General features: G+C 33.6%; 3 protein-coding genes across 6 annotated transcripts; 1 reads left to right on the top strand and 2 right to left on the bottom strand.

The window, feature by feature from the left end:
* Window positions 1-444: 444 nt before the first annotated feature.
* LOC148612853 (uncharacterized) lies at window positions 445-24004 on the bottom strand. 4 transcript variants are annotated; one of them, XM_088594691.1, is made up of 7 exons: window positions 23852-24004; window positions 14064-14592; window positions 7395-7618; window positions 6982-7070; window positions 5696-5813; window positions 3280-3405; window positions 445-1978 (listed from the first exon to the last, which is right to left on the bottom strand). In XM_088594691.1, exons 2-7 carry the CDS (start codon window positions 14588-14590, stop codon window positions 1851-1853), a joined length of 1212 nt encoding a protein of 403 aa, XP_088450817.1. In that variant the 5' UTR covers window positions 14591-14592; window positions 23852-24004; the 3' UTR covers window positions 445-1850. The 4 variants fall into 4 exon arrangements, with proteins under 4 accessions (XP_088450817.1, XP_088450815.1, XP_088450816.1 ...); XM_088594689.1 differs by lacking the exon at window positions 23852-24004 and adding an exon at window positions 22163-22229; XM_088594690.1 differs by lacking the exon at window positions 23852-24004 and adding an exon at window positions 18985-19134.
* Window positions 24005-25947: 1943 nt separating this feature from the next.
* On the bottom strand, window positions 25948-27267 carry LOC148612852 (uncharacterized). The gene has a single exon (XM_088590556.1). It carries the CDS (start codon window positions 27151-27153, stop codon window positions 26002-26004), a length of 1152 nt encoding a protein of 383 aa, XP_088446682.1. The 5' UTR covers window positions 27154-27267; the 3' UTR covers window positions 25948-26001.
* A 3361-nt stretch (window positions 27268-30628) lies between these two features.
* LOC148612851 (iron-sulfur cluster transfer protein NUBPL-like) lies at window positions 30629-46288 on the top strand. The gene is made up of 10 exons (XM_088594685.1): window positions 30629-30745; window positions 35019-35157; window positions 36685-36719; window positions 37963-38053; window positions 39714-39753; window positions 40773-40863; window positions 41439-41532; window positions 42576-42782; window positions 44450-44532; window positions 45245-46288. Exons 1-10 carry the CDS (start codon window positions 30656-30658, stop codon window positions 45311-45313), a joined length of 939 nt encoding a protein of 312 aa, XP_088450811.1. The 5' UTR covers window positions 30629-30655; the 3' UTR covers window positions 45314-46288.
* Window positions 46289-52025: the final 5737 nt, after the last annotated feature.

The following is a 52025-nucleotide window of genomic DNA, read 5'->3' as shown; positions in this document are numbered from 1 at the left end:
GTTTTGTTAAAGCTGGTTATAACATAAAGTTACACACATTGTTGTACTAGGTATACCCCCACTTGTACAAGAAGCTGATATCAATTGCCACCCAGAATCACTGAAAATGTAAGCCATATCTATATAAAGCCACACACCAAAGAAATAAATCCTTCTATTTGGAAGAAAAGATGTTTGTATCTAAAATTTTCTATAACGATCCATGAAGTGAAAAGGTGGCAAAGTCAAATAAAACTGTTGTTGATATTGGGAAGCATCCAATAGTGCTCATTATGCATGCTTTATCTTTATATAAAGCCACAAACCAAATTTAAAATCAATCCTCCATTTAGAGCTGAGATAATAGTTAAGAAATTCTGACAGACAGAATGAGGGACAGGATGACGGACAGACATAGGGTGATTCCAATAAAAGGTAAAGGTATAAAATTAAACACACAAAAAAAACAGTTATGTAACAACATTTATTCTGTGCAGTTCTTTCAGAAGAATAGAAACAATATGAATAAAAAAATATATATTATCCAATAAAATATCACAGCTCATAATAATACTGATAAAAACAATAAGATCACTTGTATTACATCCAAATGAACTTGTTAGTTACTGATCTCTATAAAAATCATGCAGGGGGACAAATTGACTTTCAAGAGTAAACATAAATATACTAGGTCCAGCACCTTGGTTAAAGAAATTTCAAAGGTCCTGTTTCAGAAACTGAAGGTCCTGGACCTCAGACCAGAGCTTATTTGGGATTCATGCAGCACAAGATTTACTGTAGAAAATGCCATTTACAAAAAAGAGTAGGGAAAATATCATGCCAAACTTACAGTATATTACAATAAATCAGGTGTTGAATACAGATTTACCTAAGAATCAGGCATATAAAGAAAATGGTAAATTAAATAAAAAAAAAAAGTCTAAAATTTTAAAGTTACTTATTTGATATACATATATCTCAGTGTTTGAAAGTAACAAAATTATTTAAAAACAGTTTATGTAGAATTTTACGAAAAAATATTTCTCATATTTTAATTTAACCGCATGTCACTTATTACCTGTCAATCTTTTTTTCTATTTTTTTACTGCATTTATTAATTTGATTGGAACATAAATCACTAATTGGACATTTTGGCTGCATCTATACTATTAAGAAAGTTGACAAAAATAAGGACACTACCCTCTGCCTGATACTAAGATTGACTTATCCACGACATCAACTATATGATAAATAGAATCAGAATAGTTAAAATGACTAAAAAGCTACAAACACACCTACTCCTTTCAAGAAATTAAAGTTCATTAAAACTAATTATGTATTCAACATATACTCAATATTTAAAAAAAAAATACCAAGAATACTTGAGCAAATAAAACCAAGACTTCTTTGTGCTTTTTCCTGATTAATAAACAAAAAGATGATGACTAACACAGTAACTAAGATATAGAAAATTGGAATGTTAACTCAAAAAGAAAATTTTCACCTCAATCTCACAGCTTTATACTCAGCTCTCTATAATGATGTCAATGTCTGTGTTGGAAAAAATTGTCTCAAAGTTAGTAAAATATATTGATATTTTGCTGAATTCTAAGACTAAGATAAAATTTTCCTTTAAGATAATAAACATATGGTACAAATGTTTAAAATATTCTGTTCTGAAATTATTATATTTGAGGAGAACTGCTTTTTTAAAATTAACAAAATGGTCTTTGTAAACATCAACTTACACGTATGAGTAGACTTTCGTAAGTATTGTAACACTACAAAATTAGACCAAAATTTGGCTAAAACATCAGCAGTTTCTCATGCTGTTTGAATTGTTCAAAGCACTTTCTCTCAAGATAACAGATTTAGAATGTTGCAAAAGGTCCTAGCACATGTGATTTCTCTCTCCGTAGACTTCTAATGGTATAGGCTGGTTTAGAAATTTTTCCGAAACTGTAATGTGGTGTGTATGCAGCAGGACCGGGAGTCTTACCTAAAACAGAAGAATCATGTATAGATGTTATACCATGACAGTCAGGATCTGTTCTTGAAACTAATCAGAACCAATGGCAAAACAAAAGGGGGATACTGGACCCCCCCCCCTTCTGTTAATTTTGTGCAAAATTAGATACATACATGTATATATCTATTTTTTGCAAATATATATAAAATTAGAAATATAGACTGGATCCCTTCTCCTTTTAATTTACTTGATCATATCCCTCAGCAGGGGCGTAGCTGCCTATACGCAAATACGCAGTTGCGTACTTTCGGAAAAAGTAACAAAAATAAAAACACACATTTTAAAGATGAAATAAAGGTTTTATGCAATGACTCACTGGGGGCCTTGAGCGACCCCCCCAAGACCCCTCGCCATAATTTTGCGTACAAATAAAACAGGCCTAGCTATGCCCCTGCTCAGTTTAAAACATAATCTGGAACTGCCCCTTAGAACTGTCGCATACAAAATTTCAAGGATCTGTTCTAAACTTTACTCTTTATAATTGCCATAAATTATCAGCCTTTTCAGAAAAATGTCTTACTGGCAGCTTCAAAATAATTTTGACAGTGCCTGTCAAGTCCTAGACAAGTGATTGACAAGTCTAACCCAGAGCATTTGTTTACAATTTTCTACTAAAACAGACTTAACAATTCTACCAAAGAAAAAAAAAATTAATGGCTATAATATTGTTGGCTCTGAAAAGAAAAGTAGGAACATAGCCCAACTATCCATTACACATTTTAATAAGAATTTAGGGAACATCTTCACAATAAAGACAGTTGTGGGTGGTTAAATAGGTATATCAAGGGCTACATTTTGAAACAAATAACCACTGCAAAATTCTGTTTGTAAATGTGATGTGTTATAGTTCAATTTTAGGACTTTATACATGTAAAACTAACCTGTAAAATTAAACCATAGACCTGTATTTAAACTAAAAAATCTGTGATCAATGCCCATGAACTTGATACTCCCCACTCCCCCATGTTATAACATACATCTTTTAATCCTATATATATGTTTTGATCAAAATCTAAAATAGGTGCATAATGGGCATATATAATAAAGAGTCTGTAGTGTGGAGGAGTAATGGAAAAAAGATTGAAGGATGGATATCCCTATACCTATATACCCCAAATGCAAGGTGGGGTATAAATAACAGATCTAAGATTTACACATTCACGTTTACCAAAATTCTTTTGATTTCAAAATTCCTCATGCTTCTTTAAATACTTTTTGTTCAGTGGCATCTGAACATTCATTTCCATGATCTTTCTTTATAAAATACTTACCACTTGGAGCCCACAAGATAGTCCCTGATCTTCTAAACTGATGTGAATAAGATGGTGCCTTAGGGAATGTTACTTTGTCTGCCTCTTGTTTTTCGTAGTTATTTGGTGAAGGTTCTTTGTCTGCATCTGAAACACCAAAAATGATAAAGGTAGTCGATCATGTATTCAAAATTTTCAGGCTGGTAGGGGTCAAAGTCCATCATCTATGTGTTTTCTATTACATATTCTGAACATCATGCAGCTAACAATATGTTATGAACATCAACCTGAAATGACTCGTGGACTGAGAGGTAAAAGTGACTCAAAAAGCCCCAGCTGCAGAGTTTTTACAGAAAACCAATATGTATTATACAAAAAAATGAAAAACTTACAATCTGTAAGTTTTGTTTCTCACATACATGAAGATTTTTTGTCTATATTAATTTGGAATAATTTGGTCAATATTTCAGAATACACAAGTGAAGTTATTTTTATATAATGTATGAAGTTATTTGTATAAATCAATACATTCCTGACTTTTTTCTTGCCTGGAATTCCTGATTATACCGCGAAAGGCATTTAAGAATAGATCTATACAATGTGAAAAATGCACAAGGAATAACTTGATTTTACATATTCTTTGTTTAAAATTGGCCTAATTAAATACATGTATGGCAAGCCATTGTGGAATTTATTTCCCATTTATTGATGTCAATAAATATTTACTAACATGTTAATTAATATTTATCAACATGTGCATAAATGATTTATTAATATCAATAAATAGATGAATTATTAACATGATGATAAATATTTATTGACGTGTTGATAAATCATTTTAATATCAATAAATAGAAGAAATTATTAACCTGTTATAAAATCTTGTTCCGGAAGTCTTGCATGCCGGGTAATATCCAATGTTATCGCCATTTAAACTTAATCTTCCGTGTGCTTGCTTACCTTATAAATGATAATAAGAATTACACTTTTCTGATCACGATTAAAGAGCGTATGTAGTGCCCTCTTTATCAACAAGTTATTAATTTAGCTATTTATTGATATCAATAAATGATTTAATAACATGTTAATAAATACTTATTGATATCAATAATTAATTATCAACATGTTGATAAATATTTATTAACATGTTGATAAATCATTTATTGATACAGTCGACTCCACTTAAACGCATATCGCTTTATTGCATATTTCGGTTATTAGCATAATTTTCTCCTGCACAAAACCATTTCCTATTATTCTATTAGGGAAAAAATCGCTTATTTGCATAGGCCTTGGAGGTGCATTTCGGTTTATTGCATAGAGAATTTTGCCTCATCCAGGTAAAGACAGGTTTTCCCAAATTCTATTTTAAGCCTTCGGGTCATAAATATGTCAATCATATTTATTGTTGTAAAAACTAGATTATCATTAATCAGGAGGTGTTAATAATGGATTAAAACATAATGGACATAAAAGACAATATAAATGATTTCTAATTACATTAAAATAAACAAGCACCTAGGTGAACAATGACTTCTGACGACATGCCAAACATCACCTTATGATGCGGCTTGGGGTATTTTTTGTCCCTATTTAAATTCCGACTACAAATGATTATCAATGTAAATTTAATTTTCTTTAATGAGCTGAACAGTTTTGAGTTTATGAGGTTAATAAATATGTAAGATTTATTTATATCAATAAATGCCAATTTATTTATATCAATAAATGTCAATTTATTGATATCAATAATTAATCCTTTATATCAATAAATGAATTATTGATATCAATAAATGGGGAATAAATTCCATAACGGCTTGTCATATACATGGATTCGATTATTTAATGGAAAACACTAACTAAATTATCAATTTGAAAGCACGAGCTACTGGAATCATTCGCGGTCTAAATAATCAATATTTAATCAGCATGTTCATTCCAACATCTAACATTTCAACAGATGATTTCCTATTTTTCAATTTACAATTCCACATTAAATGGATTTTCAAAGTCTTTAAACATGTAAATGTTTTAATGAGGCTTTGTTTTCCATACTTATCAAAGTACAATTGAACTAAAACCATTGGTTTGATACCTGATATAATTATTCAAACCGAAGTCTAATGAACTCCAACATGTATGTACAACGAACTAGGTTGGAATTGCATGCCAACATTCTGTAAGGATGACACCGGGTCATAAAACTACTTGGCACTCCCAAGGGACCGATCTAATTGTTATAATTTGCTCATTTGGTGAAAATTTTGCATAGAATTTTAAACATTTCTTCAAACAACCCCCTTCCTAGATCCTCCACTGCAACCAACCACTAGCATTGATGGAGTTTCAAAAGAATATACGTATATCACTTATCTATTTCTGTATTAGTTGGTTCATTCTAAAGGCCTGTTAGGTATGTTGGATATAACTTTGTTACCTTTCTTTTCTAAACTAAAATTCTTCCTATTTCCAATTGTAAAGCTAGGGGCCTCTGGCAGTGTTCTTTGTCGGGGTCCTAGGAGGGACTTCTGTTTGTAAACATTTGGTGAAGGCCACTGAAACATAACATTCTCTTACTTACAACATTATTTCATGTATGAAATTCTTTATAACATATTTTTAAAACATATCTTTATAACATATCTTAAACACAACTTTCTGAATCAGTGGTTCATCTGGAAACTTTCTGATTCCAAACGAAATTGAATAAGTTGTACTACAGCTAAGAATCATGCAAAACGTGATTCATGGTTGGAATGCCTACATACACTGTATTTTTGATATTTGATATTTTGTTTAAAATGTTATAGTAAACTGAAGTTAACATTCGGTTTTTCCCCGTGGTCTTTGGAGATAAAAATTATAGAGAATGTTCTGTAAAATTCAAAATTAAGGGAGATAACTCTGTAAATGACACTAAAATAGGATAGATTTTCATTGTGGATTATCTCCTTAGAGCAGACAGATTAGAATGAATGATAATACATTTCATCATATAGACAAAACAACTTAATAACAAAAATATTATGTAGCCTTTTTTTAGGTGTACCACATAGTACAGAATTTGCATGATTCTTACAAAGACTTTTTCATAAAACATCAACAAAATACCGACCAGAGAACCTTAAAAACTTATGTTAATTGTGATATTAGCCCGTTTCCTGACTGTTTACGTACCATACAAATACCTACAGATGTTTTATGCATGTAGTAGAGATTAATTTTTTAACGTCTTGACTGGACGTTAGGTCATCTGCATGCGTATTTATCCCTTTAATCATGTCGACCAATATTTTAGTATACTCCTGTACATTTGAGCACTTTGAACTAAAACGCTTTTGGGGGATTTTGTTCATTTCTTGTACATTGGGCACCCGCAATTTTCATACTGTGAGTGGGGACTGTTTTTTTTAAATACAATTATTCATAATTCGAGGAATTTTTTTTTTACTCAGCCATGGACAGAAAAATAACATGGTTCAATATTTCTCCCATTACCCGGACAATGTAGAGTTTCAAATAAAAAATTTGAACTCCCGCTGCTGCTGAAAAAAGAGATTATTTTCACGCTTGCTCTCTAGCCCACCCAAGAATAAAATAGTTTATGCCTTAGTTGTTCCCTTCCCTTTTTAGTACTTTTTTTGAGTGTTGTTATCTTTTAATTAAACACTGATAAATTTTAGACGGACATGTTTGTGTAAATCAAGAAAGGGCTTTACTTACACTTGTGTCATTATAAAAATCAACTTTTGTAGTCCAAATGTGAGGGGACTGAAACCACGATTTCTCCCAAGATGTTCTGCAACCACCATCTACAATGGCAACGAAAAAAAATGTTTATTGTCGAAAATTTCCAGTGGAACAGAGCCACACTGAACAGGTTTTGGGAATGACGATTTTGATGAATTAAATTAATAATAAACTGGATGGACATTAACAGGTAATTGACGAGTAAAATATACTTGTATCAGTTTAATGGAGAAAAAAATAATCCGGATTAATCCAGAAAGTTAAGGTGCTATACACGACAACTACTAAAATTAACTAAATTCAATATTCGTATAAATCCGGCTGTATAAAAAATAAGTGTAATCAACATGAATGCAAAGGGTTTGTGTAAGTAAGATTTAGTTTACCTCTTTCCGGATCACATTTTCCGCCAAATGTCCACATGGGTGAGTTGGTTTCATTAAGCGGTTTGACTTTATGTGGCGAGTAAGAACATGGGCCCGGTCCTTCCATGTCGATTCTGAGAGGAGGGCGTGCATTGTTGGCTTCGTCCCATGTGATCACTTTAGGTGGTTTCTTGGGCTCCTCGTAATATAGACTGGCCATCTGACCACGTGATTGTGGCTTGGTTCTACAAGTAGAAAACAATTACAGTTTTACAACACCTATCTGATACTTCAAATGACATATAAGTATGAAGATACCCGTGTAGAGACGTACAGAAATTCACATATTTAAACACCACCACACCATCATGTACTTGTAGCCATCGACGGACATTTGACGTTACCTGGAAACACAGAACATCGACAATGACGTTGTAATAGACAAACGCCGATTCATTAACAAAATATCTCTATTGCACAATTGTGAGAGAAGACCAGGCTGACTAATTTCAAAGGACAAGCACATTTTGAGGATACATACAAAATGAATTCGTCAGAAATTTGATACATACAAACTCATTGTCTGAGGGTATCTAATTATTTGCTGCAAGTGATTTCAGAGTAGTATGCAACTCGCGATGTTTTTTTGGCCGAGTGTGGAATTATTTGATTCGAACAAAATCCCAAATATTTTTATAACAGTGTTCATAAGAAAATTACAATATAAATATGCAATAGCGCGTCAGCAACCGTTAACGCCAATTGACAACCGAACACATATTGTTAAAAAAAATGAGTTTACAAAGCTAAATTCGAAAACACTAACGGGTACAGAGATCAGCCAGACAGAATTAGTCACAGTTTTAATGTTTCCTTGCATGGGCAAAGCAATATAACATGTATTAAAACTATTTCATATAATGACACCAGAGAACTACCACTTGATTTTTAAAGAGTAGGATGAAATTTGAAATGAAAAGGCAGGATTTAAATTCTCAAGAAACAAAGACTCTCTAACCTGCACATTATTTTCATTGGTATGGATATTCAACTCCATTATATGTTACTACTATACTGTAATTTGATTAAGGGACACAGGCTTAGATATAAGGATACCGGTATTCCACTTTAAAAAATAAGAAAGTTTGGAATTAAAAAAGTTTAGTTTATATTCTTAAAGTTACAAAACTTCAAATCATCATGCCTCAAAAGTCACTTGCCCCTCCAAAATCGTTAAATGGATTGAAAAATGAAAAAAATGCTTTGTTTACAATAACATGTATATATATGTACATTATTTACGAAATTCTAAATATCTGGCAAATTGCTGACCTTCCAGTTCGAGAAAACATCCGGCCTGAAGATCCTTTATGCTTCCGTAAAGGGGAGAAGCCGTAAATAGCGAAGAATCCCTCATTGTTTAAGGCAGCAACACGATCTTTGAGTTCCATATTTTCTATTTACCATGCCTCCCGTTATGTACTAAAGCTCACATTATTTTTCATTTTAATCCACATAAGCCGATTAGCTATGCATGGGGTGTTTTGAATAATAATTTGATATAAGAAATAATTCAGGTTTAAATCAAATTGATACAAATACATGCATAATTGGACTATTCAATAAACTTTTTGTTGCAATGTTTTGCTCCCCCGCCGCCCCTAAGTGCTTGGTTATTGTACATTTTTGTCTTTTAAAAAAATAACAAAATTAATACCCTGAATATGCCTTAATTTACTCTTTTTATTTTCAGTATATTTTTGATAATAGCTTCCGTTGAGCATGCATATTATAGGCCGAAGGACACAGCGGTTACTAGATTGATATACCATATTGTACATTAGTATCTTTGTACTAAGCGTAAAGTACCTGTACATCTATATATAATTGTGTCATCGAGTAAGAATTTTAAAAAATACGTTTTTTATTTGTAATTTTAAATAAACATGCGCGGAATCATAATGTCGGACCTGGCGTACGCCTCCCTAAAATTGGAGATACTTTTTACATTAAAACTTGATTTTTTACACACTCAAACTAAACAAATTTTCTTGCCTGCTTGGCTCGGCCTTTAACTGCCCCCCCCTCCACCCCCACCTGAAAAGACAACACAAGCCATCCTATGCGCTGTTGAAAAAAAGACAGTTGCAAAATACATCAAACGCATGCAAACTTTACTTAACTACACCTTTAATTATTTAACGACAGAAGTTACTGGTATGTTATTATTTTAGTCATTTACATGGTAAAAACTGCATAGTATCTTGTAAAACACAGGCGGGCCTAAAAGATGGGACGGTCGGTGCCCTTTCTGTCTCCCGCCACTGTAAAATAAACTAACTTAAAAAGTCGGTTAACTAGATGCTGACATAACATATACTTACAAACTAGATAAAAATGCACTTGCAAAATTAATAAAGCACAAAGAATCTTCGAACATATCATGACCATTATTGGATGTTATGCTAGGCGCACACAGACAAAAAACGGCATTTCAATACAAAAAAAAACCGAATCGTGCTTTGTATAGAAAATCGTTGAGAAAACGAGATCAAAAGATAAAAGCTTAAATTGTTTTACATGAAATCTATAAATCTGAAAGCCATACTCAGATTTCGTTGTTCGTTGTTAAAGCCCTTAAATGATTTTAAACATTTACACTTAGATTTGGTTTTCTTGGTATTAGATGATAAGGCATACTGCTGAGTTTTTGTTTTAGATCTCAAACTATATCTTGATCCAGTACAGAAACGAATGTTTTCAGTACTATTCTTTGTAATAGTAAGGCTGATTTCATGAAATCTGAAGCATGCGTGTCAAAAACTAACCATATATAACATTTTCACTGAAAAAAGTACATGTGAATGAGAAACTACTTAATCGCTTACATTTGACCAAGTAATCTGCCTCAGATTTTTTCTTGTAAGTGTTTTTCTTAATAAAACAGTTTTTTGTGTAAAAAATAAAAATAATAGCGGCAAATCATTCAGTTGATTCACATTTGCGACATATGGAGCTGGGTGTCTTTACTCCACTATTGTACACGATCCTTGTTCTATTGAAGCTTGGTTAAATGATAGTTTTCCTTTCCTCGTTTGTCTATCCCGGACTTGACTTTTTATGAGCAACTCTGCTGGTGTTTCTAGAAAAGCAGAGGACGCTTACCCTACCGGTGTACCTGGTCCATGCTCCCAGTTTTTAGTGGAGTCCGAGTTGCTCATTTACTTTTGTTACTTTGTATGTATGATTTTAGTTACTTTATGTTCTTTGTTGTGTATGTCTGTTTTCCATGTCTGGTCTTTGTCCCTGGATTACATTCTTTTGATTACCGCTATAACCTTGGTTCCCTTGGTTACTCTTTAAACCAGATATGAAATTCGAACACTATTTGTCATATTTGAAATCCTCGTTATTAATCAAATATAAAGCAGTGTTACGATCTTTAACGTACATACATATTTTTCATGAACTTTCCAGTCCCATCATGGTGAAAAACTGAGAAAAATCATTCATCGGTTATCTGTTAAACTTTTAAACGAGTTATAAAATGCGACATTAAAGTTATGGTTTTCATTCAGAAAGAAACAGCACAATCTGCAATATTGATGCTCATTGTTGCTTGTAGATCGATTTCCAATTTTATGCCAATAAATGCTGTTATTATTTGCACCAAATACCACTGAGTTCACATTTACCAGAGAAACCGTTTTTATTTTGAAGGAGACTGCAATTTCTCGATTGATCGACAAGTTTAGTTATACTTGTGTTGTCATGTTACAAAACAGACTTATAATCATTGTTCCGTAAAGACTTACTGAAAGATCATGAGTGAATTATTCATGAACTGCATATGGGAAGCCGAAACTGGTGCAAAAGCGACTATAAACAGCCAAAGAGAAATGAGACAGTTGGAAAAGCCAACGATTGCAATGGCGGATCCAGAGGGGGTGCAGGGTTGGCACTCCCCTTTCTATTGGAAAATTTGTCATTGTCATATGTAAAATTGACAAAAAGGGCAAATTATGTCCTAGCACCCCGAGAAACCTCGGCTGGCACCTCTCCTTTTCAACCCCTTTAATTGTCCGAAAATAGCTCCATACGTCAAACTAAATATGCGTTTCCATTAGAATCAAACACAATGAAAAACTGACTGACCTATTGTTTCTTACGTTTTTCTATAATGTCTGTTTTAATCATTGTGTTCATTCGTGTTTTTTTATTTGTTTCGGAAGAGTAAATTTCAGTCTCGTTTAATTTACTGGGTAATGCATTAAATTGATATTCTATATATTTGAAGACAAGCTACCTAAGAAAATCATCACAAGGACCTACAGTAGCTCGGTTGGGGGTACTACAAAACATTACAAGGACCTACCACAGCTCGGGGTGAGGGTAAACATGTAGATGTACAAAACACTGCTAAGACCTATCGTAGCTCGGGAGGGGTTATCGATTTTTTTTCAACGTGGCATATTATACTTTCCTGCTTACTAATTGGCAAAATGAAATCAAGGATTGGTCGATTGCTGCTTTGTATTCACGTACACAGGCACCTAAGGCTTGAATGGCTCAGACCACCCCTTTTTTCCTAGACAAAAAGGGGGAGTTCTGAATCCTCCGTCTCAAGAGCCGATGTTTATGATGGCGATATGACCGTGCAGGAAGTAGGGCGATAAACAACGGCCTGACTATGTTTTGCGGAGTTACCCATCATAAATAAAAGAATAGGAACATCTCGTTAGTACAGATACATGCATACGGGACAGAATGATAAACTTTGAAAATGAATGAAATTGCTAAAATAACCTACCTTCCATAGTAGTTCCAATTTGCTATTCTAATCCGAGGTTCATTTAAAGGAGGAAACATAAAGCTAGTTATTATGAGGGTATAATTAGCGAAAATACGCTTTTTCACATTTTAATAATTCCACAATAGTTAATATCCTATTATACCCAAACTCTCAAAGAGTTTTATGCATATGGTTGATATATATATTTACATCAACTCGAGTTGGTATTTGTCTATCTGAGGTTCTCCTATACAACAAATGACGGATAGAATTGAAATCAATGCGTTATAGTTTGCTTAAATATAAAAGAACCATTCTAAAGCTCAGATAAGGTATCAATTGCTTAGCTAATAAATATGTTTGATTATTCATTAATGCTGGTGCTGTCACCACAAAGATTTAAATAACTCAATTGATTCCATAACAATTTTATCTCGACGGAACTAAATTTAAGTCCGTTTCTTGATGTCTGGTGAAGCTAGTGGGGGTACAATGTTCCAATGGTATTGTCTTTATCTGATGCTCAATCTACTTTGTTCGTGTTAATTATGTGTCACTCAGTTGACTGTTTTTGTTCCCCACGTATAACTTCCTTTATTTTAAACTAAGCACTTCAGACGTCCGACATTTAAGGTTACCGCCCTTGTTTGATTATTTTTTAAAAGATTGATTGAGCCTAGAATTATATATAAAATATAGATATTATGTTTCAGATCGCGCGGAAATTTGGACCATATACGTATGGATCTGAATAATGCGTGTGAACATGTGATCGGACCATACACCTACTTAGCCGACCGTCGAGAGGTCAACGAGCTGTACTTCACATGTATCTTTACCATACGCTTAATATCTGGGTCAACGAGTGTTAATGTTTATCTAAACCATATACGTATTGAAGGAGGTCGACGAGTTGGACCTTACACGTATCTCAGTAGACCATACGCGTATATTATATGATAAAATCTAAATTGATACAAAATAATATTTTTGACATAATACCACAAAATGAAAAAAAAAATGCACAAGCCTAAGAGCAAATATCAATAGGTTCTTAAAAAAGCAACAAAAAAAAAACCATAAATTACGCGTATTAACTCCCTAAGAAAAAAAGTAATATGAAACGTACTTAAATATACTTTTCATTCTTTCTTTTGTATTAACCCGACTTTGACATCATATGAGCAACTCAGCGGGTATTTATAGAACGCTTACCCTTCCGGTACACCCGAAATATATATATAACACTATATATAACTGCGCTTCTGGTCGCTCATTTAAGTTTTAGTTTCTATGTGTTTTTTTTCTATTGATTTGTGTTATCGATGTTGTCCATTTTTTTGTGTCGAAGTATTAATTCCCTGTTTCTCTTTCTACTCGTGGTATCTTTTCTCAGTTGACTCATATTCAATTTCAATCCTTTTAATACCTATTCTTCATAATATTATAATGTATGAATGAAGACAGAGGTTGATATTTTGTAAAATTTAAAGGAAATAGAAAATTGACCTCCACTTAAATGAACAGTTAGTAGGCCTAAGCTGATCTGACCATATGCGTACGGTCGAATTCATACGCTGGGTATTTTTTAAATTACATACGGTTCCAAAACCCGTATGGTCTGAAACTGTAAATACTGTATAGCCTTTAAAATCTTTAATACACTGGCCTTTCATAGAAGATGTCTAAATATTCGCAAAGAGAGACGTGTGCCTCTATGTGTCAGGTTCTGTATTAATGCCAAAAAGAAGATTTTTTATCTAATGCATGTTTTTTCTTCGTGTCGTACATGTCATGTCATGTTATTAATCAAATATTTTAGTTACAATAGTGATGATAAACAATTTGAGATTTCTAAAAAATAAACTTGTAGTAACGTTTATTTCTGAAATACTTACTTAGCAGACATCGACACTGTTGCAAGTCTGACCATTCTTGCTGGTATACGTTTAGCTCGGCTGTGTTGACTTTGCATCACTCTTTCTTGGGCTCTTGGTGACGACAGCGGAGGGGCTGATCCTATGATGGGATGCGATCCACGGAAGGAATGTCCGTACTCAGAAAGACTTCTACCGATTGGCACATTGTGTAGTGGTTTGCGTTCGACTGTGACAGAAAGCGTGGATTGCATTTCAGTTTTGTCAATATCGAATCTATTTTCCGTCGTCGCTCCGGTCAAGGGTCGTGTTGTTTCACTCCTATTATCAGTTTCTTTCGTCTTGGCGGATTTGCTTTTGTGTTTAGATTCATACTTGACGATTTCCGGTTTATGTCTTACATTCGAAATATGCAAAAGTCCTTTATCACCGATTCTTGCTTCTTTCAAATGAATAACCTCAGTAATCTTAGGTGTGGTAACTCCATCGGCAATAGGGCTTTTCATCTCATTATCTAAGGAAATTGGATTTTCTACTAAAACAGCCATATCTGAAAAGAAGCATTTAATTATTTATGCGAAAATTCATTGATTCAATTAGAAAGAAACTATATAAACTATTATGGTTTGCTTGACATGCTTTATTCTCTTCACCTATGCTCTCAATGCAGTCTGCATCATTGGCGTAGAAGTTTCACTGACAGTGGATTTTGTATGATAAGAACGTAACTATCATAAGTCTGTAAGTCAAACGACAGTCAAAAAAGACTGACCTTGACAAATCTAAAGACCAAAATGGAACCATAACGGACCAATTACAATTTGTAAGAAAAGTAAATAATATATTAATTACGTTTAGAAAGGGTATATAGATATGGGTCTGACTATCATAACGAAGTTAATACATAAAAATATCCATAAGGACTATTGGATACCAACAAAAGTAAAAGGATTTTTTTTAAATATTTTTGTGTGTGTTTAGTTTACTTTAGCATGATTTTTTAATGAAACTAGCAAGTGGCCGAACTACCCCCTCTTTCAATTTTAAGCAAACCTTTGCGCAATTAAATGGCATTGAAATACTGTTTCTCACTGAGGATGCTGTAAAACATATTGTAATACTTTTAAAGATGAAAATGATCATGGTAATACATTACATGGTGAGTGATGTTAATGGCATAGTAACGCACATGGTTACGCTGTTCAAAAAGTTGCACGGAAATGGTTGTTCATTTCCCCTGAAAAGTTCGTATATGATCGTCGTATTGCATTTCACCCCTGATATTTAGGTCCCTGAACATTGTACTGGCCAATAGTTACTAGTAACAACTAGGATGGCCCTTCAAAAAGCCAATCTCCTCTGCAGACGGTATACTCGCTATTTCAAAGGTTTTACACCTGTCTATAAATTTGCAGTGTGATACATGGTCAGGAAGCAGCTGGGGCGGATGAAGACACTTTGAAAAAAAGGGGTGCCTGACGGAGTTTCTCAGAAAAGGGTGTGCTAGGATATTATTTGCCATTTTTGTCAATTCTACACATGAAAATGACAATTTTTCCAATAAAAACGAGGGTTGCCAACACTCTGTACCCCCTGGATCCGCCACTGTGCGGAGGAGATTGCAAAAAGAATGTTGCTGCTTTTGTGTTTCTTTACTGCCATATCTTCCATTATCTTTTTTTAAACTTTTCCACTGTCGTCATTTCTTTTTTTAACAGAAACTGAAAAAATTTTATATTGATAAATATTTTGACAGTTAAGAGTAAGGACTAAACTGTTGACTTCTAATGTTATTTCAAGCCATAAATATAATATACCATTTCGCAAGAAATTCGGTGCATCAAAGTAAACGTGAAACACGTTTCGAAAATATGATTATAAAATGATAGTTCATGCCATGGAGTGATAGACTTTTGCATTGATTTTCGTTAGCTATAGATAATAAAATGTGTCAAAATTCATAACGAAATACCATACTTCAAAGTATCTGCTAGGAAAGTGATCGATTTTAAATTCACTGGGAATTGGAATTTCAGCACCCTGGTAGTACATGAAGAAAGTAAACAAAATGATAGAAATAAGGTGAAACCAAGGAGTTAAATATATTTAACTCCTCGGTGAAACATAGTAATATTATTTTAAACCTTTTAACGCCATAACTGAACACATAACAGTAAACAAAACGGTAGCAAAATAATGATACATGTACAAATTACTAACAGACATTTCAATGTTCGGCACAGAAATATCAGAAAACATAAACATTGAGTATTGTAGAAAGTTTATAAAATCAACAATAGAATAACAAAAAGTTACTACCAAAGGAAATGGTAGAGTTATCAAGGGAACCAAGGTTATAGAGGTAATCAACAAAATGTAATCAAGATACAAAGACCAGACATGGAAATCAGACATACACACACAAAAAAAAAGAACGTAAAGTAACTAAAATCATACATACAAAATAACAAAAGCCAATGAGCAACCCGGACTCCACTAAAAACTGGGAGCATAAATCAGGTGCACCGGTAGGGTAAGCGTCTTCTTCTTTTCTAGACGAGACATAGCTATACGTGTACCGCAAAAAAAAGGACAAATGTTTTGTTGAAGTCACCTTTCCTGCTTTCGTGTTTTGGCAGTAGATAATAAATGTACAAACGTTAAATGAGACTACAGACACAAGAATGGGGCATTTCGTGAGATACACGTAGAAACGTTCGTTATTTTAAACAGGTAACACGTTTGAACTATACCCCTCAAGGCCATTCAAATGTATTATATATCCCATAAGAATCCGTGCATGAAGAACTGGTTTATTAAAGCTAAATGATTTTATTCTGACATGATGTTTTTGGGGGTTTTGTTTGTTTGTTTGTTTTGTTTTGTTTTTTGTTTGTTTTTGTTTTTTGTTTAGTTAGCAATATGTTTTTATGCTGAACAAAACAAATTGGGGTCACAGTCGTATAAGATGAACCTGAAGTAGAATCGGGGACACGAGTCAAGGAAAAACAAAAATTCGTCTCTTTTATGATACAGTACGTATTGCACAAAATCATTTTCTTCAGGATTAGGTGAATTCAAGACTGAAGTCATCTGGTTGTCGGCATAGCTTACCAACCGATGCGGCGGTGTATACGTTTCAATCATTCTTTTTCAGTCTCAAAATATCGTTGTTGCTGTCGTGAGCACTTACACGATAATTCTTTCGGGTCGTGTTTTAAAAGATGTGGCTTGCTTTTTAGTATACCGAAAATAGAGTAAAAAATTATATTCGACTTTCAAAATTTATGAAGTTCTTCGGAACAAGTGAACAGTTATCTTCTCTTTAAACGTTTAAAACATTACCTTTTTTATAAGATACAGTCTTAATATCCGTGTTTCCTTACAATCCTATCCTGAAGTTGTTTATCAGAGGGTTCTTTCCTTGTAATTTATTCCAGGGTGCATTTAAAACATTAAACACAGCCATAACAACATTTACTGTCAACATATAATTCGTTTTATATGTTCCACGTTTATATTGTGCTCTTACTTTATAAATCCCACTTTAAAAGACAGGCAATTAAAGAAGAAATCTTAATTTCGATCAGAAAATGAATAAAAAATACTATAAACAAACATGTTCGACACAGAGAAGTGCTCTACCATTCGTTCTCACTGGAGATTTTAATACTCCGCAATGTTATTTAATATTGTCTCTGAACTTTTGATTACAAGGTTTAAATGTCTCAACGCAATCTTGAAGACGAGCACAAAGAAATGGCGGAACGATAATCGATACCATTTGATACTTTGATTTGACTAATTGTTAGATATGTCTAAAAAGGAAATATAATGTTCATAAAATTAAAGGTATTTAAATATATACTCCATGTCAAATATTTGTGAAAACGTTTGCACAATGATAAGCTCTACACCTAAGTTTCCAAATAAATTCATCGCACCGTTGTGTCGCCAAATAGGTAAATTTACAGTTGTGAACTGATTAAACTTTACGTTGACAGTAAAACGGATGTTAAGAAGTTCGAAAATCATCATTGAATTTTGAGCAGACTGCCTGAAAGTAACCTCATGTTTTCTTTCCTAGTGCAATTGTTGTTTACGGTGACGGTATTCTTAAAAAGTAACAAAAAAAAACTTCGCTCCATCAGAAAATTAACGTCACGTCCGTTTGTCTGGATAAGATCTGCGTTGAATCCGGGGTCACAGTATAAAGAAACTTGTTTACAATATCTATTATGTAAAGGTTTAATTCTTTGTGTAATTTGTTTATCAATATCATAAGTTAGAAATCTTTCTTCTGGAATTATAAGTCTTGATCTTGGTGTCTATCTACAATTAAGTGTTACAACACACAGCAGGTCAAAGTTGATTCCAAGTTATTATTGCTGTTGGAGTTACTTCTTCTCAATTATATTACCAATGTATGAAATTCATGTCGACTGCTCTTCCGCAATATAACTTGCACCTTTCATTGATCATAATATTTTTGTCGTTTTATTATCGATCTAAAAACAATTAAATTTGCCTCTTTGGGGTTCTGTCTCTATGTTTTGTTTCCGTTATTTTCTGCAGATTTTTTATCATTTAAGATAACTTACATAATTTTGTATTGATTGCGTTTCAAAGTATACATGTAGTTTTGATTGTCGAATAGTGGTTTAATGCTATTTATTGTATACGTGTATGTTCATGAAAAGAAAATATAACAAAGTAAATTTTAGATACAGATACGAGGAACATATAGGAGACGACATACCATTTGGTTTAGCGTAAACAGTATTTATTCAGAAATATTACATGATAAGTACAGATGAATATAAATGTATAAAGAACTGAATGGGATTGGAAAACAAGTGTCGAACACTTTTACGAATTCCTCTCCCATTTGGTTTGAAAGCGATAACATTGAATCGAAGAAAACCGAGAGAAAGAGTCTTACCTGAGCGGAATCGATGACCGATGCTTGTGTGATGTTTAACGAGCACCATCCTGTAGATATTATTATCCCGATCGAAACGTTTTATCTAAGTACCAATCATTACTTTTGAAATTGTTTGTTTCATAACATTCAAAAACAATAGATACCTCTTATCGAGGTCAATACTTTTTAAAATGGTATTTAATAGACACCATGGATAGCTCAAAGGGTGCGAGAGATTAGAAGGACAATAATTCACATATATCAATCAAAGATTGTAGAGTAAGAAGAAGTAAAAATCAATGAATAGCATAAAAATCAACTTTTAAGAAATGTTTAAAATTTTGTTTGTGAAACTAATTCAATATCAGGGTGAATCGTCCCCTTTTGAGCCTCTTTGAATATAACCAAGGTTCCGGAAAAAAGTAATTCATAAATTATATCAAAACAATTAAGCAAAAGAAACCCTTTGTTTCAATGTACCGACCGAAAATTTTAATCAGCTTGGTCTCATTTTTTTTTCAATTTAGTGCAGATAAGACTTGATTGATTGATTAATCCTTTCCTAGCAACATGTTGTTAACTCGGGAACAGGAAGAGTCTTATCTATTATCACCTAATCCAATGATGGTACGTAAATTGTTTATTTTCGGTTGCTTTTTTTTAATGTTGTGACTTCCTCTTTCCAAACATTTTTCCTGAGGAAGAGCATAACTGTCATTGGAAGTGGATAAATGATAGGCTCTAAACAAGTTTGACTTGAATGTTATAATATTCAAATATTTAAAGCTGATAGAAATAAACTAGGGAAAATGTTGTGAATTGGTACTTGGTCTGGAACGGGTCTTCATGCAAATTTTCGAACAGTTAAATTGATATTTTTTTGCAAGACGACCGTCATTTCAAATAAAAAAATTCGCATGGTAAAATTGAAAAAAAAAGATATTAAATAAGTTTTTTTTTATCCTAAAATTGTAGAAACTGAGAATTACAAGACGAATTCTGTTAACCGAATAACAACCTGCATCCTTATTAAGACCGACGATATGTTTAAAGATCGACTATTTGCTTAAAGAAATGAAAGCTAGGACCTTCGTTTCGACGAATTTCAATGCATGAAAATACATGAAGTCTTACAATTCATTTTCTTTTTTAGTGTCATGAACCGTTTGTCAAATATACAATCTAAGGACACCCACGACGAATCCTTACTAAAAAGTTAAGCAGTGGCGGATTCAGAGGGGTGCAGAGAGTTGGCACCCCTTTTTACTGGAAAATCTGTCATTTTCATGTGTGAAATTGACAAAAATGGCAATTTCCTAGCACCCCCCTTTCCTCAGGATCTCCGGCTGGCACCCTTCATTTTCGAAGTGTCCGCCCCTGGGTTAAGTACAGAAGAAACAAAGACACTAGACAAGAATTTATGTATATGAAAAAAAATCTCGTTTAATGCCATTCCGGCAATGAATAAACATTACAAAAACATCAATTACCTCATCAGAAACACAGAAACATGTTAACTGCAATAATTAAAATAACTACATCGCAACAACACAGAAAAAAATTCTGAGCATAGAATACAACTACGATACATATTTTCACATACACACACACACACGTAATGACCGCTCAAATTGAACCAGGGACGAGTTTTTCTATAAAAAGTTAAGATTTTTTTGTACATCATGGGTTGTACTGCTCACTAGACAACGTGATAACACAATAATGTGTGGTGCAAATGACCAGTTATACTCAGAAGAAGAAAATAGAAATCTAGTTAATTCAAACATGTATAAAATGGAAATGTTTGCTATCTCATTTCATGTCTATTTAGTTTTAAATATGAAAATTCTTTCATTTCAGCAGTTCATGCCAGGAATTCGGATATTCGGTGCAGACTATGCAGATGCAGATAAATAAAAAGAATTGTTTTTTATACACCTACGCCCCCTAAAATATTGAAACACAATTTTGTTTGCCATTTCATAGAGATTCGTGGAGATCAAATAAAGTTACATAGTTAATTAATATTCTTCCAGTCGGTTTTTTGTCAAAATACTGAACCATTAAGGGTTAAAACCCCAAAAATCAATACCAATATATGGCATAGAACTTGACGTTACAGTTTCATAGCGATTCACACACTTTTAATCGTGTTATTGTTTCGAAAACAAACGCTTGCTTTTATTCTTCAGTCCTGATTCCTAAATAATTCTGGTCATAATCTTCAAAAAATAATCCAAGTCTGATTTTTAGGGGTATGGAATACTGTAGTAGCACTTCGTAGAGACCCATACCCTCACTCTTAGCCTACATGTATATACATGTACAGTAATGTAAATACATGTAAGTCAAGTATGAGAGCATAGGTTTCTTCGAATTAGTACAGTTTTCCATAGCTCAAATTCACAAGCTGGTATTCAAGCTTTCACACGAAAACAAAGTGTCTGCATATACTACATCAGTGCCATACCATTATACGACTGCAGATGATCAAGGTAAAATATACTTTGTGAATGATAATGGCCACGTGTGTATCACTAATTAAAACACGTTCTTTAACTATAAACATGTACTATACAGCATACGATTCTATAGCAATGTGCTTCAGTAGCTCTTGAAAAAAGGTATTCAATACGAATGAAACAATAAACAAAGAAACAAAATATACAACTCGATCCCACCAAAATCCGAAAGCATTGACTAGTTACACCGGAAGGGTACAAAACAGACTCCATTAAAACATGAGAGTACTGACTAGTTGCACCGGGAGGGTACAACTCTGACTCCATTAAAGCCTGAGAGCACTGACTAGTTGCACCGGGAGGGTACAACTCTGATTCCAGTAAAACCTGAGAGCACTGACTAGTTGCACCGGGAGGGTACAACTCTGATTCCAGTAAAGCCTTAGAGCACTGACTAGTTGCACCGGGAGGGTACAACTCTGATTCCAGTAAAGCCTGAGAGTACTGACAAGTTGCACCTGGAGGGTACAACTCCGACACCATCAAAGCCTGAGTACTGAATAGTTGTACCAGAGGGGTAAATGTCTTCTACTTTTCTGGGAACTCGCTGGGTTAGAGAGTGTACAGAGTCTGTCAACTCAGGATAAACTTGAAGTTTAAGCATGAAATCTGAACAAAATTTCCCTATAAATTTCACAATTTTCAATCAACATACAACAGCACAAATGTCTTACCAAATCGGCTAATGTTAACGCCTTTCTCCTTTAAGAAGATCTGGCAACACATAAAGGCGTCTCTTTAATAGTTCTGGCAGCAATTTATAAACATTAAAGATTTATGGCATGCAACTAGATATATCAATACAATTTCTTATTTAAGTATTTTACATTTTAAAATACATGATTAATTGAAAAGTATGTTTCATTTCAGAATTTAAATGGTTTCAGAATAATAAAACGTAGTGTTTTGAAATTATGTTCGTATAGTGGAAAAACTAATTTACTTTCAAGGTCGATTTCTGATACCAATATCAACAGGGGAAATCCGTGTAAATTGCTATTGAGAAATATTCCAATACACGAATATTGGTTCAAATGTCGTACAAAATTCCCTATGGGACATCTGCTTTATAGAATTATGCAACATCACAAGATCTCCTTTAAATATGCGAGAGAGATTTTTTTCCTGTTTGAAACCACGTTAATATGTTCTTTTTTGTATTGTATATATGTGTTTATATTTATTAAATATGAATGCCAGAAACGCATAAACAGTGTTAAATGGTTCTTTATTACGAGAAATTTAGTATGCACAAACTATCTTTATCTTTACATACAAATGTAGAAAGTTATTTATCCCCATTCGGAAAATTGATATATCACGAAGTTTTCTAAAGTTAATATAATATTTTTTTAGAATAAAAAGGCGATTTCAAATTATATCACACGAAAAGAAAAGGTGGGGAATTGCATGGGTCCTCCCAAGTTTCAAGTATAAAAGTGCATAAAGAAGCCATCGTTATGACCGACTTCACAAACTAACGGTCATATAGAAAACATATTGATGGAATACAAATTTGGTATGTTCCATCCAATGTCTGGGTCTTCCATGACTCTCAAACTTTCATATCGGTGTGTATAATTCGCAAATCATACAGTTGTTTTACTCAAAAAGATTAAAGGGAGGCTGATATACTAAAAATACTTACCAGTAGAAAGAAATAACAGATTCCATTATTCTTTTAGGGGGGCTACGATCAAATATGTTATAAAAAAACAAGACGAAGAAGTACGGTTAAAACAAATCCAGGATGAGCAATTTGGTATATCCAAGACAGAGCTAGAGTAGAAAATGAAAAGACAGGTAAGAAATTATACAGACAAAAATTTCAGAACACAACAATTTTTCCCATTCCTCCACCCCTAGAAACCAAATGGCGACTCCCTTAACGTCCTTTACTACCCATTCGGGTTCCATCCTATATTCAATACTTCATACTCCAGTGGTGGAGTGGAGATTACTGCTATACAGATCGATGGCCAGTGTATTGCGTAGGGTGTACAAGACTTTTTATGAAGTTTCCTTACAATTGTTCTTTTTATTATTAATACCAATATATACTTGTAAAAAATTTAAAAAAAGGGGTGTGTGTGAGTTGCTTAAGTATTAAGAAAAGAAATTTATAGAAGGAATTAGTCAAGATAAACAAGGTACAATGGTGTTCCAATTACGCTATGTCGTGTTGTATTTAAATGTATCGAAGCTATTCATAAATATGTTTGAAATGTTGATGTTTTGATAAGGGTACTAACATACTAAGTGTCAAACTAATTTCATAATTGCATCAAAATGCTGCTTCTGTGAAGTAAAATGTACCTTCGTGTTGCTGAAACAACTTACTAATAGCATTAAAACAGCCTTACCGTTTTTTCCCTAGGAATCTTCAATATTTTTTGTTGTCTTCTTCGAATTAGATGGTAGTCCTAAGTTTCCAAAATATACCGTACTATCTTTTTAAAGCACAATATTAATCCAACGGAAAGATCGGTAGTCAAGATATCATCCGAATTAATTTTCCATTCGGGTGACTCTAGACCGAGAATTTGTATTAAAATTTTGATCACCTAAGTTTCTGTATATGTAACGACATCGTGAGGGGATAATATTATTTCTTGTCTTTTAAATAGGTCTTTTTTTTTTTATTATTCTTTGAATCGATTTCCGAAAAGTTCTGCAGAATCAAATCAAACATTATATTTTCTCTAAATTGAGTAATAAATATTTTTGTCTGATAGATTTAAATGTTCGCTTTTTATCTCTTTTCAAACATTAAAAGTGTTATCATTACATGACACATGCCAATATGCTGATCAAAACTAAATGAACGTATTTAAAAAAATATTTGGTTGCATGATATCATAGCGATCCTTTCTAAAGACATGTGAAAATATTTTATAATGCGTTGTGACCCGATAATGGTGACGCGCTAGTACAGAAGGCTCTAGATACATTTTGTATATATACGATACACATCTTATGATAATAGAGATCTACATATATGTGTAGCAAGTTTATTCTGATGTTATCCTCAGCACAAATTTAAAGAAGAAATGTGCAAGGCAGTCTTAGGCGGACCAAGCATGAAGAACAGGCGGACGGGCCTGGGAAAGGACGCACTCTATGCTTGTTCCCTGTTCGCATTAGCTATAAAATTTGGTTGAACATTGTTGTTTTCAATTATCACCATATCAAGTTCAATAGTACAGAAGTCCATACAGTATTTCATATATACTGATATAAACAATGTCTAAATAAATTCAAGAACATAAGTGGATTCTAACATCTAATATAATTTATTGGTTGATCCAGAGGGGTTTGGGATTTGAACCATGATGTCTTTGGAAATTTGTGTTAGTTTCGTGCAAAAAAATAGTCTAGAACCTTCCATATCTCTAACCTTTTTTTAAACCTCTGTATCCATCATTGAAATTAGTCCTACAGTATACTTTTGTAATTGTTCAGTCAAATTGTGATGCAGTAACTCAATGGAACTTTAATCTTGTCCCACCCACTGGACGGATCCAGTATTGTTTTAAAGGGGAACTGTCCAAAAATTTATTTAAAATGGGTTCTTTTTTTGCCTTCATTTGCCCAGCAAAATGGGGATTTCTTTCCCCCGAAACCCTCACATGGGTCTGTCACTGCACAGATTTACCTGTTTTATAGTAGCCTTTAGGCAATCAATTGAAAATAATTTATAAATGGTCTGGGATCAAATTTGAAATTTCAAAAACATCTTGCCTTATACTGACTGCTGGTAAAAAGAATATGCAGAGAAAACCTGTGTAGGTTAATGAACAGCAGTATAATTTTTCAACCTATAACAAGTAAAACAGTTAACTTCAGGGTATAGATTTTGTCTTTCCTCTTTGAATGAAATGCCTGAGGAAGCTTAACTAGACAATTGAGAAACAGATTTAAACTTTCTATGGATAAAAGATTCAAAACCACATGGAATAACAGAACGTTTCAATATCCCTGTCAAGTATTATGCCAACTATCTCAGGTAGTTTTTCAGGTAATGGTCATTCAATCAAAATAAGACCAGTTCTATTCGCAGAAGTTAACTGTTTTATTCGCTTTATGAAGAAATAAATTACAAATAGAGACATGTAATTAACCTAACTTAAAAATTCAGATTAAGAGATCATGCAAAAATTTATTGCGCTCTGGATAAACAAAACAAAAAAAAAAGGTTATTTACTAAATCAACAACACTTTACTAATTTCTTTTCCGCTTTTTTATGGATGGAAATATACATACTGTGTGACTATTAATTGGCGTGATCCGTTTGATTCGAAACTTTTGTGGCTTTGAAAAGATACTGGCTTCGCTTGTACTGACAAGAAACATAAGTAATAATTTCGTAAAGCGTGTAATTAATAAATACATGCAGTTGTAATTGCTAATTTCTCTTCTGACATAAAAAATAAAGTTTTCAATTTACCATGGCTTATCTGTCATAGACGGTTTTATGATACAAGGAAACTTCCCATAATAGTTGTTTGACTTCTACTTAGCTGAATTGTTTGCGTTTGATCCATTTCCGCCTCCGGTTTTGGCTTTTGATGGAGGTAGCCGTTTCATAACATTGTAAATCAGCACTGTGGCGGGAACGGTAAAATGATAAACTATCGTAGAAACAAAAAATAATTTGCCGACGGCCCATGTACCATATATATTTCTTCGTGACAGTTCGTTCACCAAGAGAATTTCAAACGATAAGCGAGGAAACAGCTCAAATATATAAAATAAACTCGTTGCTGTAACAAATCTAACGTGGCTCTTGCTGGTCGGGTGCATTTTCTTACTTTTCAATCTTGAGAGGGTTGACGATTTTGATGATATCTCGATCAATAGAATGATGCTTCCGATAATCATGCAAATTAATGGCAAAATGATTCCAATTGTCATGGGCGCGATGATTCGAATGAGGTTGTACATACCCGAATTAACATCATATATATAAGACGGAACCATGATACAGGTCTGAACAACTTGTTTGATGGTTTTGTCGTAGTAGGAAAATTTTTCAAACTCGACATCATACTGCATCAACGATGAGATTGCAGTTGCCACAAGCAGTGACGCCAGAAGCAGCGAGGTCAGGAACCGCTTACGATAAAGCCAAAGCGCTCTGCCGGGGAAGTATATTGATAGACATTCGAAAAGACAAGCCACGAACTTGAGCCACTGTGAGTGGTAGTAAAGAGCTTGGGGGAGAAAAGTTACTAAAACGCGGAAAGTTTCACATAATCGGTAGTCCAATCCAGAGTTTCCTTTGACGTCTGGTAGAAAAGCAAAGTGAAAGGGTAGCGGCAGGAACATCCCAATTGTATCGTTCAGAAGGAAGGTCACCGTCAAAACGTACGATTTAAAGCATTTATCTTTGCGTGTTTTGATTGTCATCCAGATAAATGCTACCAGCGACAACAAGAACAGAACTGGTTGGATGTACAGTCTATATACAGTATCATACGAATCGGCGTGATCAAAAGGCTTGAGGATACTGGACTTTTGGGCTTCGACAACTGCCTTGACTATCGTCATAATTTTCCGGAAGTATGACATTACGGAATTGATGTATTCGTCTCTCTGGTTTGGCGTAATGATGGTTGAGTTTGTGAATTGGTCTAAACTTACTGCCCGTAAACTTCCGGCCATTTTTGTGACTACTGAAACAAAATCAACCAACCGTCTTACTTATTGGTTTGGTTATAAAATATACCTTTTTCTGTAACTACATTGGCACTATTTATAGTTTTGCTAGGTCATGTACAAAAAGAAAATTCTTAAATAAATATCGATGTATAAACTTATCACATTTAAAAAATAATAATAGTTATTTACATGAAAAAAGTTATAACTGTGTTTTTAAGTAAGCCTGTCTATTAAACGAATGGAAATATAGACATATCAAGATGAAGAGAACATCGTGATATTTCAACTCATTTTGTTGTACATCCCGGGAAAACAATGCTAAGTCAGTTGACCATACTGTTTACTGGCAATTTTCATCTTTTTCATTAGAAATGTTTTCATGCCAAAATAGGTGAAACATTTTCGAATCTGTATCCTTTTTAAAGTTTAAATTCTTTAAAATGAAACTGCTTTTCTTGACTGGACGTGTAAGAGTTAAACAAATATATGTACATGCCTTAACCTGTCAACGATGAGTTCAGGCTTGGGTTTTATGAACAAAAATCTCAAATTGGTATTTCCTCAAATGCTTAATTTTGTCCGAAAGTCTTCTATTTCAAGTGATTTGATTCGTTGAAATTTGAGAAAAAATATTAATTTGAGATTCTTCATAAAAGCGGGCTCGATTAAGACAAGTTATAATGCTATATAAAACTAATAGATATATTTCATAACAAGACATACCTTTGAGTGTTGGTGCGTGTGTTAGTTCGCTACCACTGCTAAATGATTTCATCCAGATATTTATTGTAATGGTTATATATAGTAAATATGAACATATCATATTAATGGCTTATAACAGGTTTGCATAAAGTACCCACGTCAGCTGAAATAAAAGCTAAATCACGTAAGGATCGTTTTTCAAATAAACATGGAATAGCTTGTTAATAGCACAAATACGTTGTCTTAATCCGTTATTTTATCATCATGACAATGTGTTTTGGGTACCTATAGTAACCCTCGCCAAAGGGTTGTACGTGGAATTTATTTCTGCAGTCGACAGTTGTCATCTATTTTGGTAAATCATGATGGTTATGTATTTGTTTTTTAATTACTAAATGCTAATCAGAAAGGGGCATCGTTATGCTTAGACCTGTAATGTGTCTGCTTCCCGATGTCAAGGAAAAGCGCAACCAGATTTTTAACCGAAACAATCCCGGTATTGAGAGCAGTTTTGACCATGATTACTTTGACACTTTATAATTACGACATTGGAAAAAGCTTTCGTAGAAAACTAATATTGAGTGATAAATAAACCCTGCAATACGCTTTTTTCAGCTGACATAAAGCACACGATTTATTAGCATACGGAGAAGTAAAAACTAAATTTTGATATACACTATGTAAATTTACAGTTGTCAAAATTAATACCGGTACAGTAGCCTGCCGTAACTGAATTATTTTCAGAAAGAATGGTTAGTTCGTTTTTTCGCAGGTGTTCGGCCATCAGTGGCGGATCCAGGGGAGGGGACAGAGGGTTAATACCTCTCCTTTTTATTGGAAAATTAGTCTTTTTCATGTGTAAAATTGACCCAAAAAATGTCAAATAATGTCCTAGCACCCCTTTTCTGAGAAACTCCGACTGGTACCCTTCCGTCCAGTGTTTCTGGATCCTCCTCTGAAAATACACTGAATCCATTATTGGGAGTGTTTAACAGTTTTCTTCTCATTCGGGATTGTGTTAAAACACACATATATTTCATATTTCGATTGCAATGGAATCTGACCACCGAGTCCGACACTATTCATAACCAGAATGTTTTATTTAACGACATCGCAAGGAGTGTTTCAAAAATAATTTCAGCACTGCGTACGTGAATGTTAAACCACTTGTCACACATAAATGGTATACATATGTTTCTAAATGGAAAAATAAGCATATCGCATTTGATAGAATTTCATGCCAGACGGATTCTGACGACAATGTAATGACCTGACCAATGTCCGAGTCGGTAGAAATACGTAGGTAGACTGAAACTAAATAAAATTTCAAAATTCACTGTCGAATAACGTTATGAAACAACGTAAGTGTTTGCTCGTTTTTGTTTTTTGTTTATTTGCATTATTCAATACGCCTGATATGTGTATTTTTGTTTCTTATTTGCAATATATAAGTGTTGTAATATGTACGGTTGTGTATATATCCTTTCAAAACACTTGATCTCCACTCTACATTTTAGTGGCTTTGTTTCAGTTTCAGTTTCATGACATTCGAGTTGTCCCTCAAGCAACATAGCTTTAAAATCAAACCTTCTTGATTCATGCTGTCCAAGCTGTTCATATTCAACTTGTTCATATATCTAGAACTCCATTGATACAAATATGTAGTACTTGGTAGAGATTCGCCATACTTTGTTAAAAAAAATGACGATTCCCAAAGCATTGTCTGTATTTATGGGGGACTGGATGCCGGAATCTTTCGTCGACAACATCGTCGCCCAAATAGAATGTGGTGGGCGTGTTTATCCAACAGACGGTCGGCATTCCAATGTAAACAAATTTGCTCCACTTCTCGCTGATCTATTCCTTAACTCTTACTGCATCTTATTATAAGACTGATTTTATAGCTACGTATCTTATCCAAAAGGAGGCACATCCTTTAACCGGATCCTTTAACCGGTTTCCTCTTTACTATAGATGAAGTGTTGTCTTAAAAAAATCCTGGTTTCGGGGATTTTATACATTGCACCCACCCCTAAAGAACTTGCAGAGGCGTGGCTGCCTATACGCAAATACGCAGTTGCGTACTTTCGGAAAAAGTAACAAAAATAAAAACGCACATTTTAAAGATGAACTAAAGGTTATTTATCACATATGCATACCATGAACGTAGTATAAGCTCTGAAAAACTGGCTCCAAAATCGTTAAAATTCAGGAGTTTCCCTCAGGGCTTTGCCTTGCCGGACTCACTGGGGTCCTTGAGCGACCCCCCCAAAGACCCCTCGCCGTAATTTTGCATACAACTAAAACAGACCTAGCTACGCCCATGACTTGAGATTACAGACACTACGAAGTCAGCCTTGTATCTTTACCGAAAAAACGGGAGGACACGCGCAAGGAGCACCAGGCCTGGGTCCACCTTTGAGTATATTTATTAATATATCGTATCAATATGATTGGATGTGTTTATTTAAAATTATAAAATCTAAGGATGGGTGATTTTGAAACACCAGCGGTTCCGAAAAAGTTATCATATTATATATTGAAGTCAGTCAATTTGACAACGGATTATAATTGAACTCGACTAAAAAGTCTCAGGTAAAAATATCGTCTATTGTCTATAGGAGAACTGAATTATTATTTTAAAACAGATTTTTGCATATGATAAACTACAGTATAGGAAAATGCAAAATTTGATATTTGTGCGCCAAATGAAACATTTGTAAAAGGGACGGACTGACATTCTGTTAAAACAGAGATTTAGTCGTTTCATTTCCCATTCCAAAAGTCTCTCTATTTAAACAAAATGACTGCAAATTCTAAAGAAAGTTTTCTGAGGTTGACAAAACTGTTTAAATGGTTGAATAGGAAATATTCAACTCATGAAAACCCATTTGTAAGTGCACAGTTCTAAATCCTCAGAATCATTGTCCACTGCTGCCTGAACAGCCAAATGATATGCGTTGTATATGGCAAGTCGTTGTGGACTTCATTCCCTATTTATACTGGGGTACCCCCATTCCGTTGGTCACAATGATATTCTTCCGACCGAGTTACGGATTTGACCAGACGACGCTAATATTATTTATAAAAATAAAATTATGACATTCTACTTTTCACTTTTGTAAATCATGTTATGTGCATGTCTATCTAATTATCAAGCCAGTGACTGAAATTCAAATGTCAATCATCGGCCATTTATTTTGTCGTACCCCAAAGCTGTGCATTTCCGGTTCAGGGATTAAACAAGTATGGGGAGCCATATGGGACACAATACATTTCCAATAAATAAATAGAAATATGCTAGTATTGGATTTATTGAAAAAAAATATAGTACTGGACAAAAAATCTACTTTTTAGTCTATTTAAAGAGAAATATTTATATGTGAAAATTTAAACACTTCATTTTTTTTAGGCAAATTATTTCAAAATTATGTTTATCTTATTTCAATTCCTATTAAAATAATCATTTGATTGAAATTGATTAAGAATTGAAATCATTTAGGATATTTTAGATTACTTAAAACTGATATACTAATAAGTGATCTCAATCATTAGATTATTGAAACTTGCTAATTTTTAATTAATAAATATTTAAATATTATTATTATAAAGTGTTTCATGTACCATTTTTCATTTGAATTAATCCTAACTTAGAAAATTAAATCATTTATACATTTGAACGATTTTAATAAAATCAACAGCAGAAAAAAAAACTGTAAAACGAAAAATATCCATTCTGTACTGCATTGAAGGCAGATTTCTAAGCATCAGGGTGGTACTGTTTTTTCTTCATTTTTTTCAATCTCAGTTTCTGCTATATAGATGATGTATTATCTTTAAACAATCCTAATTTCGGGGATTTGATACATTGCATCTACCCAAAAGAACTTGAGATGAAGGATACTACAGACACTGAAGTCAGCCTCATATCTTGACCTACACTTACAAATCGATGGTAAAGGAAAACTATTGACCAAATTTACAACAAACGTGATGACTTCTCATTCAGAATTGTCAACTTTCCTTTCATCTGTGGAAACATCCCTTCAGCTCCTGCATATGGAGTGTTCATATCACAACTCATACGTTATGCCAGAGCTTGCCGAAACTACGCAGACTTTTTGTATCGTGCTAGAACTGTACAAATAGGCTTCTGGAACAGGGTTATGTTGCTACAAGATTGAAGTCATCACTACAGAAGTTTTATGGTCATCATCATGAACTCGTGGATCATTATGGTGTATCCATCAGCACCATGAAAACTGATTTATTCAACGGGTCATAGTTTTCCTTTCCTCGTTTGTCTACCCCGGACTTGACTTTTTGAGAGCAACTCGGCGGGTGTTTCTAGAAAAGCAGAGGACGCTTACCCTACCGGTGCACCTGGTCCATGCTCCCAGTTTTTAGTGGAGTCTGAGTTGCTCATTTACTTTTGTTACTTTGTATGTATGATTTTAGTTAGATTATGTTCTTTGTTGTGAATGTCTGTTTTCCATGTCTGGTCTTTGTCCCTGGATTACATTCTTTTGATTACCGCTATAACCTTGGTTCCCTTGATTACTCTTTTATATATCTGTAAATAAAAATATCCCAAATTAGCTTAAATTTGTTCATTGTGAAAATTTTCTAGTGTTAAATACTGCTTAACTATTAATTTCCATTGGATTTTTCTAAGCAGAATGTTTTTAAGATGAGGGAAAATATGTTTGATATTTTAATTTGTCAAATCCTCAGAAAATGTTCATTTTTTGTTAATCTGGCTTTACATAGTTAATTTGTATGCCACATGACGTATTTTGGTCACATGATTGTTGTTTGGGAAGCTTTGCTAATGGCACACGATAAATCAATATTGATTGATTGGTTTCATGAGTATTTTCTACATTTCTGAAAGGCATTAAATAAAATGGCATACAGAGGTTTTGGAAAAGTTGGAAATACTCTACGTTGAGCTTAATACTTGAAAATTACCTGGAATACCGGCAATCTGATCTTTGTTGTTGTTTTCATGAAACAGGCAGGGTATAGTGTCTGCAACCTCTGACCCAAGCACATTCAATCAGTTCCGTTCAGAAAGGGATATTAATAATACATCGGAACTAGGTATACATCGGAAATAGGGTACAGCAGTATACTGATATCAACAAATATTATTAACATGTGATTAAGTATTTTTCAACAGGATAATGAATATTTATTTACATGTTGATAAATCATTTACTGATATGAGTAAACAGAGTGAATAAGTAACATGTTAATATATGTTATAAAATATGTTCCAGTCAGACTTGCTTACAGTCCTTGAACCGATCCACGCAAAGATTTGATGGATTGATGACTGTTGACTGATTGATCGCTGACGGATCATTGACCAATAGCCGGTGACCGGTCTGATCGAAGTTTTGCTATGTTAAATGACGTAATATATATTTTTTAAATAAAAGAAATGTAAAATAAAAGTATAAATTGATGTTTAAATATATTGCAATATGTAAATATGTGTAAAATTGACAAAGAAAACAACAAAAACCGTAAAATACATTGACAGCTCTGTGGTCACGTGATGTAATCACCAGTTTAATGGATCGGTTTTTTTGTTGCATGGATCGGTTCAGGTACTGTACTTGTACTCCTACAATGTAAGAGGTTGGAATTCCATTCCTCCTTACCCCAACCTCTTACTTCCAAGCACCATATTGCATACTGCGCATTGCGACGTTCTTTGAAATCGGCAGAATTATTATAAAATATTTACCATTTAAAACATTTTATACAGTTTCTTTCCCATAATACGAGAGAAGGTGAATAAACTGAAGAAAAACAACCTACCTGATTAGAAAATCCAGCAATTCTGGAAATCCTTTGTAAAAGCAGTTTAAATGAACTTCACATTTGGTTTTTAGCTTTTTTAATGTGTAACTCCGGTTGATAAAATAACAGATTTTAAAATTTAAGAAACGAAGATGTTAAATTAACCAACGAATTGCCTTTACCAACTTTAAGTTCATTTTGTCAAAATTATATTGTATTCCGTAAAATTAGAGACCCAATTCAAAATGGCTGGTCACTTTAATAACTGTCTTCATTACAAATATTTTCTAGGTATTTAACCAGAAATTAGGATTTTTATCGCTTGATTTCCGGTAGGTTAAACTTCTTTCTTATAAATAAAAGACTTAAAATATTTTAAAACACATGTTTAGCTAATTCACATTTGTGGTGGCTTTCAACATGTCAGATGCTACAGGTTAGGATGGCACCAAGTCAGAAAATAGCTTGCCAGTCAACCTGTAGCATTGCTCAAGTAGCTTACTTGGTAATTTGCAAACATTGATTACAATTACAAACATTTTGTGACCACAATAGAACCACCGATAGTGGCACCTTCTTTATCAACATTTTTATAATTAATCTATGGATTGATGTCAATAAATGATTTTATAACATGTTAATAAATGATTTTGTAACATGCTAATAAATATTTATTAACATGCTGATAATTCATTTATTAATATTAATATTTATTCATTAACTTATGAATAAATATGTTGCATTTACTGATATCAATAAATGATATAATACATGTGTATACTATAATGATTTATTGATATTAATAAATAAGTGAAATTGCCTTATGACATAGTCCAAATTTCCTATGACCCTGTAACCCTCCTTTTTATTTGGATATTTGATATGTCTACTTATTGCATGTGACCTTAGGTCATGAATAGTGTGGAAAAAATACTGTATATGTAGCACTCCTATTATCCAGCAAAGCTAGAAAATATGGCAGGGATATGAAATACATATACAGCCAAATATGCTACATATGATAATCATATGGTGCTCGATTCATATGATAATCATATGATGTTGAACATGATATAGTCATTTGATTATCATATGATTCTCATATGGTAATTTTGGCTTAAAAACATATGACAATCATATGTTTGTGAAAAACATATGATTATCATATGATAATCATGCGATAATCATATATATACCAAAACATATGATTATCATATGATGCTCGATTTATATGATAATCATATGATGCAAACCATATGAATCTCATGTGTGGCACATTTGCCTGTGTAATAATAGTTGATCTCTAGGAATTGTAACCAAAGCAGACATGAAAGTCTTAATGATTTATCTTTTAGAGTAGGAAAGAACAACTTCAAGAAATACAAAAGGAAAGAATGATGAAGGGTTTACCAAAGAAACTTCCCATCCCTGGAGTAGATAAGGTTATAGTTGTGGCCTCTGGTAAAGGAGGAGTTGGAAAGTCAACCACAGCAGGTTTGTCTTTCTCTGAAGTAGTTAAGATTTATCATTATAGTGGTGGCCTCTGGCAAAAGTGGACTTTGAAAGTTAACTACAACATAATTTTGGAGTAGATTAGGATTGCTGTTTTAATGGTGGCCTCTGGTAAATAAGGAGTCAGAAAGCCAACCACAGCAGGTTTGTTATATATTCTTGAGTAGATAAGGTTTGCCATTATAGTGGTTGTCTCTTGTAAAGAAGGAGTCAGAAAGCCAACCATTGCAGGTTTGTTTCCTATCCCTGGAGTAGGTATTTGGGGTCATAGGGGTGGCCTTTGGTGAAGGGTAAGTCAGAAAATCAACTACTGCAAGTTTGTTGTCCAGTTTTCAGTTTGTTGGATAGACTGATCCCAAGACTATCCTAATATTACAAGAATATTTTCTTGGCCCTCCCACAGGAAGAAACAGGAGGATAATTGTCCTTTCTGAAAGTGTTAAACATTTGATTAACTTAAGTACCTTAGTAGTAAACAATCTGTGCAACTGTAATTGCAATCGTTCATCGATCACCAATCAGTTTCCTATCATCATCAATTCGACAAACCGATCCATTAAACTGGTGATCACTTCCTTTTTAAATCACATGACTGATCATTGGTATATATATTTTACAGTTGGTTTGTTGTGGTTTTGAATTTTTACATATATTTACGTAAGTATATAAATTCAGACATTAATTAATTTACTGGTCTATTAAATTTACTATTTTTAACGAAATACAAAATGTTGGTTTATTATTTTCAGCTCAAAGCAAATTTGATGTAGCACATTATTTGATTTGTTGCGATAAAAATTATGAAATTTACATGAACCTATCATTCTTCATTTTACATAACAAAACCGCAATTGGATCAGTTACTGGCCATCTGCATTTAATCCGTCAGTGAGCATTCAATCATCGATCTGTCAAATAGTTCTGCGAATCGGTTCAGGGACCATAACAACTACATTATGGATCACAATACAATGTACCATATAGTGGGTTAATTTAGTGGGTTGCTAATTATGATGAATTTTAGCAGTCTGTCTAAAAATGCAAGTTATTTTCTCTGGCCTTCAGTACTCAGTGCACCACTTAGCATCTGCCTGCCAAAATTAAAAATGCCAAAAATTGTTCATATACCCTTTTTGCCTCAAAATCCCTAAATTTTACACCCATCGAAATAACGGACTATATGGTGTATGTCCATCCAAAAAAAAATACTAATTCTTTACCTTTCCCATCTTTTGATGTCTTAGTCATAGGACTTCATTTTAAGGTGTTTAATAACAAATTAAAACTGTCTTAAGTTGTACAAATGTAGATTATTTCTTCATGTACCAAAATAAAATGTTTTCAATATAATTTTAAATTGTTAGTAATCAGTGCTGAAGAAAACTCTGAAATCACGTTTTTCTAATTTCTTGTAACCAGAATGTTAAATATGGGAAAATGTGGAGGTCATTCTCCATTTTATGTACAGTGTATGAATTTTTGTACTTAGGAATTTGTTTCTCTTTTCAGTTAATTTGGCTCTTGGGTTATCTGCAAATGATCCAGTAAGTACCATACTGATACCATGGTATATACAGATATGTTTTAATGATTTGTTTTTTTATCTGTCATTTTCACTGCAATGTCCTGTTTTGTAAGACCATGTCTGTGGACATATAAATGATATATTGTTGTAAGTCTCAGGTATATATATATATGCTTTGTTTGATAGTGGAGACATTAGCATATAAAGCTTAAAGAGGCAGACCTAGTGTAGGTGACATAAATCAGTGATATGTTTGTATCATATTAAATTTCACCACAGCCTATCAAGCTTTTATTTGTAACAGAATGAAATCAATCCAAGTTACTTTGATGCTTGCACGAGATTGATGTAAAATGCTGAACACAAACGTTCCAGTGATTAGTAAGAGCTTAGGTGTACCTTCTGTAGTAGATAACCTTTTACTTCGCACAAACATGTATGTTGTAAGTTGGTCTGATTGGAAATTTTCCACAAGTCAACAGACCTAACAAAAACACTGTTAAAACAGATTTTCTTTAAAAAATATTTCACTTTTTATTTAGATCTTATTTGTATGTAGTTCCTTTTAACCCTTTTAACGTGGCTATTGTTCACCTATTAATTATTCTTATTTACGTTTAATTTGAGCCACTTCACAACCTATATTATTTTTACTGTGTTAAAACAACTACTTATTTCAAAGCATAATTCAGCATGAAGCTTTATTTCTATGTATGTTATTGACCTTTTATTTTGTTAAATGTTATTCTTTATTCACCATTTTTTTCTTTATGTACTGATATATTATTTATCATGAATTGAATTGATACCAAAACCATAAATCTTAAGACTTTTGTTTCAAACTCCAGGATGTTGAGGGCTGGCATATTGAATCTTTGTTTTTCTCGCTGCCATCAGTGCAGTATTAATTAGTGTCAAACCCTTGATGATATCATGACATTTTGTGATTAAAATGACTGACCCTTCCCTAAATTTTTTGTTTAACGTTATTATTTTTGGAGGTGCCAAATTTCCCCCTTTGCTATATGAAGAGGGGTAAATTTTTGTTTTCTATTTTTGCATCTTCAGACTTAATGGAATGGAAATTATATGTAAAATATCTGGACTTTGATTTGGCAAGCCCCCCCTAAACATACAGCAAAAATAAAAACCATGCAGAAAAATTTCCCGCAATACAATATTACCGGTAATCATTACCCTTCTCTCATCCCTATCATCCAGTGATAACAGTTTTGTTTGTAACTAATGTTGCTATTTTTCAGACAAAGAAAGTAGGAATTTTAGATGCTGATGTTTATGGTCCATCTATTCCTACCATGATGAATCTACACGGAGAACCAAGACTGAGTGAAAGTAGGATTTGTAATATTACCTGTATTTTGAGGGCATATAAAGACATATCTCTGTCTGTTTGTTGTCTGTCTGTCTGTCTCTAATTGCACGGTAACGTGAAAAGCCAATCTAAATTTTTTAGTTAGATACAGTAGTATATATCATTAAAAGCTCCTTTTTCCCTGATTTCCTATTTTTCTTTGCTTTTAAGAGTTATTGTACTTTGGACACATAATTTAGCACAAGTTCTTATCAACATCAATAATACTACTATAATGGGTTTTTATCCCCTCATTGTACTTCAAGATGTCCTATACATGAATTGTACAGTAGAACTGGTCTAATGTATGAGTATTCCGGAAATCTGTTTAATCTGACTTATTTGTGTCAGTTAATGAATTGATATTTTGTTGTATTGGAAACTTTTGATAATGTTTTTAAAAGTATACAGTGAGCTGATAATCTAAACATTTGAGTTAGATTTAAAAAAAAAATTGCCAGTGTAAAAGCAAAAGTGATTCTGAAAATTCAATGGGAGAAAGTATTGTGACATCAAAACTTATAATATGGCATGAACATTGCAGGAAAAGGTGTAGCTTCAGGATTAGGTCCTAATTTTGCCTGTGACATAGTAACGAAAATCTGTTGCTAGGATAGTCACAATACTCCATATTTTAAGAACAAATTATAAAAGGCAAGAATAGTACACCAATGTGGTGATCAACCAAAACATGGAGTGGTTTTCTGGAGATCTTAATTCATGACAATTTTCAAAAGTCTACATGCACAAATCCTTTTCACCAACATTGGCTGCACCTTTTGATCATATAAATTTTGTATTTGATGCATGTATTTGTCTTCGACACATTAGGTTAGTAAATTGTTACAATGGACAAGGCATGCGACCATTGTCATTTGAAGGAAAAAACAACATAAAAATGGTCAAAATCTGGAAAAAATTGAGATTTGTACATTTTGCTTTGTCATTTATGACATCGCAATACCCATGATATTAATGTATTCCCTTGAAATTCAATTATCAAATGTAAAGATTGGATACTTTGTGATACATATTGATAAAATAGAATTTAATTTCAATAATATGAAAATTCTGGCATTTATCGGGTTAATATTGGGCATTAGTGAACCTTCTCCTTTAATTGTACTACTAGTTTTAGAAACAGGTCACATAGGTAATGTAGGAATAGTTTCCAGTGATGGATCCAGGGGGAGGGTGCAGGGAGTTGGCACTTTCCTTTCCATTGGAAAATTTGTCATTTATGTGTGAATTGGACCTAAAATGGCAAATAATGTCATAGCACCCCACTTTTTCTGAGGAACCCCTGCTGGCATCCCTTCTTTATAAAGTATCTGGATCCACCCCTAAAAAGTGCTGTAAACGTTTTAATTTTCACTGTTGCTAATTTATGTAAATTTTGTCAATTCAACATATTCACTGGTATAATTTTTTTGTGATTTGAAAAAAATAATTAGCATTGTATTATGTTTAAAATCAATTTTTCTTGCGTCCTTTTTTTTTGTGATTTTCTGTCCACCTCTAAAATAGTCAAAATTAGTACTTTTACAGTGATAGATATTGTTATTTTAATGTGTAACACAGTGTTGTGTGTTTTTTCCTTACCAGTGCAAAATATTCATAATGTTTTTTTTATTATTTCAGAAAATTTAATGATACCTCTCATAAATTATGGCTTGAAATGGTAAGCATATTTATCAGGGGAAAAGTTGAAAAGATTAAAGTTGAATATGAAATCAATGACACTAAGGAATGATTTAATTCAGGATAGAGGGTTTTTTCCTGGGTTGAAATTTGTATGGTATTTTTTGGTGTAAAAAATTTGGTGGTTACATTTTAAATGGAATATAATTCTCACAATTCCAGAATCTATCCTATATATGTATGAGGAGGAATAAATCTGAATTTTAGGGTAAAAAAATAGTGTTTCAGTAATGCAGCATGATGTCCACCACAAAGATAAAGAAAATTAAATGACAGCAACCACTTGTATGATTTTTGAAATATGACAAATTTTTATTTACCAATCTTTTGTATCATGGCATACTACTGTCTGTCTGTCCATCTGTACACACATTGTACAATAAGTCAATAACTAAAGGGTTTTGATTTTTTTGGTTCATTGTTTGTCTTCATTGAAAGAAGCACCATAATTTATGATTCGTTTTTTTTTTTAAAATATTTTACCCATTATTTGTCCTTCAAATCCAGTAATAAGGAGGAATAGCATGTAACTGTTTTTCTGACGGTAGCTTTGGTTTAATATGATATTAGGACTTGGATGGAACTGTTTGTACTCAAATAACGTTTGATTTTAATAATGCCTTGCTATGTTTTGATATGATGTTTCCATCAACAGGAATATACACAAGCTGTGTATCTGCATCAAAAGCACAAATTGTAACTTCCCAACTGTTTACGTCATCTTTCAAATACTTGACTTCTGAGCTATTCATGTTTCAGAACATCTACATATATATAAACATGGCTGACACTCCATCCCTATAATTTATCAAGTTTGAAATTTGTGTATATAGAATGAAATTTGTGTATATAGAAAAGAACCAAAAAGATATGGAATTCTATTGTGAAGCATACAAAACAAATTCATGAAATGAAAGATCTGCAAAAAATTTAGTAGAAGCAAGTCTTGCTATCTACTAAGAAAATGGAAAATTCATACTTACATGTTATATATTGTAGTATGTCTATTGGGTTTTTGGTTGATGAAAAGTCAGCAATAGTCTGGAGAGGTCCAATGGTTATGGGTGCTGTACAGAAACTTGTCAGGCAAGTACGTAATTAATATATATATATATTAGAATACAAGGCATCATTCATTCAGGAAGTAATTTTTATGTATTTGAAGATATGGAGGCATCCCAGGGTAGATCCAGAAATTTTGAAAAGGGGGATTCCAGGCTATTATTTGCTCATTTTTGCCCAAATTTTGCTTTTTTTTCACAAAACTTTTTGACAAAAATGGAGGATGGTGTTCGGACTCCTGGAACTCTCATCTAAGATTGGTCACTGGCATTGATAGTGATAGACACTTCTATTTATTTTCCTTAGAAATCATGGTTTACAGCAATCTTTAAGTAGCATTTGAAAGTACTCTAGGTTCCATGTATGTATTAAAAATGAAGATGAAATTAGCAAATATTGCAAAAATATCTGTGAAATGGTTATTGTGAAGAAAAAAAAACAACAATTTCCTGCATGATCAACCTCAAGGAAATTAAGCTACAAAGTTGTAGTTATCTAAACCTTTGACACCTTTGACAACTAACTTCAAAAATGTTGTATTATCAGATGGTATTCAATAAATTTCTCAATTATTTATCACAGGTAATGTCATTCTATTGATAGGTAGTTTGGGGTCCACTTGATTACTTAGTTATTGACATGCCTCCAGGAACTGGTGATACACAGTTGTCATTATCACAGAATATACCTATTGATGGTAAGAATCATAGTGTTTTAGAATGTTCAGGACTAAATACATTTTAACCAGTGTTCTATTTCCCATTACCTGGGACAAGTGAAATTTGGGTCAGGGAAAGTTAGGTACTTAGTTACACTTTCCTGTTGCAAGTTGAAAACTTCATATGCTGTAAGGATTTGATTTGTTAGGAAAGCAGACATTGACTGTGGGAAAGTTGATTTTATATGGATTTTTCCTGAGGAAACCACAATTTCTGAAAAATCCTAGAACACTGTTTAACCACTTAATAGAAGCTTTCATTTATTTAAAAAAAATGTTCTTAGCTATAATGTACCGGTCTCAGTAAGAATGCTGAAGTAAAGTAGAAAAAAAAACATACCATTTGTACTGTCAGAACAAACAAATATAGTAAGAACAATATTTGGCATATCTTTTTTATACCCCCAACCTGAAGGAGTTTTACCCTTGTCTCTGTTTCCTTAACACTTTTTTGTCACACTTTTCTCAGCAGCCACTCAATACATCAACTTGAAATTTTAACACATTCTTTCTGTAGGTATGCCAGATAGTTGGATTGATGTTTGGACAACTTCCTTTTTACTGAAGACTTATTTCTTGATTGAAAGCCAGGAAATCAATAGTGAAACATTATTCAAAGATTTCTTGTTTTTTTTATATATGTGAAAAATGTACTGTAAGTGGACAGTTCTTGGGCAGATAATTCTGTCAAAAAGAATAATTTTCTAACATACCGTCAAATATGTAGAGACAAAATTGTTGTCATTTTGACCAAAGATGACCAAATTAGTGAAAATATTTTGTCGTACTTGAATGCCTTTTACTTCCAGTTTTGCATCACTTTTTTTCAACTTTTATTTATCAATGACAAGGTACAGTAAAACCTGTCTAAACTGAATCCCTTTTGAACTTTAAAGTTGACTTTGTTAAGTTTACCAAGGTTCAGAATACATATAGGGACTTTAAAAAAGTGTCAGGTTTTTTTTTACTATTCAGGATTTGTTCTGACATTTTTCTCTGTAGATATATTTTGATTATTACAGGTGCTGTGATAGTATCTACCCCTCAGGACATTGCATTACTTGATGCACGACGGGGTGTCGAAATGTTTGAAAAAGTTGAAGTCCCTATTCTTGGTCTTGTACAAAATATGAATGTTTACCAATGCCCGAAGTGTGGTCATCGACAACATGTTTTTGGAGAAGATGGTACAAAGAAATTGGCAGAGGAACTTAAACTTGAAGTTTTAGGTATCTTTGTAAAGATAAGAACTTTTTAAAAGTACCAGTCCGTACAAAATTCAGGCACTGCCAGTGGTTGAGGTGATTCATGCTGCAGAAAAACCCACTAAACAATTGATGCTTTTTGGGACTACATACACGATATTTTAAGTTGACTACAGATCTGCATATTTGAGAAACCATGCATTCTCCCACATAAATCTACCAAATCAAGAATGACAATTCCTCTAAAGAGCCGACTTCATGTAACTTTTTTTTCTTATCTCATAATTGCAACAACCAAATGACAAACTGTGACTGTGTTCTTTATCTGTTTTTGAATAAGAAATAATTATAGTGAATTTAGTGGGTTTTGACCTGCATGAATCACCTCCTGTTTGATGTTTATAAAGGGTGCCACTTAAAATGGTTTTAGTTCTTAGAGTTTTTTTTTTTTTTAGTCTCCACTCATATCACAAACTAATAAATAAGGTTTATTTACTCAAATTCCCTTGAAAAAGTCTGATCAATATATTTATAAAAGGCGAAATCCAGGATAACATTTGTTCATTTTTGCCAAAATTTTGCTAAAAATAGACAATATTTTCATACAAACAGGGGTATCAATTCCAGTCTTCTTTTTTGGTATGGTGCCTTTTCCGTTTACTCAGGTTATTGTCCAATGGTTCAAGTCTTTTAACCTCCATATCAATCCCAGCCTTCCTTTGGTTGTATGGCACCTTCTGATACATTATCAAAGAGATAAAGTCACTTAAAGTCAAGTTATTGTCTTGATATATGGAAAATGTTGGTTTCTGTGGTCCCCCTTTGACCCCTAATTTCTAAAAGATTCAAGTCTTAACCTGTAAAATCAATCCCAGTCTGACTATTATTGTATAGAACACTGTGAAACAGTATCATAGACAGTTGATTTATATACTGGTTATTAAATTTTATGAAATGCTTGTATTTGACCCCTTATTTTAAAATGGTTTGGCCTTAACCCCAAAAATCAATACCAACCTTCCTTTGTAGCTTTGAATGATGCTGATGATGATAACATGGGGCCATACAATTATATCATTCCAAATTTTAAGACGTATATAAAGTGTTTTTGCTGCTAAAAATTGGTTATGAAGTTGGTGAAAAACTGTTGTTACAAAAAATATAAATGAATAAAAACATATCTGTTAACCTTCCATCTTTGGGAGGCAGACTTCCCCTTTTAGTGTCAATCTTCCTTTTTGAGAAAGTCTCCCAGATTGGAGACACAAATCTCCATCTTTCACAAATTTTCCCCCTATAACTTCTTCTTAGCAGAAATTTTGCACAAATGATGTTCTAAATTGCTTATTAAAGTTATATAAATGTAATGATTATGGAACATAACAATTATTGAGAAACAATCAACAAATTATGAATCCTTTTATTGTACCAATTACTCAGATTTTGATTATAAACCCTTACGTGATTAACAAGATCATCATAGATTTTATATCTTTGTCTTTTCTTCGTATTTGGATTTCTATCAATGTAGCACTTTTTTTCTGCTATAAAGATTGTCATGCTAAATCTCCCTCTTAAAAAAGCTGAAAAGAGGGAGATCTCCCTCTTTGAGCATTCGAAAACAGGTATGATTAAAATGGTTAATCATTTTTCTTTTTTTCCTTCTAATTCCTAAAATGTTTTTACCTTAGGAGATATACCATTAGATATACAGATTAGAGAAGGTAGTGATTCAGGTCAACCAATAGTTGTAGAGAGTCCAGATAGTGTGCAGGTTAGTCTGTATTAAATAAGGAGAAATTTTATTAGATTATTTGATATAAAGATTGTGTAGTACAGTGAAGTCTAAAGTAAACTGTATATTAAAAAGAAACATTGTCTAAACTGAACTCTGAATAACCCCCCAAAAACCTGTCTACAACATACTCTGTAACAATCTAATGATAATCTCCTTTACTCCTTTTATTTGACACCAAAATAATCATTGACAAGGAAAAGGTTCGGTGGTGAGAGAGAGATTATTATTTAAAAATTAGAACAATTGTATTACCATATTCTTAGCATGAGTGGTATACAGGTATTTAAGCGAAGTACACTTAAGGCTAGAGAAAAAAAAACTTATCTGTTTACCCTACTTTATCTATTTTTTCTGCCAACCCTAGCACATTTCATTGTTATTTTTTTTTGTTATGAGATGCTGCTTTACTATCATTTTATCCTCCCTTGAGTCTATTAAGGATCCTATTTTTTTAAAAAAAAAACTGAACCATACACATGAATTATTTTTGTTTTTGATAAAGTTACCATCCATGTCACTTCTATACAGGGTTTGGCATTTGAAACAAAGATTTATTTGTCTTGTCTGCCTTCCTCAAAATCTACAATCACTTGTGTACTGCCTTATAAAAATGTATAGAGCTCTGTTTCTGTTATTAGAACCCCTCAAGGAGTGTTTAGTTGATTTTATTTTATTCATTATTTTACAGGCACATTGTTATATTGCAATTGCTAAAAGAGTAGCTGATAAATTAAAGACATCACCAAGGAATCGCTAATGTTCCAGGCCATGTACTTATAAATGAATTCCTATTTTAGGAGGTAGACCTAGGGTATGGGACATAACTCTTGAAATCAGTGATATGTTTGTTTCATATTCAATTTGACCAAATCCTATCAAGCTTTCATTTGAAACAGAATGAAATCAATCCAAGTTACTTTGATGCTTACATGAGGTTGAGCCAGCACTCTACAGTATTGTAGAACTGCCTAATTTTGGTTTTGTAATCTGATGCTTTGTAACATTTATCACTTTAAAAAATTGTCCAACATCTGTAAATCTATATATCTAGAAATAGTTCAAGCCAAGGCCTTCAGGATGCAGTAAAATTTTTCTGGAAAAAAATTACCCACAGTATATAGGGTTACCATAGAAACCATGCAAAAATATGCAAAAATTTGCAAAAAAGTTCATAAAATCAGGTTTAAAAAGATCAAATTTCCTGCAAAATATCTGAAATTTTTATTTCATCCCCTGAAACTGTTCAAACTTTTTCCTTCGAAAACCTCTTCCTCATATGGGCATCACCGGTTAGATTTTGAGCTATTTCACTTTGTAATCCACATTTAAATTTAGCATGGTAAAAAATTGACTTACTTTCAATTTCACAATGAAGTCAAATTGTCATTGAAAAAAAGCCCCTTCAACATTGAAAATATATAAAACTTTGCAAAATACTTTTAAAAGTCCCCTTTTTCAGAAAATGTTTTATCAACAATAGATTCTTCATTTCTAATCACTATAGCAATCACCGGTATCCATTTATGTCATTTTTCTTCCCTAGCCAAAAGTGCGAAACTAAACTAAACTGGAGTGCTGGCTGATGTAAAAATGCTGAATACAAGTGTTCAAATGATTTGTAAGAGTTGTATCCCTTGCCCTAGGTCTACCTCCTTAATGGAATAAGGAAATTAACTATATAATACAATACTTCTTCAATTATGTTAGTGGAAATAAAAATAACAAAATGTGATCTTTGATTGATATACAAGACTAATACCACTCCCCAATTCTGTCCAAGACTGTGTTCATCAGTACACACATGTTCCTTACTTAAACAATAAAATGATCTTCTTTCAAAGCCAAATCAATTGAAATAGTTCAGATGAAGGGCAACCATAGGTAAAATTAAATCAGAAATTAGAGATAGCAAGTTCAAAGAAATCAAACATAAATAAGCAACCTGGACTTAACTTAAAACCGGGAGCATGGACCAGGTGCACCAGTAGGGTTAACATCCTCTGCTTTTTTTAGTAGTACTCCACATAAGAATCATGCAAAATGTGATTCATGGTAGGAAAGCCTTAATATTTTTATTTTTGATACTTTGTTTAAAATTTCATAGTAAACAGGAAGTAATAAATGTGACTTTTCATATAACCCTTGTTCATAGGAGATGAAAAATATATTGAATGCACTGATCAAAATTAGGGGAGATAACTCTGAAAATGACACTAAATACAATATAAACTACTGGATTTTCAATGTGGATTATCTCCAAAGAGCAGACAGATTGGAATAAATAATTATTCATTTCATCATGTAGACCTGTAAAGCGACTTAATTACAAAAATAAAAATGTGTAGCCTTTTTGGGATGCATCACATGCTATAGCATTTGCATAATTCTTACAAAGAATACTACTTAAAATGCAGGATCTAATGCAAAACTGAATCTCCTGAACCAGACGATGCAGGAGGCAAAATAACTTCTGGTGCTGTTGCTAAAGGTCACAAAGAATACACACCCTTGTTCTGAGAAGATAATGATTTAAGGTAGTGAGTAATGAAATATTTGTAGTTCTCCAGAAACCTGCTGATTAAGACTTCCACTAAAGAAGCATTGTTGACAGGACCAAGATGTCGAAATTGCCCTAACATCGTAAATGTTCAGACTAGTCAGAAATTCTTCACTACAAGAATTGTAAGCTAAATGAATGGTCTCTTCAAATCCTGTTTTAATTGATAAATCTAAAGTACCTTTCGTAATAGGAATAAATAGTCTGGCTCTAAGGCAACGAGTTCTTTGAGGGTAAATACTTCGTGGCATGACTTACCACTTTAGAACTAGAGTCGATAGGAAGCGCTGAAATGACTATTGGTTCTGAGCCTCGACTAGGAATCCGATTTTTCGCTAAAAAATGGATCTGTTAAGAATGTGACAGCTAAGAGACTTATCACTTATGAAGCTAAAGCCAGTAGAAAACGTTACTTGATGTTGACTTCTACCACTGGTTCAAAAGGGTTGGTTTTTAACTAAAATAAAAAAGGATCATTTTTCTATCTCTTAAAACCAACTACAGAATAATTTCCACTTAGCATCATAGACGATGTCAGCAGACTCTCTGACTGCTGAGGAGAGATGCCTGGTTGCAAGCTCAGTAAATCCCCTCTTTTTGAGACTATCTCTGATAGGAGCCACGCGAACAGATGTAGATTCCCTGGCCTTGGATGCAAAATCTTTTTTTCTGCAGCATACACTTAAAATGTGGCATTGCAAGAAGAACTGCTTTCATTTTTAGGAAATTCATTTGCTGTTTCAAGAGGTCTAAACTTCACTCCCCTGATACTGATAACTGAGGTTGAAGGCATCTGTGAACAAAGTCAGGAAACTTGAGAGGACAGAGGTTGGCCCTCAAAACGTTCTCTTGTACAGTCCACCATTACAGCTGGGGAGACAAGTCCCGATGTGTAGTTGGAATTGAAAATCCCAATTCCGAGAAGGTGGGAGTCAACATAGGTGTAGATAAATTAAAGGGGTTAAATTTGTAGTCGAACAAACAGAACAACATCTGCTATAGAGGTCAATAGACCTAGCAGTTTAGAAAATTTGCGAGAAGAGACTGTTTCCTGAGACAGAAACTGGTGATTTTTTTCAATTAAGGTTCTGACATTTCTTCTGATCCTACTAATCCTACATGATTAAGGCAATGTTCTCCCATAAAGATAAAGTCCTCGGATGGTGACAGGTCCTATAACATTTTCCATGAAATTAGAAAATTCGAAGATTGAAACAATTATTTGACTACACCCGTTCTGCGCAACAGGCTTTTGCACCAGGGGTATCGATATCTCTAACTTAAAAAAAAAACATTTACCAAGTTTTTAGTGGAGTCCGAGTTGCTCATTCGCTTTTGTTAGTTTGTATGTATGATTTTAGTTACTTTATGTTCTTTGTTGTGTTTGTCTGTTTTCCATGTCTGGTCTTTGTCCCTGGATTACATTCTTTTGATTACCGCTATAACCTTGGTTCTCTTGATTACTCTATGCTTTTGTACAAAAATATAATAGCACTTACAGGTTTTTAATTAAAAAGGGCTTTGCTTACCTAGTATTTTACGGAAATATAGTTTAAGAAATAAATGGCAGAAACTCCATTTTATCATTGTTTTACCACGGGCTGGCCATTTGTGTCGAATTGTTTTACCGCGAGCGATAGCAACAACACAACAAAGAACATAAAATAACCAAAATTATACATACAAAGTAACAAAAGTTAATGAGCAGCTCGGACTCCTGTTGCGATGACTTCAATCTTGTAGCAACATTATCCTGTTCCAGAAGCCTAATTGTAAGAAGTCTAGCGCGATACAAATAGGCTGCGTCAAGCTCTGGCATAACGTATGAGTTGTGATATGAAAACACAACACCATATGCAGATGCTGAAGGGATGTTGCCACAGATGAAAGGAAAGTTGATAATACGGAATGAAAAGTCATCGTGTTTGCCGTATAGTGTGATCAATAGTTTTTCTTTACCAGCGATCTCGAAGTGTAGATCAAGACATGAGGCTGACTTCACAATATTAGTAGTATCCTTTATCACAAGTTCTTAGGGTAGATGCGTATATAAAATCTCCGAAACTAGGATTGTTTTACGATAATACGCCACTTATATAGCGGAAACTGAAATTAAAGGATCTAGCTAAACGATATCCCTTCTTTTGGATCAGATCACTATAAGCCAGCATCATATGAGTGATGGAATAGGTCAGCAAGTAGAGAAGCAAAGTTTGTTCCCAATGGAATTCCGACCATTTGTTGAAAAACGCGCCTACCACACTTGACAAATATGTTGTCGATCAAAAATTCCAGCATTTTGAAAACATCTTCGGTATATTTGGAAGAAATAGAGCCACCGTAGGCACCTCTCTCTACTCTCTATTATAACTTTCCATCTCTTCTCTAAAGTAGGAAAGGAGGAACTACTTCACAAAGAATTATTTCAAGAGATGGAACCATTATACTTTACTGGTGCATGCTTCTGAACCTCATTAAGTGACAAACCAAACGTTTTGTCGTCTAAAGGATACTTGATATGTAGGCTACTGGACACTTTAGCTTAATCCACAATTTCCGATCTTTTGGATAAAGTTAAATTCGCTAAAGAACCCTTGAGCAAAACCTGAGAGGAACCTAACACCTTGACACCTTGTCTGAGGGTAAGTTATATCCCAAGTAAAGGAGCAACCAGATATATAAAGTTATGTAGTAGATAGAACATGGGAAGTGTTCCTTACAAGATTCTTAGTTTTTGACCAGATAGACTGAGAAAGACGCAATCCGTCTACAGGTTTGAAGTTGATCGAATATGATAAGCCTTGTCACAAGAAGGCGCATAGAATGGAACGTTTTGTAAATCTTAGATCTGAAATTATCTCTAAAGGAAGATGGACCAAACCGCAGACCTTGGAAAAATGAGCCTCATTAGCTAAAATTTCGTCATTGATAATCTGAAGAGATATGGACATGATTTGATTGTAGGAAGCTAGTATGAGACTTTGTTAAGTCATTAAACATACCATAGGAAGGCTTGAAATTAGATGTAAGTCTCTTAGGTTTAGAGCACTGGTTTATAGGACCCGTTTATCACAAATATATAAATGCACTATTTGCTTGTGATTGATTGTTGGGGTTTAACGCCCGAGCAGCATTATTTCAGCTATATTCAGGCAATGAACATGAAGTTGATGATAAAATGAACATGAAATGATGATGAAATGAAAAATGGGATGGGACACAAGGAAAATGGGGTCGACAAATTTTGATTACCACCGGAAATAGGGAAAGGTGGGTAGGGTCGGGCAATTTAGCCTCCTGTGGCGGAGCCTTATGGTTCCTACTCCGGGAGAATACCACAGTCGGGTTCTTTAACGTGCACAGAACGTTGCATCTTTCCGAACACGGTGCACAACTATGGTTTGCGGTCAGGTTTTCCGTATTATAGCCTGACAACCCCAGCATGTAACACGCCAGGGGGACCCCATTCCACCACCTGGGACACACATCCCAGTTGCTCTGTGGGCAAAGCGCCCCAGCCCCCGGCTACGGTACTGAGTCTGAGCACTATTTAGTCACCTTTTACGACAAGCTTAGCGCTGCTGCAGGCCTATTCTTTTGACCCGGGCCTGCACGGAGCCACTATTTGCTTTAGGTATTTCATGGAGTACCATGTATCTCATTAGCAGCATAAGAATTAAATACTAGTACATAGAAAGATCCCAATCCAAGACATATTGCATTCAAGAAGTACTCAAAACCAAAATTATCGTATGGGAAGCCAAATCCATCACTGAGAGGTTCTGCCATGACTTATCTGTATATCATACAGTGTCGTCTTGCTTATAAAATGGAGTATGCTATAGACAAACTTAATTGTGTCGACACCCAACCGAAAGAAGATATAATTGTACAGATCATACCCCTAGGGGGGGTGGGGGGGGGTTCAGTAGTTTAAAAACCGTTAAAAACGATTTTTAGTTGGTCAAGCACTATTAAAGTCTGAGAAAAATAACCCTTTCCGACCGCCTTAAAATGTTCTGGCTACGGGTCTGCAGAACCTATTCTGGACTTTACTGGAAAGACAATAATTGCAATATACAAACAAGTCGGCAAAATAACCACTAAACAATTACCTTCCTTGGGACAGATGTTTAAATCTATACGTGATGATAAGGGCTCATATTTCTCCTTTTGTTTCCAGTGGCATGACAAAATTCAAACATACATCGGAAAGTGATTCTGATGCCTCTAAATTGTACCATTGACTGTTATTTCCATTTTATTCCTGATTAAGTCTATTACTTTGCATTTTCATGTTTCTTAAGAATGCCTTCCAAGGCTACATATGGACTATCTGCACTGTACAAACTTTTGAAACAAAGTTATGTTGCCACAAGACCTAAGTCATCACACAATTAACTCATTGGTTGTTATGGCGTTGTTACCAGCGTTAGCAGATTGGTTGTCACAGTATCGTAGTTCAACACTAATTTGTTTATATATGTGCAACTCGGTGGGTATTTCTAGAAAAACAAAGAATGTATACCCTTTCGATGCATGGTCACCCATTCATTCTTCCAGTCTTCGTGGAATCCTGGTAGCTTATTTATTCTTTAGTTGCTGTGTGTATTTTCTTGCATGTGTTATTTATGCTGTTTTTTTTTTAGTTCTCTCGGTCTACTCATAGTCCAACTCCCTATTTCAGTCATGGTCGCCTTTTTTTAAATCATATTAAACTGATGTCATTATCTATTTTGAATTTTAATTAAGATTGAAATATTCCGTCTACCTAACATATCAAGTAAAAATATACGAATATTCACTTGGTTATGATACATAACTACAAAATATGACGGGTGAAATGAAGAAAACGCTTACTCAATAATCACCATTATAATCCAGAAAAGTCTAGAGATTTGTAAAACTTTGC

Source organism: Perna viridis, chromosome 7 (assembly GCF_037379345.1).
Source record: "Perna viridis isolate PV_CMFRI_1.1 ecotype Kerala chromosome 7, ASM3737934v1, whole genome shotgun sequence".
Lineage (NCBI taxonomy): Eukaryota > Metazoa > Mollusca > Bivalvia > Mytilida > Mytilidae > Perna > Perna viridis.
Note: the sequence above shows the minus strand (reverse complement) of the source record. Positions and strands in the feature narration are given on the sequence as shown.

Bases quoted from the DNA above. Each gene is read 5' to 3' on its own strand.
- LOC148612853 (XM_088594689.1), bottom strand. From the start codon at position 22,214: ATGTGTTGCCAGATCTTCTTAAAGGAGAAAGGCGTTAACATTAGCCGA. The intron at 14,593-22,162 runs GTAAGACATTTG...GCTTCTTTTCAG, and splicing joins CGTTAACATTAGCCGATTTG to ATATGGCTGTTTTAGTAGAA. The intron at 7,071-7,394 runs GTAAACTAAATC...TTGCCATTGTAG, and splicing joins AAAATGTGATCCGGAAAGAG to ATGGTGGTTGCAGAACATCT.
- LOC148612851 (XM_088594685.1), top strand. From the start codon at position 30,656: ATGACTGCAAATTCTAAAGAAAGTTTTCTGAGGTTGACAAAACTGTTT. The intron at 30,746-35,018 runs GTAAGTGCACAG...TTTATCTTTTAG, and splicing joins CAACTCATGAAAACCCATTT to AGTAGGAAAGAACAACTTCA. The intron at 41,533-42,575 runs GTAAGAATCATA...TGATTATTACAG, and splicing joins ACAGAATATACCTATTGATG to GTGCTGTGATAGTATCTACC.
- LOC148612852 (XM_088590556.1), bottom strand. From the start codon at position 27,153: ATGGCCGGAAGTTTACGGGCAGTAAGTTTAGACCAATTCACAAACTCA.